General features: G+C 39.8%; 2 protein-coding genes across 2 annotated transcripts; one reads left to right on the forward strand and one right to left on the reverse strand.

Moving 5' to 3' along the window:
* Positions 1-21104: 21104 nt before the first annotated feature.
* Positions 21105-41699, reverse strand: LOC311623361 (uncharacterized protein; the record flags this gene model as incomplete). The annotated part of the gene is made up of 4 exons (XM_084885357.1): positions 21105-22030; positions 33362-33519; positions 34858-35003; positions 40734-41699. 4 exons carry the CDS (start codon positions 41697-41699, stop codon positions 21105-21107), a joined length of 2196 nt encoding a protein of 731 aa, XP_084741483.1.
* A 16808-nt stretch (positions 41700-58507) lies between these two features.
* LOC311623363 (olfactory receptor 7A5-like) lies at positions 58508-59431 on the forward strand (the record flags this gene model as incomplete). The annotated part of the gene is made up of 1 exon (XM_084885359.1): positions 58508-59431. The coding sequence occupies one exon, from the start codon at positions 58508-58510 to the stop codon at positions 59429-59431; it is 924 nt and encodes a 307-aa protein (XP_084741485.1).
* Positions 59432-72089: the final 12658 nt, after the last annotated feature.

Here is a 72089-nt window from a genome sequence, read left to right on the forward strand (position 1 = left end):
CATCTCGAGCGCATGTGTAAAGGAAAAAGAACTGAAATTAGGAAGCATGAGTGTCCCTTTTTCCCCCTTCCCTGGCGAGACATCTGGGTTGCTTCTCTCCTCTGGGAGTGTCCCTTGCTCCAGGGTCTTCTAATTGCTAGAGGTGCTGATGAGTCACAAAGCTCCCCACCTTCCCCCTGCCGGCCCCTCTCACAGTGGCTTTAGCTAAACCGGCTGCAAAAGAGGTGCCTTGGCAGCTGTGTGAAAGCCCACAATTGGGTGGCAGGTTTGGAAACTAATAATAAACAGAAACGCATGTCATCGCAAAGTCCCTGGCTAAAGAGAGACCCAGAGGCACATGGAAAGGAGCAGGTGGGCAGAGAGTGGCTGTTTAACCATCTGACTCCTTGCAGATTGTTCTTCCGTGGATGAACATACCCCCGATACCTGGTGCAGATTTGTTCCCAAGACTTGCACTGTCAGTTGCCACACTGCACACCTGGGGTCAGCCTCTCTATCTGTCTACCGAGTGAGAGGCTGATCTTCCCACAATAAGGATTGCCTGCTGGGAACAGCCCAATACTCACGTTATAGTGGCTTTTCATCATTGGAGGCACTGTTGCTTTCATACCTGAATGTTTGCCACTTCCTGCCCCACCAGCACCCTTTTAGACTCACCCTGTGATGTGGCGTTGGTATTGTGACTCTGGGAGTGAGGACACGGACGTGCTTCTCATACTACCTGTTTCTTTCACTTTTATCATCTTCCTTGAGAACCTCGTGTTCCATGGCGAGATGCCCTCGGGTCTCTGCTGGTGTGACATCCCACAGTGGCCAGCTGGTCAGCCCCAGTGTTCTCAGTGATTCTGGCAGGCGTCCAGAACAGTAGGTCCAGAGAGGGCTGAATCTGATGACATTCAGAGGAGGAATGTCGGTTCTGTGAACTTAAAGAGGAAGGTGATGTTGAGCCCTGCTTGACTGAATTTTGGGTGAACAGCGCTCCTGTGAGCCTACCTGGTTGTGATCAGAGGGGAGAGCAGGTGCATGCCTTTCATTTCCTTCATGGGCTGTCACTCATGCTACTTGCTGCCTCCTTGCCCTCTCCTCCAGAATGAAATATGGCCAGATTCATCCCCTCTAAATGCTGAAAGGGACATGCCCCTGTGTTAATCATGAAGTCAGAGTGATATTTATGTTGATGATTTATCCTACCTCAACTAAAGACTGATTTTTTTTTTTAAAAAAGTGTGGGAATGTCTGCTTTGGCTTAGACATCTGTTGCTGGACACCCCCACACACACACCTTTTTTTTCCCCCTCTGAAATTTTTTTGAAAGCCAATGCACCACTTCTGAAGCAAAATGGAGTAATAATAATTTACCTATAGGTAATGGGTAATCCATAGCAAATGAGTAATTTTAGAATACCCAGAATCACAGGATTCTCAATTAATTTTTTTTTCATTGTGCAGCCTGGCTTGCTGTATTGCGAATGGGTTCTCCGACTTGAAATTCTAGCAGAGGAGCCAGGCTCGAAGGACACATTTGCGAAGACCCAGGAAGTCATACATGAAAGCATGCGAGTCTCAGAGTGGCTGCCTGAGTGATTGGAATAAGCCTACAAGGCACAGACATCATGTTGGATATGTTTATAACTATTCTCTAAGAATCTCTTTTATGAGTATCTCTCTCTTATTAAAGTAAGTATTTGTGAATGAGGTTTGGAAGCAATGAGCACCATCCTCAGTGACCTTACTCATACCCTGGAGGGCTGTTGGTGGCATAGTTGGTTCTCTTGGAGCCTGATGAGAACAAAGGCATTGTTACCTAGACCAGCTCTGTGACTCATGGCTGGCTTTAGTTGTTGGTTCCTCCTTTCTCTGCATTCCTTCTAATTCCTAAGCCCAGCCCTGGCCTTTGTGATTCAGTGGCTAGAGCACTGACCTGTGCACCTAAGGGTCTCAGTTCAATTTCTGGTCAAGGGCATGTGCTTGGGTTGCAGGTTCAATCCCTGGCCCTAGTCATGGGGCATATGGAAGGCAACCTATTGATGTATTTCTCTCATATTGATGTTTCTCTCTCTTTCTCTCCACCCCCCCTTTCTATTCTCTCCAAAAGTCAATGGTAAAAATATCCTCAGGTAAGGATTAACAATAATAACAAAAATTTTAAAATTCTAAGCCCAAACCAATGAGATTCTCAACAGTTGGATACTAGCTTTCAGAGGCTACTGAAATCAAGATAGTTTGGGGTTTCAGGGCCTTTAAACAATGGCCTCCCTTTACACCAGGGATAGGGAACCTTTTTTTCTGCCAAGGACCATTTGGCTATTTATAACATCATTCGTGGGCCATATAAAATTATCAACTTAAGCCGAAACCGGTTTGGCTCAGTGGTAGAGCATTGATCTGCGGACTGAAGGGTCCCAGGTTTGATTCCGGTCAAGGGCATGTACATTGGTTGCGGGCACATCCCCGGAAGAGGCAGCTGGTTGATGTTTCTCTCTCATCGACGTTTCTACCTCTCTATCTCTCTCCCTTCCTCCTCTTTGAAAAATATCAAAAAATATATTTTAAAAAATAAAATAAAATTATCAACTTAAAAATTAGCCTGCTAAATTTAGTCAAGCATTTAATTAACTCACCCCTAACACCTTGGCAGGGCCAGACCAAATGATTTCGTGGGCCAGAAGTTTCCCATCCTTGTTTTGCACCATTCACTTCCACCTTTGATGCTGGGACTGATTGGCTCTCAAATTGTGTTAGTTGTTTTTCCTTGCCCTTAACAAGATGTTTTAAAAGAAAACAAGGGGGGCATTTGCGCGCGCGCGTGTGTGTGTGTGTGTCTATAGTAGAATGCTTCAGGGAAGAATGGGAGGCAACACAAATACAAATGGATGTTATTTAAAGAAAGGAGCAAATGGCCATGTCATAGATCTCTGTAAAGGATAACAAAGAGTTATAGATTTGGGTTTCTGCTGTAACATTTTACTAGTTTTTGTCAACTTGCCAGCTTATGGCAACAAAAGAATTGGGAAAATAATTGCTTTGACTTCTCAGAAGATGTTGCCCGTTTCTCATGTTTGGTGATGTACCCAACCTAATAACATACATGTTCAAAAAAATACCCCCACTGACGTAGTCAATCATTATATGGTCCCTTGCTGTCTCTTGGGGGTTCAGAACTATGGAAAATAATTTATAGAACACAATTATCTTCATCTGGGATTCCTGGGGCCATATACCTCTAGCTGGGCTTGGCTTTAGGGTTTGTTCTTTCAAAGGACCTGGCTGTGCTTAGCTATAAAAATCAATAACCATTCCTCACCTTGGAGCTTCTCAGCTGATGCTTAATGCTGTTAGTCAGGTTGCTAGTCTTCTTCTTCGGGCCTCCTCCCCAACAGTTTGTCTATATCCTTCTCTGTGTTCAGGCCCCTTGATTTCAAGTTCATCCGTCCATCTTGAAAATGTCTCACACTTGCTGAGAAATGTTTTTGCTCTGGGTTGGGCCTTGGTTGCACATGATCTAGGGGGTATTTCTTTTCCCCAGTGGTTCAGATGACAGTCTGTGTTCAGCCACTTGAAGGTTCTGCATGGAATCAATGTAGTTATAAGGTAAATGCATAAATAATGTGTAAGGCCTTGTTTGTATCCCTGGGAGATGAATGCTCATGTGGGAGCCATGTTGGGGTCCCCTGAGGTACGAATAATGGCAGTTGTAACCCATGTTTAATGTCTGAGGCTGCCCTCTTATAGCTTTGAGTTTACTTATGATGCCCCCTTGCCTGGGGGACAAACGTGTCTCACTCTCAGCTCAAGGTAGGAGGTCTGCCTGAGAGGTCATTTTAGAGCTATCACAGACCCAGTTAAATTATTAAAACTTTCCCACCCCACATGACCAACCGGTCTGATCGCAGTGGTCAGGTTGAGATGGCAATAATGCCTGGAGGGACCCCAGCCAGCACTGCCAGTGGCCTCTTCCATGTATTCCTGGAAGAAGTATGGTGTATCAGGTTGTGGAGTAATGAACAATCTCCTAGCCTCTGGTGTACCAACAATTACTGGCAAAGTGGCAAGAAAATGAAGGCTCTGAGACCCAGAAGATGCAATTCTGCTACAAGCTGAGCAGTGAAGTAGAGCAGGAAAGGAGTTTAAAGACTGATTTTACTGTTAATTTTATTTAAAAGACAAATACCTTGCCTGGTCTTCATTTCTTGGTTGACTGATCTGTGACTACCAACAGTTATAGCGCTTGATTCCCTTTCAGAAACATGTGCGTGTGTGTGCATGTGCATATGTGTGTACTATATGTGTTCACGCATGTGTATATGTGTATGTGCCTATGCATGTGCATATATGTGTATGTGCCTATGTTTATATTATATGTGCATGTGTGTATACCTGCATGCACACATCTGTCAGTGTAAGGATAACAGGCTTCTAGGATTTTTCTTTGCAATCCTACTGCTCCCAAATCTCACTATCTGTAGTGGTTTGTATTCCTTGTGACAGTGGTCGGCAAACTCATTAGTCAAAGAGCCAAATATCAACAGTACAACGATTGAAATTTTTTTTTGAGCCAATTTTTTAAAACTTAAACTTCTTCTAATGCCACTTCTAAATAGACTCACCCGGGCTGTGGTATTTTGTGAAAGAGCCACACTCAAGGGGCCAAAGAGCCACATGTAGCTCACAAGCCGCGGTTTGCCGACCACGGCCCTATGAGATACACTCCTAGGTGGAAATCTGCAGGCAGGCATGGGTAGAGGGGAAGCAGGTGGCAGTGGGATAACAATAGACCTGGAAATTAGAATGATTTGTCTACCCAACCCTGTGTGGTCCTCAGCGATTCATGCCCCTAGCACATAAGGTGAGAGGGTGCACGGGGCTAAAAAGTATCCCCCAAATTCGTGTCCTTCCCAGAACCTCAGAATATGAATTTACTTAGAAACCAGGCCATTGCAGAGGTAGGTAGTTAAGCTATGATGAGGTCATGCTGGAGTAGGGTGGGCTCTGATCTATGACGGGTGTCTTTGTAAGAAGAGAAGACACACACAGAGAGAAGATGCCACGTGGAGACACAGACAGAGGAAAGACGCCATCTGACACAAAGGCAAATGTTGGAGTGACGAGCCACAGAAGGAACACCAAGGATGCAGGATTGCAGCCTGGCCCTGCTGACACCTTGATTTTGGACTTCTGACTTCCAGACAAGGGAGAGCACAAATTTCTGTGGCTCTAAGCCACTCAGTTTGTGGTGGTTTGTTATGGTGGCTCCAAGACACAACTCCAAGAGGGTTGAGCAAGTTCTATTGCCCTGGAATGCAGAGGTCCTGCTGAAAAGGAGTAGGGGACCCAGAAGGATGCTGTGGGGTCAGGTTGGGAGGGCTTGGGGAACTGGGCAGAGGGGCCTTGATGCCAGCTGTTGGCAGAGAGCGTTTTGGGGAGAATCACAGGCTTAAGCAGTTGGAATGCACTGGAAAGACCGGCCACGGCTGCAGAGGTTCTATGGTCATCTGGCTCCAGGGGACAGGGCTGAGTGAGGGGGGCGGAACTGTGATGGTTGAGTCCTTTCTTCCAGAAAGGTAATGGTGGGGCATTAGTGAAGTTCCAGCCCCCCTCGTCTCCCTGCACTGAACACTGCTTCTCCAGTATTGCATGCCTCTGACGGGAGTAATTTATTTTACTTTCAGCAATTTATTTTTCTTTCTTGGGTTCAATTAAGCTTCCAACCAGGGTGAGCCATTCCCTCCATCACAACTTAAGACAATGAGAACGTGTACGGGGTGAAAGTTGCCTATGGCGGCGTCCTCGGGCCAGGCTTTATTTCAGAGCTCAGACCTGGCAGGGAGAGGCCCCTCTTTCTTCTGCAAGACAGGACCCAAGAATGTGAAATGTCATTACAGCCTCATTCCTCTAGCTCTGCTTCTTTTTAGAATAACAAAAACACATCTGTGGTGAGTTTCAATGTTATTTTTAATAAAAGAAAACCCTTTAATTTACATATATTTAAGGCTAAGTAAATGAAAATGCATTATGTTACCACTGTTCTACTGAATAATGAGCCCATACGGTTCAGGAGAACATTTGCTTTTCAAACCTCAGACACCCTTCAGCTCAGGTTTGCCACTGGGCCGAGGGAGAAGGCACACGGTGTCCTGAGGGGCCACACTCAGTGTTTATGAGTTGGGTTAGCAATGCTCCCATGGGAGACTTGGGGACAAATGGATTTTACGTCAATCTACAGCCCCAAACTTGGTCATGTAGGGCATAGTCACGTAAGGCATGCACCCCACCAGTGCCTAGAACCTGTTTCCATGCAGGTAGGCCCAGGGGCGGCAAGATGGTGCTCATTCCTCCCTCTCCTGAAAGCCAGGCTTGTCACGTCACCCCTTCTACACTGAGGCGGTGCTGGCCAGGAAAACAAAGAAAGTACATACACACTAATGCAGACACACACAAACACACTTGCATAAATACACACACCTACATCCATATACCTACAAACACATTTAGATGCACACACACATACATGCACACATCACTTCCTCTACATTTTATCAAACAAACATGCCTTTGGCCTCATTGAAAAAAATCAACATCTTCCCAGACCTTCATATGAGAGGCTGGCATTCCCTTTCCTCCTAAAGTTCCATTTCTGTTTGGATTTGTTTACCTTCTATAATTGAAACTTTGTAGGCTTGAGTGGAGGCCTAGGCTGGCTACAACAGGAGTAAAGCTTGGCTTCTTCCATTGCCTGAGAAACCCAAGCCTCCCTCCTGCTCTCTTTGGCCACAGCCATCTTGGTTGGGGTTAATTTGCTTAATCACTCTCATTGACTGATGGGCATGGCTTGTGGGTGTAGCGGAGGTATGGTCAATTTGCATATATTCTTTTATTAGATAAGATAACAAGATTAGGCATAGCTATTAACCCCAAAACAGAAAATATAAACAAGTCTGAAAAGAACAGACTAAGAATGATCATATATGTCTAACCAAGAGACAAAGCTATTGACCCTTGGGTCTGCATCTTTATAGAAGTCCCATCCCTCTGCTGCACCCCTCAATGCATTATTTTTATTTTTATTTTTCAATTAAATTATTATCTGTGTACATATTTTAACATTGTCCACCCCTCCTATACATATCCTTCCTCCCCAGAGTTTTGTGTCCATTGGTTGTACTTATATGCATGTATACAAGTCCTTTGGTTGATCTCTTATCTCCCCCAGATCTCAATGCATTATTTTAATCAATGTATATTGCCTAAGTATGAGTTACTTAGTATGTATCAGGTCCTGTGCTAACAATATATATATATATATATATATATATATATATATATATATATATATATATATATATATATATATATATATTGACTTCCTTGTCCAAAACTGTGAGGACCTGGACAAGCAGACGGCCCTGGGGAACACAGCCTTGCACTACTGCAGCATGTTCGAGGAGACCGAGTGCCTGAAGCTGCTGCTCCGGAGGAAGCTCACCATGGACGTGGTGAACCAGGCTGGAGAGACTGCCCTCGACATAGCAAGGAGACTGAAAGCCACCCAGTGTGAAGACCTGCTTTCCCAGGCCAAGTCTGGGAAGCTCAACCCGCGCGTGCACGTGGAGTACGATTGGAACTTGCGACAGGAGGAGATGGACAAGGGCGAGGACCACCTGGAGGACAAGCCCAGCCCCATCAAGAGGGAGCACTCGCCGTGTCCCCAGAGCTTCTGCCACTCCTCCAGCACCCCCCGCCCCCCCCGGACAAGCTGGCACAGCCGGGGTTCAGCACCCCGCGGGACAAGCAGCGGGTCTCCTACAGCGCCTTCCCCAAGCAGATCGTCACCTCCGCGAGCACGGACTCGCCCACGTCACCCAACTCGGAGGCACCTCCGCTGTCTCCTGGAAACGCTGGCAAAGGTCCCCCCGGCCCACCTTCCAAGCTCCCGCTCAGCATGCAGTCCTCCAACAGTGGCAGCGGCACCTCCACCAGGTCCAAGAAGCGGCCCCCGCCGCAGTCCCCAGGGCACAAGAGAACCCTGTCGGACCCTCCCAGCCCTCTACCTCAAGGGCCCTCCAACGAAGGCGCGGTTACCTGGGGTAACGACATGGGTCCATCCTCGTCCAGTAAGACCAGGGGGGCTGTCTCAGCAGGCGAGCACCGGTTCCACGAAGTCTGACCTTGGCCCGCAAGTTCTGCCTAAACTACCTCAGAAAGTGGCCCTCCGGAAGCCTGAGACCAGACACCATCTCTCCCTGGACCAGGCCAGCATCCCGCCCGAAGGCGCCCAGAAACCAGCACCGCTGGCAGACCTGCCCCAGAAGCCCCAGGACCTGCCCCCAAAGCCCACCGACCTGGCGCCCAGGCCCCAGATCGGAGACCTGCAGCCGAAGACGGGAGAACTGCTTCCCAAGCCTCAGCTGGGTGACCTGCCCCCCAAACCACACATGAAGGACCTGCCCCCCAAGCTGCAGCTGGAGGACCTGCCTGCCAAGGCCCCGCCCCAGGCCCTGCCCAAGGCCCCGCCCACCAACTGCTACCCCAAGGGGCACTTGCTGGACCTCTCCCAGAATGTGCTGGCCCCAGATGCCCTCCAGAAGCAGGCCTCCGAGGATGCCCACGACCTGACGCCCACCAGGCCCGAGATGCCCATGCCCCTGCCCAGGAAGATCAACACGGGGAAGAACTAGGTGCGGCGTGTGAAGACCATCTATGACTGCCAGGCAGACAATGATGACGGGCTGAACTTCCTTGAGGGTGAGGTGATCATCTTCAGGGGGGAGGAGGAGCAGGAGTGGTGGATTGGCCACATCGAGGGAGAGCCTGAAAGGAAAGGGGTCTTTCCTGTGTCTTTTGTCCAAATCCTCACCGACTAGCAAGGAGGAGCCCCCGGCACCCCGTGCCCACGTGTACACAGCTGCCGTTACAGAGCGCTCCGCGGTGTGTCCCGTTAATAAACGGCCTGTTATCTTTAAAAAATAAATAAATAAATAAATAAATAAAGAAGGCATTAATTGAATTTTGGGAACAGCTCTTGGAAAAGAACTGTGAGATTTCTCTATTAGGAAGTAGCAGCTCTGCCGCCTGGGGGGAATATGTGTGGCCCTACCTTGAGATCAGGCACAGGGTCCCAAATAGCCACTTTGGTGCTAAGTTTCTAAGGCCCTGTGAGTTACGTAGAGAAGACCATTCTGTTTATTCCCACCCCTGCGTATTGATGTGAGTATATGTAAATGCATACATTGGGTTACATAAAACCAAATTACAGGTACTTATCTCCCCTTTCAGAGGACCAATCAGCCTCCAGCTTTTTTTTGTTTTGTTTGTTTGTTTGTTTTCCTAACACCTAGGTAGGATAGAAATTGAGGGGGAGGGAAAAACTTCAGCATACTTGGGAGCTGAGCTTCTCAGCAGCAATGCAGCTCCAGACATAGGTCACAGGTAGAGCTGATGATCAATAAAACCACAGAAGTGCAGGAGGGGTCTCCAGAGGAACACAGTTTCCGAATTCTTCACGAGAACGTGAGCACAGCTATGAGACATCCACAGCCTCTGGGACCCGTACAAAGGGGTCTGAGAGGAGATGTTGGCCACAGGGCCCAGGTTTCACGGCTTCCGCTGCCCTTGCTCTCCTCCTCTCCCGTCCTCGGTCCACCGACTCTTGTGCAGGATGGGTACGAGGAAGAGTGCTAGTGCAAGCTATAGGATGCTTCCTAGGAATTTAAGTTGAAGAAAATATGAAAACCCTTCCTAAAGAGGAAGGAGATGCTTTTATAATTTGTTTCTTACTTATAGAAATTCTACTAAGAACATGTGCCAGTTTCAGCATTGAAAAATGTTTTCAGTGATGGCTGGACTTTTGGGGGTCAAGTATACAAAATCTCTGGGTGGATATGACCACTGTGTGACAGAACTGTGAGGCAGAGCCCTGCAGTGGCCTGAGGGAGCGCGAGAAAGGAAAGGTGTCGGTTGTATGTTTGAAGGACCGGCCTCTCCCAGAACACACGGGCTTCTGTGTGTAGGCTCAGACCCGTGCCACCAGGAATGTCCCTGGCAGGGACAATGACAAAGGGCGTGGGGGGAGGGACATCCCAAGGGGATGGCTGGCAGATCTGAAGTCAAATAGTGATTGGAATCCCCGATGAGAAATTGTCAACATCAAATCTTGTTATCTGGTGAGAGGTTAGACCAGTGTCTTGCTCACCTAATTCAAAAATCTGTCTTTTAACTCTAAGGAATAAAGATAATAATAATAATAATAATAATAATAATAATAATAATAAAAGGAAAACCTGCTTAGGGACCAGCCTAATGTCCTTTTGCTTGATATGCAGCTCGTGGCCTTTAACATAAAACTTGCATTTCTACCTGTTCCAATCCTACAAAATGGGGTGGGAACAAATTAAGGCATGATGTTAAATAAAAGGATGTTTAAGGAAGTCAAGCGTGCTTTTAGCTGTTTGGACACATCTGGGCATTTTCCCTCCTCCTCCTCTTCTCTCCGTAAGATGGCATTACCTACCACTCACACAGTTTCCTGGCAGGAAGGGCCAAGTCTGATGTCAGAGAAGTTTTAAGGTCCTCACAAATACATTTCACACTGTAAAACGGGTCTGGCGTTGGTCGCAGTTCACCTCACGCAAAGTCTCTAATAGTGACGATAATGGTGAAACCTGGAGACCCTTGTATCAAACTTTGAAGGGGCTTCCACATATTCCCCCACCTTAGACTTAAAGCAGGAGAGTGGAACACTTTGTCAATGAGGAGTGAGGTTCAAAGAAGCTGCAAGCAGCCTGCTGCCCTGTGATGACCACATTCCCCCTGGCTTCAAACCTGCCCGCCCCCTCCCCTGCCTGCTCCCAGACATTGGCTGGATAAGGCTGAGTGAGGTTGGCCTCCTCCTGTGAGCTGAGCACATGCTTCCGCTGAGTTGGTCAAAGAGGCACAATTCCCAATGGGCTAAAAGTGGAAATACGATGTCTGTCATTCCTTCCATCAACTTGATTGGTCAGGCCCTTTCTCTATTTTTGACCCTGTCTTGTGAACACAGGAAATGGGCAGCCTATGGTTGGCAAAGGAGATAGAAAACTAATGAAGAAAAATACATAAGGACAGGCTTGCAGGGTGTCAGTTCCTATCCAGGGATGATGGGGGCAGAAGGCTTGGGAGAGGAGGAGCACAGTTAGAAAGCTTCAGACTTGAGGGCTGAAGGCTGATCCACCTGGGGGGTGTGGAGTGGGGCAGGGGGAGGAAGCTGAGGCTGCAGGCATGTCTAGAGCCGCCTCCTGAATGGTCTTGGCATCCATGGGAAAGCCATTTTGAGGGTTTTTCTTTAGAAGGGTGAGATCACAATCAAATGTGCATTCTTTTATGTTAAGGGGATAGAGAGGATTTCCTGGAGGGGGTGGGGGGCGCAGGGTTCTGTGGGCCGGATCTGAGAGGACGTTGGTGTCCAGACACCAGAGACATCTGGAAAGTCTAATGAGTGGGATTTGGGAATGACAGCAGGAGAGGCCAAGAGTGAGGCATGGTTAAGCATGATGACATCCCCTGGCTTAGGTGTGGGTAAAGTTAATGCCCTTCCCACAGGCAGAGAAGACAGAGCAAAGAACAGATTGGGGTCATCAGGGAGAAGATGAGTTTGTTGTTTGTGTTGAGATGCTGATACAACATTTGGGGGAGGGGTACCCAGGAGTGGATTGCCGGGCAGATGAGCAAGCAAAGGGCACAAATCTGAGGCCATGGTAAGCAGGCAGATGCCAAATCTCAGAGGCTTAACATGGTAAGAACTTACTGCACCTATTTGATGAGGGCCTTCCTGGATAGATGCCTCTCCTGGGTTCCCTCTCTAGGCAGAGGCTGGGGCCTTATCTCCATCCTTCCATCCAGGTGCTGTCATCTCTGCTGGCCTCCTTGAAGCCTTCACACCAAAGGGCAGATAAAATGGAATTCTGGAGAATGATCCTAGAGATCTTATGGGCCCATGTCCTAGCCCAGCTGCAAGGGAGGCTGCAGGGAGGCTGAGGAATATCGTTTAGCTGTGTGTTTGGTGGCAGAACAGGTTTAGTGAGCCTCTCCTCATTCTTTGACACATGTGACAATGGTCACAGTCACTCAAAGGGCTTTGGCAAAACCACCAATGTTTAAGACAAAAATCGAGAAGAAGGAAACCATGGAAGGTTCTGGAAAAGCCGAAAGTTGGAGGATAGTTGTGAAGGAGGTCAAAAAAGACAACCCACGAGGGGCTTTAGGAAGGAAGGAGTGGGCAACCTCTGCTCCAAGGTCAAGGTCAGGCAGACCCACATTCACTGGCTTTCATAAAAGGAAAATTTCCTGTAGTTTTGACCTGGAGAGTAAGGCAGAGGTGAGTCCAAAGGTCCAGTAGGTACTACAGGAAAGGGTCAGAGGGTGTCAAAGCCGAGCACATGAACCCGAGATCTCTTGACAGGCATAAGCCTGTGGTTGTTTATTTACCTTATAAGGAATTAATAACTAATTTTTGATGCTAAAAGATGTGAACATTGAACTAATTGCTGACAACTGACTGATGGAGGACCAATTATACTGCAAATGTGAGGCATAAAGTAATTCAAGTAAAAGTAGAATGTGTATACTGAGTTTTGCAACTAAAGAGAGTAGGAAAATAGAGTAGTTACTAGGTATGGAGGGATATCCAGTGAAGTCAGGGCAGTTCTTTATTATTATCATGGTATCTATTTGATTATGTCTCCATTGATGAGAAAGATCTAGGTCCAATATATTTCTTGCAAAAAAGTAGTTCATGAGACATACATTTCACAGGATCTTCTTCCACTCTGATATTCAATTGACATGAAAAAGAATATATTTGGTAAATAAAAACAGGTATGCCAAATAGCTTAACTTTGTAATTATTTCGTTTCTATGACCTGAGTATATTTGTGGGTTAGTTATCCATTTGTTTTATCTCTTGTAAGTTGTCTGTACAAGTCCTGACATTTGTGTAGCAGTATCAGAATATTTTTATTACCGTTTTTTATTGCATTCTTCTAAACAAGGAATTTTGTTGCTTGTCATCAACTATCTTCATGGGCAATTGTGAATGTTTTTAATAGTGTGGGCTCAGATCTGTCACTCAGTTATTCTCTCCATCGCTTTTTAATTTTTACCTTTCTCACTGAAAAACAGTCAGCTATTACTTTTATATTCTTCACTTGTGAATCTTTAGTATCAACAAAAATGAAAGTGAATGTTCTTCTGTGTCCGTAGGGCTAGGAAATGCCCCTGTGCCCACATTGCCAACTAGTTTCGCATCTCCATTTATACCTCATTGTTCTTTTTGGCTTTTTGTTGTTAGCTCTATTTACAAACTGTGCATCACCTTTTACAGTCCTCTGGAAGGCATTCTCTTTTTTTTTACTAAAGATTACCTTTACCTCCCATTAGCACATTTGAATCCAACGTCTTTATATAAGAAGAAAATATAGTTTTGATACCGCTTTCCTCCAAAGTTAAAATTCATTCTAGCTTTGTCGACACGGCTCAGTGGTTGAACATCAACCTGTGAACCGGGAGGTCCCAATTCAATTGCTGGTCAGTTCAGGTTGCATGCTTGATCCCTGGTAGGGGGTATCAGAGGGGGCAGCCAATCAATGATTCAATCTCATCATTGATGTTTTTATGTGTCTCTCCCTCTTCCTTCATCTCTATAATCAATAAAAATATTTTTAAAAAGCCATTCTGTACTGTTCTTTTATTTCAAAGTTATTAGAAATTTAATCTGATAATGTTATTATTATCATTTGTCTCTATATATTAATTCAATTCTCACTTAATTTTGTTCTTTTGTAACCATCTTACTTAACCTAATTTCACTCCTTTGATAATCTTTATTTTTATGTTTAAAAAAACTTCCTTCTGTGTTATGCATCATTTACACTCATATGCATTTGTACAAATGCATAAATAGCATCCTGTGCCCATCTGAAAATCTTTTTATGTTGTACAGTGTGTTTTTATGTAAGTGTCCACACTTCCTCATGATCTTTCATCCAATCAACTAGTATGATGCCAATTCATTATTACCATGTATACAAAATATTTTATGATGTGCCGTGTTATTCACACTTAAAAGCCTTTCCTATACAGTTTCAATGAGTTGATATTATAACAATTATATAAAAAAATATTTTAATCATTACATTAAAATTCATGGTTCTTTTATGGCTAGACAGTATTTCCTCCCACCCCCCAGGGGACATTGAGCAATGCCCAGAGACATGTTTGTTAGTCATATGTGTTAATGGGGAAAAAACATTGAAACCTGCAAAGAATTTTTGTGAGTTTATTTGAGCCAAACTGTTGACATGTGCCAGGAAGCAGAACCTCAAAGGATTGAGATAATGCTACCGAGAATACAGGGTTACATCTATATTTATACATTGCAATCAAAGGAAAGGGACTTAGGTGAGTTACATGAAATTCATTGGTGAGATTAGGGAGGTGGGACAGAGCAGTGGGAATACCTCTGGGATAGGGTAAAAGGTGAAATGATGGACATGTGCTTCTTTTACAGAGATGGACACAGGATGCTCTAACTTGATTAACAGTTGACAATTAACTTGATAATAATAACAATGAGGGAATGTCTTGAGGCCATTTGTTGTGCACTGAGGGGTCTGGGGTAAAAAGGAAGTTACAAGTTACCCAGACATCTCACAGATATGTTATCTTAGAGGCAAAAAGGCAGATGGGCTCAGTAAAGATCTAAGTTGATCTTTGTCAGATGAAATATTGGTCTAGGACATGACTACCCACTATAACCTGTTTGTAGTTAGATATGTAATTTTCAAATCATGTTATTTGGTTATTTTATGTCTCTGAGTTTGCAAGACTGCCACGCAGGCCTCCCCTGAGCTTGTCAGGTTAGCTTGTGGCTCTTTTCATTCACATATAGAAGGTGTAAATAGAGTCCAGGAATGCACAGGAGAGACCACACAAGACACAATGATCTGGCCCAGAATGTCAATAGTGCAGAGATTGATAAACCATGGCTGAAAGAACATATGTACTTGTAATATTTATAGCTGTCTGCAGATTGGTTTCACAATGCTATTAAACTTTACTGTTCTTCCAGAAAAGAAAATATAGTACCCCTTTACTACCTGTTTGCAAGTTCCAACCCTCATCAGTGCAACACCTTTTTCAAGTTTTCTCAGGTTGAGAGAAGTGAAATAATTTTTTTTCATAGTTTTTGGTGGGTTGGACAACTTAATCCTGACTGTGATGGCCTATGACCGGTTTGTGGCCATCTGCCACCCCCTGCACTACATGGTCATTATGAACCCCCGGCTCTGTGGATTGCTGGTTCTGGTGTCCTGGATCATTAGTGTCCTGAATTCCTTGCTACATACCTTAGTGGTGTTGCACCTGTCCTTCTGTTCAGACTTGGAAATCCCTCACTTTTTCTGTGAAATCAATCAGATGGTCCAACTTGCCTGTTCTGACATCTTTCTTAACAATATTCTAATGTATTCTTCAGCTGTGCTGTTATGTATTGGTCTACTTGCTGGAATCCTTTACTCTTACTGTAAGATACTTTACTCCATACATAGAATTTCATCCACTCAGGAAAAGTATAAAGCATTTTCTACTTGTGCATCTCACCTCTCAGTTGTTTCCTTATTTTATAGTACAGTCATGGAGTATACCTCAGCTCTACTGCTTTCCACAGTACACACTCAAGTGCAATAGCCTCTGTGATGTACACTGTGGTCACACCCATGCTGAACCCCTTCATCTACAGTCTCAGGAACAAGGACTTAAAAGGGGCCCTGGAAAGATTCCTTGGTAGGTAAGCTCTTCAAAGCTAACTGCACTAGGCTGAATAATTACCCAGGAATGCAGGGTTCAAATCCTCAGGGCCAGAAGTTCTGTCACAAATTAATCCAATATTTGGACCATATTTCACTGTAAATTCTCATTGATCTCAAAGGTTAACATGAATGACTTTTGCTTAATTTGTTACCTTATGACATATTTCATTCCAGGTAATTTTTTCTAATGTGTTCCTGGGAGAATAGTCATGAATTTTCCCACTATGGGGAAAATTATACTTGGCTACTAAAATCATTTGCATAATTCTGTTCTAGAGGTAACTCTTAGACCACGATATTCACTTATTTGTTCATCATTATTTTTTACAGCACTATCTTTACTGCTCTTCTTGATAATGTGGACTTTGACATGTTAGTATGTTTTATAGAATGTTCTCCTGATTTTATGTTCTTCATTCTATTATTCATCTCTATGTCCACATGCTTACCATAGCCACTGGGAAATATTGACTATCAAATACATGTTTCCAAGGAGAGTCAAAACAAATACGCATTTTACTAGATAGATTGGTCTAATATGGTTAGAATCAGGGATGGCCTTAAATGTGATGAAGCAATAATCACCATACAATATTTCACTATACAAAAATGTTTTTCATGGCAATTGTGTATTTAATAAAGGGTGGAATATGCTATCCATGTGTAAGTCTTCTTATTCATTGGGGTGAAAGATTATGTGGTGTATTTTATAAAAATTTTCTGAACTGTTTCACTGGTTTTGCTATAAAACTTATTTTCTATATGATTTTTTAAAAAAGTGAGCAGGACAGAGAAAGAAGAAGAGAGAAACATCCATATGGAGAGAGAATTATTGATCAGTTGTCTCCCATACACATTCCAATTGGGGATCCAATCCACAATCTGGAAATGTGCCCTGACTGGGAATAGGACCAGCAACCTTGCTGTGCATGGGATGATGCTTAACAAACGGAACCATACAAGCCACGGCTCCTTGAAAACTTTGAATGTGCTCCCTATTAATGTGACTCTTTCTAGTGTTCTAAATTCACTATCTCCCATTTTCTAAATTTTTTTCAAATCCACCAAAGGGAAAGTGAGTGAACAATCTCACTAACACACAATAAGTATCTTTATACTCAGGAATAACATCAATCTTTTTTTAAAAAATATTTTTTTTTACTGATTTCAGAGAGGAAGGGAGAGGAAGAGAGAGAGAGATAGGAAAATCAATAATGAGGGAGAATCATTAATTGCCTGCCTGCTGCATGCCCCCTAATGGGGATTGAGCCCCATCCATGGCCTTTTCTTGACTGGAATTGAACCTAAAACCCTTCAGTCCCCAAGCCGATGCTCTATATACTTAAGCAAACCAGCGAGAGCAATATTTTCAGTCTTTATGGTCAAAGGAAGGATCCTGCCCTGTTATATGTAGATTTTCTTGCACAAACATGCATGTCCTTCCATTCTGTCTTGACTACCTGGACGGGAGCCTCAGTGAAGGCACTTTTACAAAGTTAACTAAAATGTATTGCAGTTACAGAATGATTGTGAGTCCTATCCTCAAATATCAGTACAAATGCCAAAAGTAAGAGGTACCAGATTATTATAATTTATCTCAGTTACTTTTGCTTTGATTATAGTATCAATTCATTATTGTTATGTAACAAACCACCATAAAGTAAATATTTTCATATTATTCCTTTATTTTCCAATGGGTTTGTGTAGTGGGAAGATGTTCTGATCTCTGCTGGTCTCCTCATGAGTCTGCAGTCAGCTATGGGTCAGCGGGGGTGTCTCTGCTGACCTTTCTAATGTATCAGGGGCTCCGGTATGGTGACTGATCTAGGCAGGGCTTGGCTGGAATAAATGAGCTCTGCTCCCATGTCCCTTCCTTCTCTGGAAGGCCCCCAAGGTTTGTTTACATGGCTGATGGATGTCAAATTCAAAACCAACTTGCATAAAGATTAAATGTTGCTCAGCAAACTATTTACAATCATTTACAATCAATGGAAAAGATTCTTTTCTTTTTTTTTGAAACGATTCTTAAAGGAACGATAATGGGTGTCACATCAATTGAAGAAAAGACAAATGGAAAACCAAAAAGTCATTAATAAAATGTTGCTTCATTGGCATGAAAAATTTTTTTTCTCATTGAATTGTGACTGGCGATGAAAACGATTCATTTTGAGAATCCGAAATGCCCAAAATCATGGGTTGATCCAGGTCAACCATTAACAACCAAAATCCAAATCACTTTGGAAAGAAGACAAAGCTCGGTGTTTGGTGGGATCGGGAAGGTGTGGTGTATTATTAGCTTCTAAAACCAGGTGAAACTGTTAATACTGATCGCTACCGACAACAAATAATCAAGTTGAACTACACTTTAATTGTAAAACAACCAGAATGTGTGAGAAGATATAGCAAAGTACTTTTGTTTCATGATAGTGCACCATCACACGCTTTAAACCCAGTTAAAGATACATTAAAAGATCTTGCCTAGGAAGTATTAACCCACACACTCTATTCAACAGACCTTGCTGCTTCACATTATCACTTGTTCTGATCAATGGCACATGCACTTTCTGAGCAGCACTTCAAAACATATGAAGAAGTAGAAAATTGGGTCTCTGAATGGTTTGCCTCAAAACAAGAGAAGTTCTATTGGTACAGTATCCACAAATTATCTGAAAGATTAGGAAAATGTGTAGCTAGTGATGGGCATTATTTTGAATAAAGCAATTTTCATTTTTCTGTTGAAATTATTGTGTTTTCTATGATTACAAAATTTGCCATATTAACCAGTACACCTAGTATATTTTAATTTTTTCTTCTGATGTTTTGAAATGTGTGACTAAGAAGTTAACTGAATTTTGTCAATGTTCCATGTGTGCTTAAAAGGGAGAAAAATTATTTGGCTACAAAGTTCAATTATTTATCAGTTAATTAAAAGTTTATAATTCAGAAAAAACCTAGTTCAGGCAATAATCAACAACAGATAACTACTTACCTTGATTATTGTATTAGTAAGGTATTGTTGCATGACAAACCATCCTACAAGCAAATTATTTGATACTAGAGATGCTGTGCACTGATTGATGCACTGGTGAAGATTGGGCAGAAACCGGCTCTCCAACATCCCCTGGCGGGGGCGGGGGGGGAGGGGGGTTCTGGATTGTGAGAGAGTAGAGGCCAGGCAAATGGACCCCACCAGTGCATGATTGGGGCAGGAGAGGGACCCCAGGAGGGCTTCAGGGTCTGTCAGGCACATCTCACCCAATCCCAATTGGCCAGACCCCAGCAACAAGACAACCTACCAGACAGAGTGTCTGCTCCCTGGTGGTTAGTGTGCATCATATCAACTGATCAAATGATGAAAGATCAGTCACTTTGCATATTAAGCTTTTTAAAAATAGAATAATGCCATTATTACCAAGTGTGATTGTGTGGTGGGGAGCTTTTCTGAACTCCACTAGTATCTTTATGAATCTATAGTCAGTTGTGAGTCTCTACAAGTGTTTTTAAGTCTCATTCATGATGCGCGGGTCCATGGTGATCTTCTCCCTTGAAGCAGCATATATTCCGTTTACTCTATTTCTATATCTACCTTTATCTTCTATCTTAAAGAAAAGAAAGTGTACGGAGTGGGAATTGCTTTATTTTACTTCTACTATCCCTTTATCCATGAAAGTTAGCTTTTTTTCCCAGGTAGAAGAGATTCCTCCCACTAGCAGAGCTCCAGATCCTGGCTTTTTTTTCCTTCTAGGTTTTTTATAAGTATAATTACATCATGTAATTGGAATATGATTAAAATTTACAATTTGATGACTAAAGGCATTCAAAAATTGCAGTCTATGTCTCATGTTTTTAATTGATGTTTTGTTTATTTTTTGTTAATCCTTAAATGAGGATATTTTCCTTTGATTTTTAGAGACAGTTGAAGAGAGAGAGACAGAGATGATTTTCCAGAAGATGATGACATGATTGTCATTGAATAAATGAGTAAATTCTTGATACTGTAGGATTCACAGTTTGTCTCGTTTGTGTTGACAACTATCGTACTACTGTACTGTATACAGGTAATAAATTTCCTTCATTTTCATTTAACAATAAATGTGTACCATATTCTTCTTCATGGAAAAATAAGACATCCCCTAAAAATGAGACCTAGCGCATCTTTGGGAGCAAAAATTAATATAAGACACTGTCTTATTTTCGGGGAAACAAGGTATTAACAAGTCAACAAATGATAAGTGCTGGTGAAGATGCTGAGAAAAAGGAACCCTCATGCACTGTTGGTGAGACTGCAGACTGGTGCAGCCATTGTGGAGAACAGTATGGAGTTTCCTCAATAAACTAAAAATTTGACCCAGTGACCCCACTAATAAGAATATATCACAAGAAACTAGAAACACCAATCAAAAAGGATACATGCACCCCTATGTTCATAACAGCACAATTTACCATACCTAAGATTTGGAATCAGCCTAAGTGCCCATTAGCAGATGAGTGGATTAGCCAACTGTGGTACATGTACACAATGGAATACTATGCTGCTGTGTAAAGGAAGGAACCCCTACCATTTGCAACAGTATGAATGGAACTGGGGAGCATTATGTTAAGTGAAATAAGCCCGTCAGAGAAAGATAAATATCACATGATCTCACTCATTTATGGAATATAATGAACAACATAAACTAATGAACAAAACCATATCCAGAGATAGAGAAACATCAATCAGACAGTCAAAACTCAGAGGAAAGGTAGGGGATGGTGGGGTAAGGTGGAGAAATCAACCAAAGGTATGCATGTGTGTAAGACTAACCAATGGACACAGACACCAGGGGGGTGAGGGCATGAGTAGGGAGAGTGGGAAGACAATGGGGGGGGGGGCCAAGAACACATATGTAATACCTTAATCAATAGAGAAAAAATATCAAAAAAAGAAAGGAAAGAATAATGAACATATAAGTGAAAATTGTGGTTAAAGATTTTGCTATAAAATAAAATAACGCAAATGACCTTAGTATCCAGCTATAATTTTGTCCACAGGGGTAGTATAATTTCTTACAGGAAAACAATAGAAAAATTACTTGGGTTGAAAAGTGTTATAAAATATTGAATTATGCTAAAGTAATTTGTGTTAACCTAGGAGATAAATGAGAGTTTCCTTTTATATATGGTCCAAATATTGGATTAAATTGTGTCAGAACTTCTAGCTCTGGGGATTTGCACCCTTTATTCCTGGGCAATTGTACAGCCTAGTACAGTTGTTCCTTGAAGAGCTTACCTGCCAAGAAATCTTTTCAGGGACCCTTTTATGTCCTTGTTCCTGAGACTGTAGATGAAGGGGTTCAGCATAGGTGTGACCACAGTGTACATCACCGAGGCTGTTGCACTTGAGTGTGCACTGTGGGAAGCAGTAGAGCTGAGATAAACTCCTAAGCTTGTATCATAAAATAAGGAGACAACTGAGAGGTGAGACGCACAGGTAGAAAATGCTTTATACTTCCCCTGAGCTGATGGGATTCCCCATATAGAGGAAAGTATCTTAGAGTAAGAGTAAAGGATCCCAGCAAAGGGACCAACAGCCAACAGCCCAGATGAAGAATACATCAGGATGTTGTTAAGGTAGGTGTCAGAACAGGCAAGTTGGACCACCTGATTGACTTCACAGAAAAAGTGGGGGATTTCCAAGTCTGAACAGAAGGACAGCCTCAACACCATTAAGCTATGTAGCAAGGAATTCAAGACACTCATGATCCAGGAAACCAGAACCAGCAGTCCACAGAGCCGGGGGTTCATGATGACCATGTAATGCAGAGGGTGGCAGATAGCCATAAATCGGTCATAGGCCATTACTGTCAGAATAAATTCGTCCAACCCAGCAAAAAGTATGAAAAAATACATCTGGGTAATGCAGCCTTCATAGGTGATTTCTTTGCTCTGTGTTTGAATGTTACACAGCATCTTTGGGATGGTGGTGGAGGTGAAACAGATGTCTACCAAGGACAGGTTGGAGAGGAAAAAGTACATGGGTGTGTAGAGGTGGGAGTCTGAGCTGATGACCAGGATGATGAGCAGGTTTCCCAACACAGTGATCAGGTACATGGAGAGGAAAAGCCCAAATATGAGGGGCTGCAGTTCCAGTGCCTGTGAAAGTCCCAGGAGAACAAACTTTGACATTTGTGTACCATTGCTTGGTTCCATGTGTCATAAGTGACTACCAGAAAAGAGAAAAAATGGAAAACAAGTTTTCATATTAGCAGGCATTTGAAACTGAGAATAATGACATATTTATGTTTCAGAATCAAGAATCTAATTTCCATTTTTGGTGTTTGACTTGGTCCCCATTATGGTATCTCTATTAGCATTTGTCATTAGAATTTCCTTTTCTACCATCTACCTGTTCTTCAAATATATGTTTATTTCTGTTTTATTGAGGATATCACTCATTAATTTAGGAAATATACAGTATATTGACGACAGACCATGTCAGGCACTTTTTAGAGTATGGTATGCTGAAAAACAAAGTCCTTACAAACTAATCATGGAGAAAGAATATAATCAAATAAAAGTAATAAAACATATGCAATGGGGCAGCTGCTATAAACAAAAGTAAATCTCATTAAAGAAGAGAGTGGAGAGAGGGTTTCTTTTTTATAGAGTGTAGCCAAACTTGCCAAAGATAACACTTAAACAGATACCTCATAGATCACTAACTGGGAAAATGAAGCATAAGTGTTTTCCAGGCAAAAGGAACAGGCTGTGCAAAGACCTTGAGGAAGATGATTGTTTAGAAAACCAGGACTCAAAATGAGTCAGAGTATCAAGCAGAATGAACACAGCAAAGCAGGATCAGAGATGTCAGAGAATATTTAGAAAAATGGTCACTTGTGTGCTGCTGTTGTAACTTCAGGTCATGGGGAGTGGCTTGTGCACACTTTGCAAATCTAGGACTTCATTAATCTAGTTGCAGGAGCATCTTGTGAATTGAAAAGGATCTCCTCCTTATATCTCCTCTTGATATTAGAGTCATATTGGAATATATCAATCCAGGCATTGCTCTCAGATTACAACACACACACAGACACACACACACAGACAGACACACACACGCACACACGCGCACACACACAAAATAGCACACCATGGCCTTTCCCCAACTGTTATTTCTGTGTCCTTCTCACACTGATACTATTTAGACTATAAGAAGATACAACTTGCCAAGACCGGTTTGCTCAGTGGATAGAGCATCAGCCTGCGGACTGAAAGGTCCCAGGTTCGATTCCGGTTAAGGGCATGTGCATTGGTTGCGGGCACATCCCCAGTAGGGGGTGTGCAGGAGGCAGCTGGTCGATGATTCGCTCTCATCGATGTTTCTGGCTCTCTATCTCTCTCTCTTCCTCTCTGTAAAAAATCAATAAAAAATATATTTAAAAAAAAAAAAAAGAAGATACAACTCTAGATGTTCAGATCAACTATCTTTTCCAAAAACAATTTAGAAATAGTATATGGATATTCTCATAGTACGCTTCTCATGGACAAATAAGGTTTACAATGCCCACTTTCTGTCTTGTATTTAAAGAAACATGAACAATAGGTTAAACAAACACGCAGAGAGAGAAAGAGCAAGAAAGTGGACATGAGGAAAAAGAGATATTTAGTTAGCTCAGATAGACAACAAGAAAGAAAAATCTTCAGATTCTTGTTGCTTTTCAACCTTAATTATATCCTCCTCAAAGCCAAGAAAAAGGAATAGAGGAGAAAAAGTAAATTTGTAAAAAACACAAAGGTTTTTATAGGTATATGATGTAACTACCCCAAATGAACTCTGACAAAAAAATAAATCAGTAACTCACAAAAGGGAATATATAAAAACAACACAGGGTGAATATTTTCTGCTTTCAAGCAGCAGAAGACTGGTTTTTCCTTTGCATCTTCTATATTTATTTGATCAGTTGGTCTTGATATGATTGATGGTAAATGAGGCAATACTTTTCTCACTTTTCTTATGAGGCATCATTTTTAATCTTAGTTTTAATCTTCATCCAATGTCCAAAGGCCTCTGAAGATGTGATCAATAAATCCTGCACATGCCATGGCAATCCATTCTTCTACACTGAGTAACTTTCTTCATATGATTTAAGCCTGAGCACCTGGTCATACAAACATTTTTTCTTTTGTACACTGACTTTATCACAGTGCCAGGTCCACACAAGCAGGGTTTCACCTGTTTTGTTCGCCTTTGTATTTTCACAAATGTTTGTGAATATATGTGCACTTTTATAGACAAACTTAAATAAATATGAAGTTATGAAGTGAAAAGAATGGCAGGGAGAAAGACACCTGTTAAAACAGAGCAAATTCCAAGCAACTGTATTAAATAAAATTGAGTGGAGCATAAAAGCCTCACGAAAACATGGTATAATAAATAGCAATAATTTAGGGTTAGTAACTTGGATTAGTAATCAAATTGGCAATGGCATAGACATAGAAGACAATCTATAATGTTTCTAGGAATTGTATCACATAGTAAATGCTCCATTGTTATTTCTTGAATGAATCAGGAATTAGGTCTCAGTATATAAGTGCACTGAACCATGGAAAGTCTGCATTTCAATATATTTGGAAACATTGAGTTGTTTAATAAAAGCTGGGTATGTATCAACCTGGAAGGAAATGCAATTGTTCCCCTCCCTCCCTCAGTCACTTTACAAAATATCAGACTAATTGCCTACTCACTCTAAACTGTCACCAGTCCTTTTCATGTGAAATGATAGAACACTGTACATTAATATGTATGGGTGGGCCAAACCATCATAACTAAGTCAAGAGACTTAGTAATAATGAGACAGATCTATTTAAGTAAATAAAATGTGAAACATTTTTATGGCCAAAACATACCTCAAAATCGACTGAGAAATAATAATTTATATTAAGTTTTATTCTTAAATTTCATGGAATTTTTTGTGGTAAAATTGATTAATAAAATTATGTAGGTTTCAGGTATACAATTCTATCATAAATCAGATTTATAGAGTATTATGTGTTCAGCTCTCCTAGTCAAGTCTCCTTCTAGCACCAATTATTCTGTTACACTCTTCCATTTCCCCAACCAAAATCATGTTTAGAAATCATTTAAAAGGCTAATACTGAAATATTAATTAGCATATACAAATAATATTCAAATTAACAAGAGCATCACATATATAAATCTTTGATAAAACTTAGGAAAACTTCAGAAAACAAGAAAAAAATTCTTCCACATCTCTCAGCCTGCAGAAAACTTAAAAAGGTGTCACATTGATCTTTCAAACAGGTAGTTAAGGGGTATTCTATTTTTATTTCTGGAAGAACTGTAAGTATTAAAACATTGGGAAACCAATCTGAAAATAGCTATAAATATTACAAGTACATTTATTCTTTCAGTCATGGTGTATCAATCTCTAGACTACTGACATTCTGAGCCAGATAATTGTCTGTGGTGTGGTCTCTCCTTTACATCCCTGGACTCTATCTACCTACACTTGCCATGTGACTGACAATCATGTCTCTGCATATTGCTCAATATCCCCTGAGGGAACAATATTGCCTCTGGTGGGAAATCAGAATTTTAATGTAACAAATCCAAAATATTTTTAATAATTTTATATAATTATTCACACTTTCAAAGTGTGAATAGCACAACCACATCACAAAATATTTTGTATATATTGTGATAATGAATTAGCATCATCTTAACTTAATGGACAAAAAATCATAATGTATTGTTGAGTAAAAAGGAAGAGTGGACACATAGAAAAAAAGACTGTACAACACATAAAGATAATTTCTGCTGGGCACAGGATACAACTTACGTATTTATTAAATTGCATATAAGTGTGTATGTATCCAAAGCACAAAAGATGTTTTAAAAAAAACTAAAAATTTATGGAGTATAGATTATCAAAAGAATGAAATTAGATTAAGAGTGGTTAAGACATCTGCATGAAACAAAATTAAGAGAGAATCAAATTAATCTATATAAAGACAGATAATAATAATAACTTAATAATTTCAACATGGGCCACTAATTCCAGCTTATATTTCCAATAACTTGGAAAAAACGGAATATTATAAAATATTAAAAATATATTTTTATTTATTTTATAAAGAAAGAAAGAGGAAGAGAGATACAGAAACATCAATGATGAGAGTGAATCAATGATTGACTGCCCTCTGCATACCCCCTACCAGGGACCAAGCTTGCAACCCAGACTGAGCCGGAATCTAAAGGTGACCTCCTGGTTTAAAGTCAACACTCAACCACTGAGCCAAGTGTGCTGGGTATAATTGATTTTAACTTTGGAGGAAAGCAGTATCTAAGCGATAGTTTCTTCTATAAAGATATAGGGTTCAAATATGCTAATGGAAGGTAAAGGTAATCTTTAGTAAATAAAAGAGAATGCCTTCCAGAGGATAGTAGAAGATAACGCCTGTTTTGGAAACAGAGCTAACAACAACAAAAAATGAAAAATAAGGAACAATGGAGATGTGAAACAAGTTGGCAGTCTGTGTGCAGGGTGATTTATTATTGCTGCTTACACAGAACATTCCCTTTCATTCTAGAGAGCAACGGTTCACAAGTGAAGAATATATATGTAACAGCTGAATATTTTTCATTAAGAAAAATAAAAATTCAAAAGCAATGGATCTCACTCATATGTAATCTAAGTAACAAAATAAACAGATGATTGGAATGAATCCAGAGACAGAGAAACATGGAACAGGGTGGAGGCTTGGGAGTGGGTTGGGTGGGAGGTAAACAACCAAAGACCTTGTATGCATGTGTACATAACCCATGGACACAGACAATAGTGGGGAGAACAAAGCCTTGGGCAAGAGGGAGGGGGGGTGGCAGGGGCAGAGCTGGAAGGGGTCAATGGAGGACAATGTACTACTTTCAACAATAAAGTATTAGTTTTTAAAAATGAAATAAAATTTGGAAAAAGCAATGGAGAGAAAGCAATATGATTGACTGAGAGGTTTGAGCCCACACTATTAATAAACACTCACAATTGCCCACATATACACACATGAAGGTATCAAAACAAACAAAGTGTGTGAAAGAAACCTCCAATTCCTGGTTTGGGAGAATGCATTAAAAACAGGAATAAAAATACTCTGACCCCTCTACACAAAGGTCAAGACTTTACAGATGACTTAAAAGAGATTAAACAAATGAATAACTAACCCACAAATATATTCAGGTCACAGAAAATGAAGTCATTGCAAAGTTAAACTATTTAGCATACCTCCTGTTATTTATCATATTTTCTTTTTCATGTGAATTGAATACCAGAGTGAAAGAAGGTCCTGTGAAATGTATGTCTCATGAACTACTGTTATACGGTAATATATCAGGTCCTGGATCTTTCTCATCAATGGAAACATAGTTGAATAGATGCCATGATAAATATAAAGACCTGCCTCACCTGACTGGATATCCCCCCATATCTACTACTCTATTTTCCTACCCTCTGTACTGGCAAAACTCAGTGTACAAATTCTGATTCTACTTAAATCACTTTATGGCTCAATTACCACTTTCATCAGTTAATTATCAGCAATTACTTCAATGTTCACTTCTCCTTTTACCATCATAAATCAGTCATTAATTAGTTAATTAAGCAGACAAGCAGACATAGACTGGTGCCTGTCAATAGATCTCAAGAACATGTGCTTATCTTCACTCTCTCTGACCTTTTTCTGTAGAACTTACTGGACCTCTGAACACACCTGTTTGGGAACTCTGAGGAAAAGGTCTTCATGTGAAAGTCAAACCTCATGGATGGGTGATCCAGACTGAAGCTCTCTGCCCAGACAAGACAGCAGGAAGGAGGCAAGCACAGGTCTCCTAGGATCTCAAAAGCACAAGCAGGTCCCAGCCAGCCCAAGGTCTCACACACTGAGAGACTGGAGATGAGGAGATATTTACAGCTCCCTATGTCTGATCATTAGGTGCATTTCTGTCTTGTTACTGCAACTTCTAATCAACTGATTTCCCTGTGGGTCTGGACAGAAGGAAATGTTTTCCTGGAAATTCCGTGTTCCCAAAAGACCAGCTTAGAATTAAAGTGAGTCCAGTTTTGACTAGTTCATCCTTACAACGTTTGTTGGGTTTCAAAGGATAAACATCCCAACATCTTATCCCAACCCTGATTGAAAATTTTTCCAAATTTAAGACTGAGGATGTAGTATGGATTAGAAAACTTGAATCTCCAAATATTGACTTGTGATAGGGACTTAGGCCCTAATAGCTACAGATAATTGCTATTTTTATTTCAATAAGAGGGAGAGATGAGTTTCTTTGATATAAACTTTGAGTGTATACAATGAGCTTCATGACATGTTAGCCAAAATAATTTGGCATTTCAACTTTTACCACAAGGGCTGCCATTTAGTCCCTCACTGTGAAATACTTGTTAATTATAAAAACATATTTATATTATTTTACACTCTCATCTAACCTTGGAATAGGAAAGTAAGTAGACTCTTCCCTGTAGCCTCCAAAAGAAACCTAGGCCTGAAAGCATCTTGATATTAGCCCTCTAGGGACCCATTTCCTGTTTCTGACCTCAGGAATTTTAAGAGCATGAATGTGTTGGTTTTAAATCTCTCAAATGGAAATCTTACACTAGCATTAAAAAGTGCATACACATTTGTCCCATGAAATTTTCTTCAGGAAACTGAGATCTAGTATCTCAATTTATTTATTTAGCCTCTACTGAGTAAAGGCATTTTGAGTTTTAATCCTTCCTTAAGTAAAATAAATAAATAAATAAATAAATAAATAAATAAATAAATAAGTTTGGAGTTAATCAGCCACTTTTGCAGGTAGAGAATTTCTAGTTGCATAAATGTAAATGTGTTCCCAATTTTGAGGCATTAATATATGAAAAGTAATTCATCATTTAAGTTCATGTCTGCCATTGATTTAAAATCTTCATGTCTAAATTCCTACATCTTTTCAATTTATGTTAATTCAAAATTCATTATTTTCATTTCTATCCTTTTCAAACTTCTCTTAAGTTTTCTTTCAATATAAGTTATGTGTTTATAACTGAATCTGTTTGTGTACATATAAGTGGGTGGTTTTGTTTGAAACAAAAATGTATATTAATAAGCACACACATACATAAACACTTTACCTTGGAACACTTTATTTGGAGTCAATGAAATATGTCCATATACTTCATTTATTGCTTGCAACATGCATCTGAAGTCGTGTTTACTATCCTTATGGTGAATGCTGCAAGCAATAAATGAAATGTATGGCCATATTTCATTGGAAAATTAGTCTCAGGTAAGCAAATGTTTAACAATTAGTATAAGAAATCACAAAAGTTTATTGTGTACTTTCCTGACATATACAGATGGAAACATGAGCCCTAGCCAGTTTGGCTCAGTGGATAGAGCATCGGCCCAAGGACTGAAGGGTCCTGAGTTGATTCCAGTCAAGGGCATGTGCCTGGATTGCAGACTTGATCTCCAGCCCTGGTCAGGGTGCAAGCAGGAGGCAACCAATTAATGTGTCTTTCTCACTTGGATTTTTTCTCTCTGTCTCTCTCTCTTCAACTGTCTCTAAAAATCAAAGGAAAAATATCCTCATTTAAGGATTAACAAAAAATAAAACAAAACATCAATTAAAAACATGAGACATAGACTGCAATTTTTGAGTGCCTTTATTCATCAAATTATAAATTTTAATCATATTCCAATTACATGATGTAATTTTACTTATAAAAAACCTACAAGGAAAAAAGCCAGGATCTGGCACTCTGCTAGTGGGAGGAATCACTTCTACATGGGAAAAAAGCTAACTTTCATGGATATAGGAATAATAGAGTAAAATAAGGCAAGTCACCCTCCGTACACTTTCTTTTCTTTAAAATAGAAGATAAAAGTAGATATAGAAACAGGGTAAACTGATGATATACTGCTTCAAGGGAGAAGGTCACCATGGACCCACACATCATGAATGAGACTCACAACTGACTATAGATTCATAAAGAGACTAGTGGAGTTCAGAAAAGCTCCCCACCACACAAACACACTTGGTAATAATGGCATTATCCTACTTTTTAAAAGCATAATATGCAAAGTAACTGACCTTTCATTTGACCAGTTGATATCATAGACACTAACCACCAGGGGGCAGACGCTCTGTCTAGTAGGTTGGCTTGTTGCTGGGGTCTGGCCAATTGGGATTGGGTGAGATGTGCCTGACAGACCCTGAAGCCCTCCTGGGGTCCCTCTCCAGCCCCAATCATGCACTGGTGGGGTCCATTTGCCTGGCCTCTACTCTCTCACAATCCAGAACCCCTCCCCCCCCCCCCCCCCCCCGCCAGGGGATGTATGAGAGCCGGTTTCTGCCCAATCTTCACCAGTGCATCAATCAGTACACAGCATCTCTAGTATCAAATAATTTGCTTGAAGGATGACTGGTCATGCAACAATACCTTACTAATACAATAATCAAGGTAAGTAGTTATCTGTTGTTGATTATTGCCTGAACTAGGTTTTTTTCTGAATTATAAACTTTTAATTAACTGATAAATATTAAACTTTGTAGCCTTGTAAACAAATAATATGTCTCCCTTTTAAGCACACATGGGACATTGACAAAAGTCAGTTAACTTCTTAGTCACACATTTCAAAACATCAGAAGAAAAAATTAAAATATACTAGGTGTACTGGTTAATATGGCAGATTTTGTAATTATAGAAAACACAATAATTTCAATAAAAAAATGAAAAGTGCTTTATTCAAAGTATTGTCCATCACTAGCTACACATTTCCCTCATCTTTCAGATAATTTGTGGATACTGTACCAATAGAACTTCTCTTGTTTTGAGGCAAACCATTCAGAGACCCAATTTTCTACTTCTTCATACGTTTTGAAGTGCTGCTCAGAAAGTGCATGTGCCATTGATCAGAACAAGTGATAATGTGAAGGAGCAAGGTCTGTTGAATAGATTGGGTAGGTTAATACTTCCTAGGGAAGATGCTTTAACGTATCTTTAACTGCTTTTGAAGTGTGTAATGTGCATTATCATGAAGCAAAAGTACTTTGGTATGCCTTCTGGCATATTCTTGTTGTTTTAAAATTAAAGAGTAGTTCAACTTGATTGTTTGCTATTGGTAGCGATCAGTATTAACAGTTTCACCTGGTTTTAGAAGCTCATAATACACCACACCTTCCTGATCCCACCAAACACAGAGCTTTGTCTTCTTTCCAAAGTGATTTGGTTTTCGGTTGTTAATGGTTGACCTGGATCTTTTGGGATTCTCAAATTAAATCCAGTTTTCATCGCCAGTCACAATTCAATGAAAGAAAAAAAAAAGACTTTTTTCATGCCAATGAAGCAACATTTTACTAATGACTTTTTGGTTTTCCATTTGTCTTTTGTTCAAATGATATATCACCCATTATCCTTCCTTTAAAATATTTCCCATTGCTTATAAACGATTGCAAATAGTTTGCTGAGCAACATTTAATCTTTCTGCAAGTTGTTTTAGAATTTGACATGCATCAGCCATGCGAGCAAACCCAGGGGGCCTTCCAGATAAGGACATGGGAGCAGAGCTCATTTATGACAGCCACGCCCTGCCTAAATCAGTCACCATACCTGAGCCCCTGATACATTAGAAAGGTCAGCAGAGACACCCCCGCTGACCCATAGCTGACTGCAGACTCATGAGGAGACCAGCAGAGATCAGAACATCTTCCCACTACACAAACCCATTGGAAAATAAAGGAATAATATGAAAATATTTACTTTACAGTGGTTTGTTACATAACAATAATAAATTGATACTATAATCAAAGCAAAAATAACTGAGATAAATTATAATAATCTGGTACCTCTTACTTTTGGCATTTGTACTGATATTTGAGGATAGCACTCACAATCATACTGTAACTGCAATACATTTTAGTTAACTTTGTAAAAGTGCCTTCACTGAGGCTCCCTTCCAGGTAGTCAAGACAGAATGGAAGGACATGCATGTTTGTGCAAGAAAATCTACATATAACAGGGCAGGATTCTTCCTTTGACCATAAAGATTGAAAATATTGCTCTCGCTGGTTTACTTAAGTATATAGAGCATCGGCTTGGGGACTGAAAGGTTTTAGGTTCAATTCCAGTCAAGAAAAGGCCATGGATGGGGCTCAATCCCCATTAGGGGGCATGCAGCAGGCAGGAAATTAATGATTCTCCCTCATTATTGATTTTCCTATCTCTCTCTCTCTCTCCCTCTCCCTTTCTCTCTGAAATCAGTAATATATATATATATATATATATATATATATATATATATATATATGTATAAAGGTTGAAGTTATTCCTGAGTAGAAAGATACTTATTGTGTGTTAGTGAGATTGTTCACTCACTTTCCCTTTGGTGGACTTGAAAAAAATTTAGAAAATGGGAAATAGTGAATTTAGAACACTAGAAAGAGTCACATTAGGAGGAAGCACATTCAAAGTTTTCAAGGAGCCCTGGCTTGTATGGTTCCGTTTGTTAAGCATCATCCCATGCACAGCAAGGTTGCTGGTTCTATTCCCAGTCAGGGCACATTTCCAGGTTTTGGATTGGATCCCCAGTTGCAATGTGTATGGGAGACAACTGATCAATAATAGTTCTCTCTCCATATGGATTTTTCTCTCTTCTTCTCTCTCTGTCCTGCTCACTTTTTAAAAAATCATATAGAAAGAAAGTTTTATAGCCAAAACACTGAAATAGTTCATAAAAATTTTATAAAATACACCACATAATCTTTCACCCCAATTAATATGGAGCCTTACACATAGACAGCATATTCTACACTTTATTAAATATACAATTATCATGAAAAACATTTTCCTATAGTAAAATATTGTATGGCAATTTTTGCTTCATCACATTTAAGGTCATCTCTGATTCTAACCATATTAGACCAATCTATCTAGTAAAATGCCTATTTCTTTTAGACTCTTCTTGGAAACATGTGTTTGATAGTCAATATTTCCCAGTGGCTATGGTAAGCATGTGGACACAGAGATGAATAATAGAATGAAGAACATAAAATCAGGAGAACATTCTATAAAACATACTAGCATGTCAAAGTCCACATTATCAAGAAGAGCAGTAAAGATGGTGCTGTAGAAAATAATGATGAACAAATAAATGAAAACTGTGGTCTAAGAGTTACCTCTCAAACAGAATTATGCAAATGACTTTAGTAGACAAGTATAATTTTCTCCATAGGGGGAAAATTCATGACTATTCTCTCAGGAACACATTAGAAAAAATTACCTGGAATGAAATATGTCATAAGATAACAAATTAAGCAAAAGTGATTCATATTAATCTTTGAGATAAAAGAGATTTTACAATGACATATAGTCCAAATATTGGATTAATTTGTGACAGAACTTCTGGCCCTGAGGATTTGAACCCTGCATTCCTGGGTAATTATTCAGCCTAGTGCAGTTAGCTTTGAAGAGCTTACCTACCAAGGAATCTTTCCAGGGCCCCTTTTAAGTCCTTGTTCCTGAGACTGTAGATGAAGGGGTTCAGCATGGGTGTGACCACAGTGTACATCACAGAGGCTATTGCACTTGAGTGTGTACTGTGGAAAGCAGTAGAGCTGAGGTATACTCCTAGGACTGTACTATAAAATAAGGAAACAACTGAGAGGTGAGATGCACAAGTAGAAAATGCTTTATACTTCCCCTGAGCAGATACAATTCTATGTATGGAGGAAAGTATCTTACAGTAAGAGTAAAGGATCCCAGGAAGTGGACCAATACATAACAGCACAGCTGAAGAATACATTAGAATATTGTTAAGAAAGGTGTCAGAACAGGCAAGTTGGACCATCTGATTGATTTCACAGAAAAAGTAGGGGATTTCCAAGTCTGAACAGAAGGACAGGTGCAACACCACTAAGGTATGTAGCGAGGAATTCAGGACACTAATGATCCAGGACACCAGACCAGCAATCCACAGAGCCGGGGGTTCATGATGACCATGTAGTGCAGGGGTTGGCTGATGGCCACAAACCGGTCATAGGCCATCACAGTCAGGATTAAGTTGTCCAACCCACCAAAAACTATGAAAAAATACATCTGTGTGATGCAGCCTTCGTAGGTGATGGCTTTTCTCTGTGTCTGGAGGTTCTACAGCATCTTTGGGACGGTGGTGGAGGTGAAACAGATGTCTACCCAGGACAGGTTGCAGAGGAAGATTTACATGGGCATGTGAAGGTGAAAGTCTGAGCTCACAGCCAGGATGATGAGTAGGTTTCCCAACACAGAGATCAGGTACATGGAGAGAAATAGTCCAAATATGAGTGGCTGTAGTTCCAGTGCCTGTGAAAGTCCCAGAAGAAGAAATTCTGAAATGTGTGTCCTATTGCCTGGTTTCTTTTATTGAGGAATTTGACTACCAGAAAATAGAAAAAAATGAAAAGCTCATTTTCACTATAGCAAGCATTAGTAAGTGAGAATACATGACATATTTATGTTTAGAATCAGGAAAATAATTTTCATTTCTGGTACGTGGTTTATCACCCATTATGGTATCTCCATTGGCATTTCTCAATAGAATTTTCTTTTCTACCAACAACTTGTTCTTTAAACATTGTATATATTGTTGCTTTATTAAAATTATATTTCATGCATTTGAGGAATATATATTGATTATATTATAAACCATGTTCTAGGCACTGTTCACAGTATGGGATGCTGGGGGGGAAAATAAGTCTCTACAAACTAATGCTGAAGAAAGAATATAATTTAAAAAAAAAGTAATATAACATAACCAGTGGTCATTTCCTCCCTGGCTGCTGAAGATCAACCTTCAACATGAATGAAAAGGTATCCGTCTGGACCAAGAAGTTCATGACCAACAGACTACTTCAGCGGAAGCAAATGGTCATTGATGTCCTTCACTCTGGAAAGGCAACAGTACCCAAGACAGAAATTCGGGACAAACTAGCCAAATGTACAATATAAGACCACACTTGGTGTCATCTTTGTGTTTGGATTCAAAACCTACTTTGATGGTGGCAAGACCACTGGCTTTGGCATGATTTTTGATTCCTTGGATTACGCAAAGAAAAATGAACACAAACACAGGCTTGCAAGACATGGCCTATATGAGAAGAAAAACCTCCAGAAAACAGAGAAAGGAATGCAAGAACAGAATGAAGAAAGTCAGGGCGACTGCAAAGGCCAAAAAGTGAGCTGGAGATTGAACAGCAGAAGGAAAAAAGATTCTTGGGTAACTTAATCGGTGACGGTTGTGCATATTTTTCATGAGAGGAATAGTAAACTATACACTTAAAAGAAAAGTATAACCAGTAGTGAAGATGCTATTAAGAAAAGTAAATCACATTAAATGGAGAGAGTGGATAGAGGGTGCTTTTCTTAAAAGAGTTTAGCCAAGACACTTAAGAGACACCTCCAAGAAGACTTACTGGGAGATTGAAGCTGAAGCGTTTGCCAGGTGTGGAGACAGCCAGTGCAAAGGCCCTGAGGAAGATGATTGTTCAGAAAATCAGGGCTCAAAATGAGCCAGAGTGTCAAGGGGAATGAGCACAGCAAAGCAGAGATGATGTCAGAGGATATTAAGAAAAAAAGGTAGTTTGCATGTTGCTCTTGTAGCTTCAAGTCTTGGAGAGTGCCTTGTGCACACTATGTAAACCTTGCACTTTAGTAATCTGGTTGCAAAAGCTTCTTGTTAATTGAAAAGGATCCCATCCTTAGTATCTCCTCATATTAGTCACATTGGAATATATGAGATCAGGCACCTCTGCTGTCAGTTTACAAGGCATACACACACACACACACACACACACACACACACACGCACTCAACAGAATACCATGGCCTCTTCATCTGTGTTATTTCCATGTGCTTCTCACTCCCAGGCTATGAGAAGATACCCGTCAAGGTGTCCAGATCAAGAAGCTTTTCCAAAAAGAATTTAACAATAGAATTTAGATATTCTTATTGTATGCCTTCCATGGAGTTTCAAGCTTGGAGTTTCATACTGCTATGTACATTTTCTGTCCTGAAATATTAAGAAATATAAACAATAGGTTAAATAAACAGAGAGGGAGAGAGAGCAAAAACTGGATATTAGGAAGAAGAGATTTAATTTGCTTAGGAGGTCCCTGAGAGACAATGGGAAGAAAAATCTTCCTTGGATTCTTACCGCTTTCCAACACTAATTATATTCCCTTCAAAGCTAAGCAACAATAGTAGAAGAGAAAAAATAAATTTGTATAAAATACAAAGGTATTTATAGATATACTAGGGGGTCTGGTGCATGAAATCGTGCACTGGGGTGTAAGGGATAGAGAGGATCCCTCAGCCCAGCCTGTACCCTCTCACAGTCTGGGAGCCCTTTGGGGATCTAAGCCAGCTGCCACTGAGGCAGAAGAGGCTCACACCACTACCGCTACACTGACAAACCATGAACCTGGCTTCTGGCTAGCGGTGCTCCCCACTGGGAGCCCACTGTCCACTTGAGGAAAGCTCCTGCGTTGAGCTTCTGACCCCTGGTGGTCAGTGTATATCATAGCAAGCGGTTGAGCAACCTTAGCATATCATTAGCATATTATTCTTTGATTGGTTGAATGGCTGACCTGAAGAACAGACACTTAGCATATTAGGCTTTTATTATTTAGGATGATGTAACTACCACAAGTGAAAACAAACAAACAAAATAAACCTGCTGAAACGGGTTTGGCTCAGTGGATAAAGCATTGGACTGCAGACTGAAAGGTCCCAGGTTCAATTCTGGTCAAGGGTATGTACCTTGGTTGTGGGCACATCCCCAGTAGGGGGTGTGCAAGAGACAGCTGATTGATGATTCTCTCTCATTGATGTTTCTAACTCTCTATCCCTCTCTCTTCCATTCTGTAAAAAAATCAATAAAATATATTTTTAAATAAATAAATAAATGAATAAATAAATAAATAAAAATAAACCAATAACTCACAAAAGGAAATATATAAAAACAACACTATTTGAATATTTTAAACATCAAACAGTAGAAGACTGTTTTGGTCTGTGCCTCTTCTATACTTATTTGATTAGTTGGTTTTAATATGATTAATGGTGGATGAGAGAAGCCCCTTTCTCGCTTTTGTTATATGGAATTATTGTTTATTTTGGACTTTGGGTTTTGACCTCATTTTTGACAAATCAATGGACACAGTCTAATTCTGATTCTGGTCTTCATCCAATGTGAAAAAGCCTTCAGGACATGATCAATTAGTCCTCCACAAGCCATGAGGAGCCATCCTTCTACACTGAGTAACTTTCTTCATATGGTTTAATCCTGACCACATTGTCATGCAAATATTTTTATTGTACTCTGAACGTAACAACACAGTATCAGATCCAGACAAGTATGGCTTCAACTCTTTTGTTCATCTTTTTATTTTCACAAATGTGTGTGCATGTATGTGCACTATCATAGGCAAATCTTTAAGTAAATGTGAAATTGTGAAATGAAAGGCATGACAGGGAGAATGAAACCTGGTTACACAGAGCAAATTCCAAGCAAGTATATTTAATAAAATTGAATGAGCATAAAAAACTAACCAAAATAAGATGTAATAAATAGCAATAATTTAGGGTTAGTAACTTGTATTAATAATCAAATTGGCAATGGCATAGACATAGAAAACAATAAATAATGTTTCTAGAAATTGTGGCAAACAGCAGATGCTCCATTATTATTTGTTGACTGAGTCGGGAATTAGGTCTCAATATATAAGTGCACTGAACCCATGGGAAGTCTACCTTTGAATGTATTTGTAAACATTGAGTTGTTTAATAAAAGCTGGGAATATGTCAACCTGGAAGGAAATGAAGTTGTTCCCCTCTCCCAGTAACATTACAAAAAGTCAGAGGGATTGCCAACTCACTGTTAAGTGTAACAAATCCTTTTCATATGAAATGATAAAAAACTGCATATTAATATATATGAGTGGACCAAACCACCATAATTCAGGTGAATTAGAAGTAATGAGACAGACATATATAACTAAATAAAATGTAAATCATTTTGATGGCTGTAACGTCCCCCAAAGTCAATTGAGAAATAATGATTTATATTTATTTTTATTTTTAAATTTCATAGAATTCATTTGGATAACATTAGTTAGCAAAATCAGGTAGCATTCAAGTAGACAATTCTATTAAACTTTATATGTATATTGTATTGTGTGTTTAGCAACCCAAGTCAAGTCTCCTCCCATCACCGTTTATCTCCGTTACCCTCTTCAACCTGCTCTACCATAATATGTTTAGAAATCATGTAAAAGGCTAAATATGAAAAACCACGAGGCATAGAAAATAGTATTCAAATTAACAAGGCCATCAAATATATGAATCTTTGATGAAACTCAGAAAAATTTTCAGAAAAAAAATTATTTCACTTCTCTCAGCCTGAGAAAACTTGAAAAAGGTGTTGCACTGATGAGGGATGGAATTTGCAAACAGGTAGTAAAGGGGTACTATATTTTCTTTTCTGGTAGAACAGTAAGTGTAATAACATTGTGAAACCAATCTGCAGACAGCTATAAATATTACAAGTACATATGTTCTTTCAGCCATGGTTTATCAATCTCTGCACTATTGACATTCTGGGCCAGATCATTGTCTGTGGTGTGGTCTCTCCTGTGCATCCCTGGACTCTACTTCCACCTTCCATATGTGAATGAAAAGAGCCACATGCTAACCTGACAAGCTCAGGGGAGGCCTGCGTGGCAGTCTTGCAAACTCAGAGACCTAAAATAAACACAAAAGATGGTTTGAAAATTACATATCTAACTACAAACAGGTTATAGTGGGTAGTCATGTCCTAGACCGATATTTCATCTGACAAAGATCAACTTAGATCTTCTTTACTGAGCCCATCTGCCTTCCTGCATCTAAGATAACATATCTGTGAGATGTCTGGGTAACTTGTAACTTCCTTTTTACCCTGGACCCCTCAGGGCACAACAAATGGCCTCAAGACATTCCCTCATTGTTATTGTTATCAAGTTAATTGTCAACTGTTAATTACCTTAGAGTATCCTGTGTCCATCTCTGTAAAAGAAGCTCATGTCCATCATTTCACCTATCCCAGAGGTTTCCCTGCTTCACTCTGTCCCACCTCCCTGATCTATCACCAATGGATTTCATGAAACTCACCTACGTCCCTTTCCTTTGATTACAATGTATAAATATAGAAACATAACCTGCCATTCTCCAGAGCATTATCTCAATCCGTTGAGGTTCTGTTTCCCAGCATATGTAAACAGTTTGGCTCAAATAAACTCACAAAAATTCTTTACAGGTTTCAATGTTTTTTTGGTTTTTTTTTTAACAAAAGAGAAAACAATTTTTTACAAATATTTAATTGACAAAATTCAATACAATAATGTTTTCCATTATATTTTTCTTTCTTTTTTTTTTGAATTAGTGAAATTATTTTTATTTTTATTTTTATTTTTTTATTAAGGTATTACATGTGTACATATCTTTCCATTGCTTCCATTATATTTTTCCTTATGTCATAACACATGATCACATCTATAATAATAAAAGCATAATATGTTAATTAGACCAGACATCCTTCTAGATATCCTTCTGTCCTTTCAGAAAAAGCTGGGGCTGGGAGGGAAACCTGGATCCCAGGTGCCAGAGGGAAGAAGGTGCCTGCAGCTGGGGGAAGGAAGGCCTACTCTTGCATGAATTATCATAACAAAACACCTGCTTATTTCCTCACCAGGTGGTTCATGTGTTTCTCTGCCTGTCTAGTCCTAACAGCAATACTTTGAGTATCAGCAAGACCTTGTTCCTTTCCGAAAACTCTGAAAATCTATATATCTATAGATCACATATTCATTTGTATAATGGATAATAATATGGTTCATTCTTATACCTTTAGTGGTTATGGCAACATTTAGAGTAGGGGGAGGTACTTCATTTAAAACAATAAAGGGAATCATATTTGTAGGCAGCAATAAAACTTTAAGTAGAAGAGGGCAATAGTTAATTGGAAACATAATTAAGCTAAGCAAAACTCCACCCCAATGTGAAATCCCTTTACACAGGGACACCGATCTTACATACATCAATAAGTTAACATTCACCATATGAATAGTTTGCATAGCAATAAATCCATGACTTAAAAATTTGCTTCCTCATACTCAAGATTATCTCTGACTGTAAGGGCTTATTATGTCAAACTATTCATTGAAATTTTTGTTTCCATGTTATCTAGAATTGGAGACATGCATTTGGTTGTCAGTTTGCTAGTGATTATGGTAGGAATGAAGACACTAAATAAGATACAGGATCTAAATGAGAGAACACATCCCAATGACCTCCTATAATACTCACTAAATGTCTACATTCAGAAAGAGCAGGTATGGTAGTGATATATGAAGATATGATGTATAAAGAAGGTTAAACTGTGCTCTTATATTTTCCTTTCCTATGAAATGATATAAATGGCATTGGTTACCAAGTGCAGTTTATTTCCATAGGAGTAGTACAACTCATGATTGTTCTTTTAGTAAAATGAAAGAAATATTACTCAGTATGATAGATTTCATTAAAAATTATCTGTTCTTAAGAAATCCACGCAGTCTCGTCAGATAAATGAGAATTTCATTTCAACCAAGGTTGGGATCAGTTTTGGAGAAGAGAAAAATGACATAGGAAAAGCTGTTAGGTATCACAAAGACAAGAAATCAATAAAGTGATTCAATTAAAACTGTGCAGAAGTCATAGAAAAAGAAACTCCAGGAATGAACAGAGAGAGTAAATTCTACATCCACAACTTCGGGCTCTGAGGCTTTGAGTTCAGCTATCATGTGTATTTCTTCAGCCCTAGAACAATTGGTACATTTGCAGCTACCATCCCAACATGTCTTTTCAGAGCCCTCTTAATGTCATTGTTCCTGAGACTGTAGATGAAGGGGTTCAGCATGGGTGTGACCACAGTGTACATCACTGAGGCTGCTCTGTTTGAGTGTGAGCTCTGGGTAGAAGCAGAGCTGAGGTAAACCCCTAGGATCGTACCATAAAACAAGGAGACAACCGCGAGGTGAGATGCACAGGTAGAAAATGCCTTATACTTCCCCTGAGCTGATGGGATCCTCCATATGGAGGACACTATCTTAGAGTAAGAGTACACGATACCGACAAGGGGACCACCACCCAGTAGCACAGATACTAAATACATCACCAAGGTACTTGAAAAGGTGTCAGAACAGGCAAGTTGGACCACCTGTTTGATTTCACAGAAATAGTGGGGGATTTCAAAGTCCATACAGAAGGACAGTTGCAACACTATTAAGGTTTGTATCAAGGAATTCAGGACACTCATGATCCAGGACATTAGAACCAGCAGTCCACAGAGCTGGAAGTTCATGATGACCATATAGTGCAGGGGGAGACAGATGGCCACATACCTGTCATAGGTCATCACGGCTAGAAGGAAGTCGTCGAGTCCTGCAAAGAATATGAAGAAATACATCTGTGTGATGCAGCCTTCATAGGTGATGGCTTTGCTCTGTGTCTGGATGTTCCACAGCATCTTTGGGATGGTGGTGGAGGTGACACAGATGTCTACCAAGGACAGGCTGGAGAGGAAGAAGTACATGGGTGTGTGGAGGTGGGAGTCTGAGCTGATAGTCAGGATGATGAGCAGGTTTCCCAACACAGTGACCAGGTACATGGAGAGGAAAAGCCCAAATATGAGGGGCTGCAGTTCCCGTGCCTGTGAAAGTCCCAGAAGAAGAAATTCTGAAATTTGTGTACCATTGCCTGGTTCCATGTGTTGGAAGTGATTACAAAAGAAAAAAGATAGGAAAAGTGAATAATTTTTTCACATTAGCAAGCATGAGTAACTGAGAATAAATGAAACATTTTTATGCTAGAGTCAGGAAAATAATTTCCATTTTTGTTGTGTTATCTGTTTCCCATTAATATTTCTCTATTGGCATTTTTCATTAGAATTTCCTGTTCTTCAAACATAATGCATACTGCTGTTTTATTGAGTATATCCTTCATGCATTAGAGAAATCTATATTGACTATAGACCATGTTCCAGGCACTGTTCAGAATATGGGATGCTTAAAAATGAAAGTCTACAAACTAATGATGGAGCAATAATATAATCAAATAAAAGTGATAATATAATATGTCTGATGGTGGAGATGCTATAAGGAAAAGTAAAGCACATCAAATGGAGAGAGTGAATAGAGGGTGTTCTTTTTCATAGAGTTTAGCCAAGATTTGCCAACGGCTAACACTTGAACATACACCTCAATGAAGACTGAGCAAGAGACTAATAGGGAAAGTGTTTCCCAGGGAGAAGAAACAGCCAGAACAAAGGCCCTGAGAAAGATGGTCACTCATTAGCTTCCCTTGAGTAAGAGCATTTTTATGCTAAAAACACACATGAAGTGGAAAATAAATTTTAATTAGATTTGGAGATATTTACCACGCTCTCCTTAGCTGGTACAGTGAAGGCCTCACTGCATGAATGTAATTGACTGTGCCGCCTCTGTGGCTTTAAGAGTTAAGGTACAATGGGCGACCTTTATATCTCCATCTCCATAACTATAGTGACTTTTTTTTCTCAGCACCCTGTATCTCTGCCTAGAATTTGGTCAATTTATATTTCCCAAATGCATGCCAGAATTTCTCCTTAAAAGTAAAGAACGCATGATCACTGGGGGAAAAGGCTAAGTGTGGGGTAGGAATTCCTGCCAATCGTTCCGATAGAGAAAGTAAATGGGTAACAGATTCAGAATGTATGCAGTCTCGCTAATAATGAATTACTTCAAAGTAAAACTATTTATTATCCCTTTTCAGACTCATTAAATACTTTTCTAATGTGAATAGCCAGCATCAGAGAAGATGTCTCACAAATTGCTATTGCAAGGGACCAACTCCCTGACTGGCCAGGATATTTTCAATAAACACAAAACATACTCAAATGCACACCATCTTTAAAATTTAATACAAACACTCTCACTCTACGGCACTGTTCTTTCCACCTAATTTTCTATTACCTTCTTGCTGAAAAATAAATCTCAGATATATTTTCATTTTACTGCAATCATTTTATGCATCTCACTCATTCTACAGTGTCATCCAACTGGACTCCCATTCTTATCACTTCATTGACAACTATGGTCCTTATAATGCAGATTTTGACAAACACATCTTTCTTACTGTGTTACCTAAATTAATTACAAATTAATTCCTTCACCAAAATGCACTGAGCTTTTATCTCTAGTCTCAACTGTCGGGGCTCTCAGGTGACTTAGGTAAAAGTTCTAGGTTCCATCCTCCCTGACCCTCTCCTGATGTATCCACTGGCCTCCTAGACTCACCTGGATGGGTCTCTGAGAGGAAGGTCTCCATGTGGAAGTCTGAATTCCTCCCTGGATGGTTAATGATGGAGACTAAAGCTCTGCCCCACATGAGACAACAGGAAGGAGTGAAGCATCAATTCCTGAGTCAGACTTAGGAATCAAAAGCAACAGCCATATTCTGTCCTGCAGCATTGTACAAGCCGAGGACTGCACAGGGGAGATATTTACAGCTCTCTCTAAACCTGCCAATCAAGTACATTTCCCTCATGTTATTCCAGCTTCTAAGCACATAATTTCCCTGTGGGTCTCTAGAATAAGCAGAAAGGAAAAATTTCCTAATGATTCTCTTATCCCAAGAGACCTGGTTGTAAGTCAAGTGTACTTAGTTTTTGTCTTGGTCTCTCCTGCTTTCTAGAGGCTGAAAGACCTACTACCCTATCCCATCCCTGACTTCCCTTTTTTCTTCAAAGTCTCATTAGGTTGGGACACAACCCTGATGTCTCTTTAGAATTGCTATTCTCCTCTTCAATATGGCAGAATTGTGCTCTTTGATATGCAATCCCTGGTTCCACACTCTTTGGCTTCCTGACACATTTGCCAAAATAATTAGAGATTTTATAATTATATCACCAGTTGAAAGTTATTATTTAGAGTAGGGGTGTCGAACTCAATCAGAGAAGGGGCCAAAATCTAAAATCCAGCCTAAATCGCGGGCCAAATGGTTTACTGAACAGTCATAAACTGACAATGTCATAAACTGACAGCAGAGTGCAGTGATGACAGCGCGGTGCAGGCCACATTGCAAGGCCTGGCGGGCTGGATTTGGCCCGCGGGCCTTGTGTTTGACATATGTGATTTAGAGCCTCACAAAATATTGATTGGTTTTCCTCTCCAGTGTGCCTCAGGTGGTTGAGCATTGTCCCATGCACCTGTAGGTTGTTGGCATGCCTGTTTGGCAGGCTCGATCCCCAGTAGGCGTTGTGTAGGAGGCAGTCCCATTATTGCTTCTCTCTCATGGACATTTTTGTTTCTCTTTTTCTCTAAATTAAATAAAAACATTAAAGTATTTATAAGTTATAAGATATACATTTAGATATTTTTATGTCACATGATCTGAGCTTATCATTTTATAGAAATTGTCTGATTGAATCTTTAGGAAAGTCCTTTCTATTAGGTAATGTTTCTTTTTGAAATGACCATGCATTTTTATTCCCATTCATTCTATTAATGTCATGCATTACAATGGTTGATTTCTGTCTTTAAAAAAAAAAAAACTTTATTGTTGAAAGTATTACATAAATCTCCCCTTTCCCCCATGACTCTCCCAACCTTCCCGGCCCCACCTCCCCACAGGCCTTCACTACTGTATTATCTGTGTCCATTGGTTATGCATTTATGCATATGAGTTTATTGGTTGATCTCTTCCCACCTCATTCTCCCCTGCCTTTCCTGTGATGTTTGACAGTCCATTTGATGCTTCTGTGACTCTGGGTTTATTTTTGTTCATCAGTTTATATTGTTCATTATATTCCACAAATGAGTGAGATCATGTGATAATTATCTTTCTCTGACTGCCTTATTTTGCTTAGCATAATGCTTTCCAAGTCCATCTATGCTGTTGCATATGATACGAATTCCCTGTTTTTTACAGCAGAGTAGTATTCCATTGTGTAGATGTACCACAGTTTTTAAATCCACTCATCTGCTGATGGGCACTTTAAAAAATATTTTAATTGATTTCAGAGAGCAAGTGAAGGGAGAGAGAGATAGAAACATCAATGACGAGAGAGAATCATTGATTGGCTGGCTTCCTCCTGCTTGATCTGGGGATCAAGCCCACAACCCTGGCATGTGCCCTGACCAGGAATTAAACCATGACCTCCTGGTTCTTAGCTTGATGCTCAACCACTGAGCAACACTGGCTGGGCAATGTGTGGTATTCATCCACTAACATTGAGCTCATGGTCAACGTCCCTCTAACTCATGTCTGAATGAAGCTTATCTAACATGTATTTTCTCCATGAGTCACATCACAGCCTTCTTGCACTTAGACACATAGTGTTTCAGCATTGTACTTGGGGGACATTTGTAACAGTGACGTCACTAACAGAAAGCACAAACATGTGAAACATATGGCACTACATAGACTATGAAAATTACATGTTTATTGTATCAGAGTTGAAACAAGGAGGCCGAAACCTACCTTGTTGAACCTCAGATTGGAAGGGGCCAGAAGGCAAGCCCGAATTCTGGCTGGGGACTGATGCTGCACACCTTCCTGCTGACTTGCCTGGGATCAGAACTTGAATCTCTATCATCAACCCTTCAGGGAGGAATTCAGACGTCCCCACAATGACCTTCCTCTCAGATATCTTATCCATCCAATTCAGGTGAGTCCAATAACTCAGCTGATCCTACATGAGTGAGAGAGTCACAGAGAATGGAAGTCAAGAACATGTACCTGTTTTCAATTAGAGCCAATTCAATTTAGTCCAAAGGCAAGAGGTTGCTGTTTGTTTGCTGGACTAATTAATGTATTTATTTCAGTGGCTACATAAGAGTTCATAGTGTGACTTCTACTCATATCTTCCATATTCTTTACATTATGCTGCTATCACATCAATGCTATTAAAATATGTTGAAATTATTAAATTCAAACTGTGGTTCTAATTGGGGATATTTTCCCCTCCCTCCACCAACCCCAAGAGACATCGAGCTTTGTCCAGAAAGATTTGTGAGTATCATATGGGAGAGCAATAGTTGGCAGCAGGGATGCTCTAAACAACCTTCAATTCACAGGACAGACCTCACCACAGAGAACAGTCTGTCCCAGAATGCCATCAGTGCTGAGGTTGAGAAACTCTAAGTTAAATAACATCATTATTTGTAATATTTATGACTGACTACATTTGTTCCCCAAAATTGTAACACTTCCTGCTAGAAACTAGAGTACCCCCTTTTGCTGCCAGCTAAAAAGTTCCAAACCCAACCAATGTGACTGCTCTTCCATTTTTTTTTTCCGCCAGGCTAATGGGTACAAAAGGCATTTCTTTTTTTTTAAAAAAAATACATGTTCTTGTTGATTTCAGAGCGGAAGGAAAAGGGAGAGATAGAAATGATGAGAGAGAATCATAAATTGGCTGCTGCCTGCACACCACTCACTGGGGATTGAGCCTGCAACCCAGGCATGTGCCCTTGACGAAAATTGAACCCAGGACCCTTCAATCTGCAGGCTGACACTCTATCTACTGAGCTAAACAGTCGAGGGCACAAAAGGCATTTCTTATTATTTTCCCAACTATTGCTCAGTTTCTAAAACTTCACTTATTTTCCCATTTTTGTATAGCATTTCAAATTGTTACTAAAAATTATTCTTTCTCAATTGACTTTTGTGAGACATATTTTGACCATAAAATTTTAATATTTGATTTAAATAAAACTATTTTCTAATTAATGAGTTTCTTGCTTTAAGACGTTTTTGCCCACCTGTAAATTTTATATGGAGTTTCTAATATTCGTAAAAAAATGTATTGTGTTGATTCTTACATGAAGTTGGTCATCACTATAACATCTAAGGGCAAGGTCCAATTCAATATTCTTTCAGATCGATAGCCATTTATGCCAGCTTTCATGTAACAATTCAAACTACATTGAAGTATAAGCTTGCCATATGGTAAAGGTTCATATTCATTGAAATCTAATTCCATATTCATTTGGTGAATAATAACTGAGCATTTGCTATGTGCCAGAACATTCTAGAAACATATTACATTATATGCTTTTAGATCTAACTCTTTACAATTTAATAGTCAACCCACAATGATATTCTTAAATGAACTGAAATATCATTGCTGACATGTACACATAAGGAACTGTTTGACATTGAAATTGGGTCTCAAAAGAATTGGTGTCCCAGAAAGAAGCTCACTACAGACTGATTCATATGCCTTTCAGCATAACGATTATTGCTTGTCTCATTTTTGATTCTTATAAGTATATTTCCAGTAGGACGTGATCTCACTCATCTAGGGGAAATGGTGAACAACATAGACTGATGAACAAGAACAGACCCAGAGATAAGGAGCCATAGGTCAGACTGTTGGAGCTCAAAGGGAGGGTGGGGATAAAAGGGAGAGATCAACCAAAGGACTTATGTGCATACATATGAGCCTAACCAGTGGTCAAGGACAATAGAGGGCAGGGGACAAGGGGGGGGGATTGGAATGGGGGGTTGAGGACAAATATGGGATACCTTAATCAATAAAGAAATTAATAATAAAAAATTTAAAAAAATAGTCAACCCACAATGATATTCTTAAATGATTGTATTTTGTTTCTTGTTTCAGATAGTGTTTAATTCTCTATTCAATTCTGCATACTATTGTTATTTTGAAACTACTCATTTTAACCTGGTTTCATTATGTCTTAATTTTTCTCATTTTATCACTGTTCGCATTCTTAGTTTTGTCTCAGTGTGAGTGCACATCTGTTCACATACCTTTGTAAAAAATCCAAACGTGAACAAAGCAGGCTAAGTCCCTGCTCTTTGGGTCATGCAGTATAATAGTGAGGACCGAGAACAATGAAATAAATGTGTGTTTAAAATATTGTCCTCAGGAAGAATCTTATGAACAAAGGGATTCAGTTAAAAGAGGTAGAACTGTCGTGGTGTGGCAGGATTTATAAAGCATGGTCTGGGGTGGTTTTGCATGTTGGACAAAGACCAAACCAGGACCAGAGTGTACTCACAGGGTGTGCCAAAAAAGATTAAAACCAAAAGTTCAGTGAGATTTGGGTCTTAACTCCACATAAGAAAAGGGAGAAAGGGGTAACCTCATCCCCTATCAGACCACATAAAAACAAATTGGTCAAGTGACTATGAATAGGTTCAGAAAACAAGTCTTCTACTGCTTGATGACAAAATGACCCCTCTTTTAAAATAATTTATGTGTGTGTGGTGTTGATTTATTCCTCTACTCATTATAAAGGTGTACAAAATGGAAGATATTTTTGTCTTTTGGACAAGCTTATTTTTATTTACTTATTGTTGTGTTGGCATCAATGGAAAGTGTTGAGGGTTTAAATACTGCATGAGCCAAGAATATTTTTCTTCCTCACAGTCTTTTGGGGACCACCTACACTAATTAAATGATATCTATTTCTCCTCATCCATTTCATTCCTTTCTCCCCAATCTCTTTCCTGTTTGCATTATTGAACGATTTCGATTTTATTATGTTTTATTAAATACGGGGCAGAAAATGGCCATCCTGTGATGGAACCCCACGTTTATTAGTCTTTGGAAGGCTTAATATTTGGAATTACTGGAACCCATTTCTACATTAGACAGCTGAAAGTTAACTGATCTGGCCATGTTGGGTTGTATCCATTCCTAGCATATTCAGTATGGTGGAACTAAGACAGACATGGTGGTGGTGGTGGTGGTGGTGGTGGTGGTGGTAGTGGTGTGTGATTGTGTATGTGAGCAGTCCTCAGACCAGGGGTAGCTGCACTCATACATTCCAAGGTGGCTCTTACGATATGGGGCCAGAACTTACTCAAGAGCTGGTACTAAGGAAAGGATCTGTTTCCATTCACAGTACACCTTTGCAACAAGAATAATAGAGCTTAAGTGGTAGTATGTAAGAGGAAGTTCCCGTGCCTGAGGTGCCTCAGAAGCAAACAGGCCACCTCACTTCTCAACGTGTCTACCACCACTTCTCATCACTCTCCCTCATGCTCATTCACCTTCTAAACTGGCTTCACTGTTTTGACTTGAACATTTGAAACAAGTACCTTCCTCTGGGCCTTTGCACTGGCCAGTCCCTATGCCCTACATACACTTCCCTCATAGCCGCGTGTCTCCCTCCCTGTGTTATGTTGCACAAAAAAATTATCAGGGCCAAAAGATTTTCTCTTTTTCAAAATATACTCTCATGGATTTCAGAGAGAGGAAGGGAGAGGGGGAAAGAGATAGAAACATCAATAATGGGAGAGAATCATTGATTGGCTGCCTCCTGCATGCCCCTGCTGGGGATCCAGCCCACAATGTGGCCATGTGTCCTGACCAGGAATCGAACCGTGATCTTCTGGTTCATCTGTTGACTCTCAACATTGAGAAACACCAACCTGGCCAAAAGTTTTTCTTTAAAATAACAACAGCAACATTGTCTGTTGAGCCAAATGCCAGCCAGAAAAGGACCAAGACCTGGTGCATGAAGTTAAAAACATCATGTCCACTGTCCTGGGAGAAAGTACAGTGGGGCAGTTATAGGATAGGTAGTAAGGAAGAAATATTTACTACTTTTGATTGGTTATTGTCAAGAGTACTGAAAGCTCATGCATGTGCAGGATGCAGGGCCATCTAGTGGTCACTACAGATATTGATTCAAGTTCCAACATGTGAGCAGTCTTTGTTAAGTGGACTCACAGCTTTTGCCTGGTTGTCTACTCTTGTCTTTTTCTCTCACTCTCTGGCCCCAGTGTTATTTAATTCAGGACATCACAGAATTTCCCCCTTCTCACTTATTTGAGGTCTCTGTTCAAATGTCAGATCCATGAAAAGCAGAACTCCGTAGTCTCTCCTTTAGAAGTGCTTTACTTTTCTTCATACCAGTGGCTAACATATGAAATAACTTATTTCATCATTTACTTCTACATTCTTTTCTCCTTCATTGCATTGTAGAGACTTTTTTAATTTTTTAAAAATATATTTTATTGATTTTGTACCGAGAGGAAGGAGGAGAGATAGAGAGCCAGAAACATCGATGAGAGAGAGCCATCGATCAGCTGCCTCCTGCACACCCCCTACTGGGGACATGCCCACAACCAAGGTACATGCCCTTGACCGGAATCGAACCCGGGACCCTTCAGTCCCCAAGCCGACGCTCCATCCATTGAGCCAAACTGGTCCCAGCGAGACTTTTGTATTTTAACACTCCATTCTCACAGCCTGGACAGTGCCTAAAACATGGTCAAAACTCAATTTATATTCCTGGGAAACATGAAGAAATTTTCATTAAAACTGTAGAATACACGAACCCCTCAGAGACATAGGTGATTTGAACAAATATTCCATATCAGGTGTGGCACTGGATATCCCTACAGGGGACCATAGCCATACTCAATATTAAAATTTATGTCTAGCCTGCAAAATATGAATTGTGGCATTTCAAGTATGTGGGCAATGTAAGTTTATGTGAAAAGTAGTCATTTTATTTTCATTTTTCCTGGTAGTCCCTCTACCATAAATTTCATTTCTTCTTCTCTAATTTTCTGAGAAATCAGAATTGTAGCCCCTCATATTTGGGCTTTTATTCTTCATGTACCTGGTCACTGTGTTTGGAAACCTGCTCTTCATCCTGGTCTTCAGTTCAGACTCCCACCTCCACACACCCATGTACTTCTTCCTCTCCAACCTGTCCTTGGTAGACATCTGTTTCACCTGTACCACCATCCCAAAGATGCTGGTGATCATCCAGATACAGAGAAAAACCATAATATATGAAGGCTGCATCACCCAGATGTATTTTTATATATATTTTGTTGGGTTAGATGTTTTCCACTTGACTGTGATGACTGATGACTGGTTTGTGGCCATCTACCACCCCCTGCACTACATGGTCATCATGAACCCTTAGCTCTGTGGACTGTTGGTTCTGATGTCTTAGACCTCAAGTGTCCTGCATTCCTTGCTACAATGCTTAATGTCATTATAACTGTACTTCCATATGAATTTGGAAATCCCTCACTTTTTCTGTGAACTCAATCAAACTTGTTTGTTCTGACACAATTTTAAATAACGTGGTGATGAATTTTTCAGCTTTTCTGCTTAGTGGTGGTCTTTTTGCTGGGATTCTTTACTCACATTCTAAGAGAGTATCCTGCACACATGGAATGTCATCAGCTCAGGGGAAGTATAAAGCATTTTCTGCTTGTATGTCTCACCTCTCAGTTGTCTCCTTCTTTTGTGGTACAATGTTAGGAGCGCACCTTAGCTCTGCAGCTACCCACAACTCACACTTAGGAGCCACAGCCTCGGTGATGTAACCCATGGTCCCACCCATGCTGAACCCCTTCATCTGTAGTCTCAGGAACAAGGACATTAAACAGGCTCTGAAGAGATACTCTGTGGTGGAAACTAGTTGTTCTAAGACTGAAGACATGCCCATGATGGCAGAAGTCAAAGACTCAGACTCAGATACTGTGGTTATTTTTTCACTATGGAAGTAGAAGTTGCATTTTTTTCATTGATTTCCTGAAATTCTATTTATTTGGCTTCAACTTCTCTATTCAATTTATGTAACTCAATTAAGCTTTCTGCCCTCTCAGATAACCACCAGATTTTCTCTTTGCTGTATTCCTACTTTCCCAAATTTATTTCCTTTATGGATCAGATATTTGGAAAATCCTATTTACCTACTGGATTTTTTTAAGAATAATTTTTCTCAAATGACATATATCATACCAAATAATTTTTGTACCTAAAAAGTCATCCTGAATGGTATTACTTCTATGGAAAAAAACTATCAATAGTTAATGAGACCCACTGGTTTGGCTCAGTGGTTGAGCTTTGACCCATGAACCAGGAGGTCACAGTTCAATTCCTGGTCAGGGCTCATGCAAGGTTGTGTGCTTGATCCCAGTAGGGGGAATGCAGTAGGCAGTGGCTCAATAATTCTCTCTCATCATTGATATTTCAATCTCGCTTGTCCTCTTTCTTCCTCTCTGAAATAAATAAAAAATATTTTAAATAGTGCACTTCATGACCAAGGCAATTTACACAATTTTAAAAGAGAGGAAAATATGAGAATTGTGGCTTTCACTTTTATGACTGTCATACTTTTGTATATCACTGTCTTAACTGCTCTCCCTGATAATGTAGACTCTGACATACTTGTGTTTAATAGCTGCTCACCAGGTTTAATTCTCCTCATTAGAATCCTGTTCTTTTTCATCCCAGTGTTTACAATCACTAGCTGAGCCACTTGCAACATGATTATCAAATCCATGTCTCCAAGAGGACTCTTCTCTGAAAGATAAGTGTTAATAAATAGGTTGGCCTAATAAATAGGTTGGCCTAATACCACCTTAAAATCACAGGTTAATTTTGATATGATAAAGTAAATTTTTAAACCATACATTGAATTACTATGTAAAATATTTATTCTTTATGATGTACATCTATTAATTGTAATATGGAGGGATGATGCCCATTTATAAGGGAGTTTATCATATATAACAAAAGGTTAATATGCTAATTAGATAGAGTGGAAGTCATTCTGGACCTCTGTCCTTCCTTCTAGACCTTCCAGCTCCTCTGGCCGGTAGGGGGAAGGGGGGGGTCGCGCAAGATCAAGGAAGCCACTGCTGTGAGGGATGGACCCAAGCCCAGGAAGCTGGCTGGCTGGCCGTCCACCCAAGACTGCAAGACTTGGGAATCAAGCAGCCATCCGCAGTTAGGAGCAACCAGAAAGTCAGGCAGGCAGGTGAGCGATTAGGAGCCAGAGGTCCCAGATTGTGAGAAGGATGTCCAACTGGGTTGACACCTGATCTCGCATTGGTAGTCACATATATTTATTGAAGATTGATTGGTGTTTTTCCATCTTTTATTATCATTATGTTTCTGCTGAAAAACTTTCAGTGCTGCCTATAATAGCAATCTTCTTATTACTATAAGGAATATAGAACCCCTTTTGTCAATTTTCCATAAGCATGGATGAGATGGATAGTTTTATTCATTATATATCTCTATTATGCTCATGATTCTATTCATCTTTAATGATCAAAGAATGACTCAAAAGAGAATTTGCACCTGCTTTTTTCATGTAAATCACGGTCACCTGTTTTCCTACACAAAAATATGTGTTCTTTCCACCTTTCATGGTTATAGAGAAATTAACTCCCAATGAGAGTGTTTAAATACAGGCGTCTGAAATAAACTAAAATAACTCAGTAACCATGAATGCTATCTTAAAAAATGAGAACAAATGTCAACAATAACTAGAAGCAGATTATTACTGTCCTCATTTCTGTTCACTTTGATTATTGTATCAGTAAGTTATTGCTGTATGACAAGCCATCCTACAAGTGAATTATCCATACCAATAAAAGCCTAGGCGGCCCTTGTGCACAACACCATCACAAGATGGCCACCACAAGATAACCACCATAAGGTGGCCACCACAAGATGGTCTTCACAAGATGGCCACCACAAATAATGTCTGCCAGAAGATGACCACCACAAGATGGCCACTACCATGTGCACAGTGGAGGCAGGGCCCAGCAGTTGCTCTGTGTGGTGAGGCCTGGGGGTTTCGTGGCTCCTCATGGCATGGAGGAGGCCAGTCCCGGTGTCTCCACCGCCTCCCATGGAGGAGGTGGGTCATGGTAGGGGAGGGCAGTTGTGGGTGATCATGCCAGCAGGGGAGCAGTTAGGGGGCAATCAGACTAGCAGGCAGAAGTTGTTAGGGGCAATCAGGCAGGCAGGCAGGAGAACGATTTGGAGCCAGTGGTATTGGATTGTGAGAGGGGTACCTGACTGCCAGTTTAGGCCCAACAGGCAATTGGACATCCCCTGAGGAGTTCCAGAATGAAGAGGATACAGGCTGGCCTGAGGGGACCTCCCCTTCCCCAGTCTATGAATTTTGTACACCAAGCTTCTAGTATTCTTAATAATTAATGGATATTTCATACTGAGGGACTAAATGACAGTTCTTAACTTGTAAGTAAGGTTGAAATGCCAAAATGTTTTGGCTAACGTGTCATGAAGCCCAGTGTGTAACTACCAAAGTTTATATCAAAGAAATTTAGTTCTTTCCCTTGTTAAAAAGAAGAAAAAAAAAAGAAAAAAGAAAGCCATTTTATGTAGAATCAGGGACTGTGTCCTTACCACAACCAAGATTTGGAGATGATGAGAAATATCTTAAATCAGGTTTGGGATAAGGTGCTGGGAGTTTAATCCTCTGGAACTCAACAGATTTTATGAGGAAGAACTAGTAAAAAGTAGATTAACTTTACTTCTAAGTTAGTCTTTTGGGAACACAGAATCTCCAGGAAAATATTCCCACAGGAAAATTGAGTGATTAGGAGTTGGAGTAACAAGACAGAAATCCACCTAATGAGCAGACACAGGAAGCTGTAAATATCTCCTCATCTCCAGTCTCTCAGTGTGTGTGACCTTGGGCTGGATGGGACCTATTGTTGCTTTTGGAATCCTAAGTTTGTCTAAGAAGACATGTGCTTGCCTCCTTCCTGCTGTCTTGTCTGTGCAAAGAGCTTCAATCTCCATCACCCATCCAGGAGGTTGGACTTTCCCACGGAGACCTTCCCCTCAGAGTTCCCAATCAGGTGAGTCCAGAGGTCCAGTAGGTACTACAGGAAAGGGTCAGAGAGAGTCAAAGCCAAGCACTTGTATCTAAGGTCTCTTGACAGGCACCAGCCTATGACTGAAAGTTTGCCTGATTAATTAATGATTAGTTTATGATGCTAAAAGGAGAAGTGAACATTGAACTCAGCAACACATGGGTAACTCTTGGCAATTATCTGATGGAAATCCAATTAGAGGTGGTAATGGGAAGCACATATTATTTTAAGCAAAAGTAGAATGTACAAAATGATTTTTGCAACAAAAGGTAGTAGGAAAGTAGAGTACTAGGGATGGAAAGTGTCCAGTGAATTGAGGTAAGTTTTCCTTTATTTTTACCATGAGGTCTATTCAAAAGACCCAGATTCAGTATATTTCTTACAAATACTACCTTGCAAAAATAGTTCGGAAGATATACATTTCACAGAATCTTCTTTCACTCTGGTTATTCAATTCACATGAAAATATTTATTTGAGAAGTAAAAGGAGGTATGCTAAATAGCTTAACTTTGCAATTACTTCATTATCTGTGACCTGAATATATTTGGGGGTTAGTAACTTATTTGCTTTCTCTCTTGTAAATTGTCTGTACAAGTCTTAACATTTCTGTAGTGGAGTCAGAGTGTTTTTACTCCTGTTTTTCATTGCATTATCCTGAACAAGGAATTGAAGGGTTTTCTTCATTCACTTTGTTGTCATTGAGTACCTTTATGTATATGTATGTGGGGAATTGTGAGTATTTATTAATAATGTGGGCTCAAATCTATCACTCAGCCATACTGTATTCTCTTCATTATTTTTTTTTCACTTTTCTTACTGAGAAAGAGTCAGCTGATAATTTTATATTCTTCACTTTGGAATCCTTAGAATAAAACAAGAATGTAAGTGAATGTTTTGAGTAGTTGGTACTAACATATCACTCTTCACACATATGGCCAATTTGTTATTCCTTATTGTTTTTTGTTTTTGTTTTTGCCTTTGTCATTAGCTGTATTTCCAAAAATTTGCCTCATCTTCTACTGTTCTCTAGAAGGCATTCTTTTTTAATATTTGTCCACAGATTATCTTTACCTTCCATTAGCATATTTGAATTCATACATCTTTATATCAGAGATAAACTTTATTAAAAATTCATACATCTTTATATCAACCAATAAACTTGTATGCATATATCCATAAACCATGGACATAGAGCATGGGGTGGTGAGGGCCTGGTCATGGTGGGAGGGAGGATTGGAGTGTGCTGTAAGAGTTTAATGGGGGAAAAAGGAGGATCTATGCAATACTTTCAACAATAAAGATTAAAAGAAAAAAAAGATAAGACATTATACTTAGACTCTGCTTTGAAATCACCTTGTTTAACCAGGTTTCATTCTCCCTGTCATTCCTTTCATTTAATAACTTCACATTTACTTAAATGTGTTCCTATATAGGTGCATGCATATTCACAAACAGGTGTAGAAATACAAAAGTGAATAAAACAGGTGAAGCTTTTTTGGATCTGGCACTGTGATGGTGAAGACAGAGTACAATGGAACAAATGTTTGCAGGACAATGTGCTCAGGCTTAAATTGTATGAACAAAATTACTCAGTGTAGAAGGATGGCTCCTTATAGCGTGTGCAGCATGTATTACTTATGTCCTGGGAAGCCTTTGCACATTGGAAAAATAACAGAATCAGAATTAGATTGTGCCCCTTGATTTGTCAAAATTGAGATCAAAACCCAAAGTCCAAGGAAAACAATGATGCCATCAACCATTTAAAAACTAACTGGTCAAGTAAATATAGAAGAAGCTCAGGAAAAACTAGTCTTCTCCTGCTTGGTGATAAAAATATTTAACCTGTGTTGGCATTGTATATTTCCCTTTGTGAGTATTGGTTTATTATTTTGGGAATTTTTTACTTTGCATAGTCAATCTGTAAGGTGTTTCATACCATATATTTATAACTACTTCTGTCTTTTGGAGAAATTTATTTTTTCTCCTTTTCTATTTTTGCTTGGCCTCAAGGGGGTGTTATTAAGGTTGGAAAGCTGCTAGAATCCAAGGATTTTGCTTCCTCATCATCTCTCAGGGACCAGCAGAGCTCATTAGATCTCTTTTGTTCCTCATGTGCATTTTATTTCTGTCTTTCCCACTATGTTTATTTCACCTATTGTTAATATTTCTTAAATATAGGGCAGAAAATGGGAATAGCAATATGAAGCCTCAAGCATACTTGTCCATGGGAGACTTCTGATATGAACATTTGGTACTATTTCTAAATTCTTTTAAGAAAAGATACTTGATGTAGACTTAATCTGGAACATGGTCTATAGTCAACATACAGGATGTCCCCCCCCCAAAATATATGCACACTATACAATCTGGTAGCTCAATCTACTCATAACTTATAGTGCAGGAGGGAGGGAGAAGGACATGGACATAACAGATGAAGGGGCCCTGGTGTGTTGTGTTGTTTGGCTTAAAAACTGAGAGCAGTCCTCAGAGCAGAAGTACCTGGACTCATATATTCCAACTAGAGGCCTGGAGTCCCTCCGTGTGGCCTGTGGGGATTGAGCTGGAACCAGCAGTCCAACACTGCTTGCTTCTCTTGCCTGCTGCTCCTGCTCATCCTGGCTTTGCTGTGCCTGCCACTGCCACTTGGTAGCCTCGCTGCTGCTCTGCTGCCGTCTCCGGGCTGTGGTGGCCAGCCTTAAGCCCTGCATCTGGCACTTGTTGGTCAGCTGAACAGTGCTCCCACTGTGGGAACACACTGACCACCAGGGGACAGCTCCTGCATTGAGCGTCAGCTCCTTGGTGGTCAGTGCACATCACAGTGACCAGTTGAATGATCAAAGGGTCATGTAGACTTTTATAAATATAGGTATGACTCTAAAATTAAGATAAGGTAACAAGGAGGAGATCCTTTTAGATTCAGTGGATGCTTTTGCAACCAGATTAATAAAGTGCAACATTTACCTAGTGTGCACAAGGCACCCTCTACGACTTGAAGTTTCAACAGTAACATGCAAGCTACCTTGTTTTTTTTTTACTATTTTCTGACACCATCTCTCACCCTTGCTCTGCTTTGCTCATCCCCCCAGATATGCTGGGTCATTTTGAGCATTGATTTTCTAAAACAAGCATCTTCCTCAGGGCCTTTGCACTGGCTGATCCTTTTGTCTGCCAAGAATATCCCTCTTAGTCTCCTGCTTATTCTTCACTGTTGGCTAAACTCTGTAAAAATGAACATCTTCTATGTATTATCTTCATTTAATGTGATTTACTTTTCTTTATAGTATCTTCAGCATTGGATATGTGATATTATCATTTTTATTTGATTAATTTTTTGTCATTAGTTTATAGAGACTTTTCTTTTTTAGCATTGCATATTGTGAACAATGCCTGGAGCATGGTGCATAGTCAAGATAAGGATGTCCCTCCACCCCCAAAAATGTATGCACATTGTGCAATATGATAGCTGAATTTTATAAATTAAATGCATTTTAATAAATACTACCTTTATTATTATTCAAAGTGTGAGTTACATTTTTTTGGGACACCCTATAGATACCTCAAGTGAATGAAAGATATCCTCATTAAAACAGCAATATGCATTATGTTTGAAGAATTGATTAATAGTAAAAAAGAATTTTAATGGGAAATGGCAATAGAGATTACTTAATGGGAACTAGATCATATACCAAATATAGAAATTATTTTTTCTGATTCCAAAATGCAAATATGTCATTTATTCTCAGTAACTAATGCTTGCTAATGTAAAAATTAGTTATTCAATTTTTCCTTTCTCTCTCTCTCTCTTTTCTTTCTTTCTTTCTTTATTTATTTATTTTTTTTTTTTCCTTTCTTTCTCTCTCTTTTTTCTTTCTTTTTTTGGCAGTCACCTCAGACACATGGAACCAGACAATGGCACAGATGTTTCAGAATTTATTCTTCTGGGACTGTCACAGGCACTGGAACTGCAGCCCCTCATATTGTGGCTTTTCCTCTCCATGTATCTGATCATTTTGTTTGGAAACCTGCTCATCATCCTGGCTGTCAGTTCAGACTCCCACCTCCACACGCCTATGTACTTCTTCCTCTCCAACCTGTCCTTGGTAGACATCTGTTTCACCTCCACCACCATCCCAAAGATGCTGTGGAACATCCAGACACAGATCAAAGTCATCACCTATGAAGGTTGTATCGCCCAGATATATTTTTATATCCTCTTTGCAGTGTTGGACAACTTTATCCTGACCGTGATGGCCTATGACCGGTTTGTGGCCATCTGCCACCCCCTGCACTACATGGTCATCATGAACCCCCAGCTCTGTGGATGGCTAGTTCTGGTGTGCTGGATCATGAGTGCCCTACATTCCTTATTACACAACTTAATGATGTTGGGTCTGCGCTTCTGCTCAGACTTGGAAATCCCCCACTTTTTCTGTGAACTCAATCGGGTACTCCAACTTGCCTGCTCTGACACCTTTCTTAACAACATTATGATTTATTTTTTAACTTTGTTGCTGGGCTGTGGACCCCTTGCTGGAATCTTTTACTCCTACTCTAGGGTCGTTTCCTCCATACGTGCAATTCCATCATCTCAGGGGAAGTATAAGGCATTTTCTACCTGTACATCTCACCTCTTAGTTGTCATCTTATATTATGGTTCAGTCCTAGGTGTTTACCTCAGCTCTGCTGCTTCCCAGAGCTCACACTCAAGTGCAGCAGCCTCGGTGATGTACACCGTGGTCACACCCATGCTGAACCCCTTCATCTACAGTCTGAGGAACAAAGACATAAAGAGGGCCCTGGAAAGATTCTTTGGCAGGTAACCTAACTGTAGCATTCTGAAGAAGTGCCCATGAAAGCAGGGTTCAAAGCCTCGGAGCCTCGGTTCTGACACAAATAAAGCCAATCTTTGGCACATACATAATTCTCATTTATCTGATGAGTCAACATGAACTACTTTAGCATAATCTATTCTTTTATGACATATATCATTCCAAGTAATTTTCTATTGTTTTCCTCAAAGAATAGTCATGAATTATCCTATTCCTATGGACAAAATGCACTTGGATACTAAGGGCATTTGAATAGTTTTATTGTACGGGAAAATTTGAGACCCCAGTTTTCACTTACATGTTCATCACCATTTTCTATAGCACTATAATTATTGTTATCCTTGATAATGTAGACTTTAACATGCTAGTATGTTTCCTAGCTCATCTCCTGGCTTTATAGTCTTCATTAAGCTGTGTGTCCACATGCTTTTCATAGCCACTGGCAAAAATTGATTATTTAACTCATGTTTCTAAGAAGTGTCTACATGGAAATGTAAATGTTAATAAATAGACTGATCTAATTTGTTTAGAGTTTTAAGTGTTCTTAAATATGATGAAGCAAAAATAAACATACAACTTATTACTACTCAAAAGTTTTTCCTTGGCATACATCTACTCATTAAAGTGTGGATATGATGTCTATGGGAAGGGTCCTTATTTATAGGGGTAAAAAGTTACCTGAAGTGTTTTATGTGCTTTTTCTGAACGATTTTCCTGTTTCTGATAAAAAACATTCAATATGCTCCCTACAAATGTGCCTCCTTCTAGTGCTCTAAGCTAATATCCTTTTCTAAACATTTTCAAATCCACCAAAAGGAGCGAACAATCAGTATCATACAATATATATATCTCCTCTATACTCAGGAATATTTTCAATCTTTATTACCAAAGGATGAATCATACAGAAGTTAAAATCATGCCCAGTCATGTGAATAAGCATCACACATTTCCTGCACAAACATGCATGTCCTTCCACTCTGTCCTGACTACCCGGAAGGGAGCCTCTGTGGAGGCACTTACATACAGTTATCTGAAATGCATTTAAATAACAGAATAATTGTGAATGCTGTCCTCAACTATCAGTACAAATGCCAAAAGTAAGAAGTAGCAAATTACTATAATTTCCCTCAGTTCTGTTCTCTTTGATTATGGGATAAATTCATTATTGCTATATATTGTACAAGCCACCATAAAGGCAAATGGTTTAATATAATTCCTTTATTTTCTAATGGGTTTGTATGGTGGGGTGGGTGTTCTATTCTCTACTGATTTCTTCATGAGTCTGTAGTCAGTTGGGGTGTCTCTGCTGAGCTGGGCTGGGCTTTCTAATGTATTAGGGGCTCAGCTATGGTGACTGACCTAGGGAGGGTTGGCTGGAATAAATAAGCTCTGTCTGCATGTTCTCTCCTTCTCTGGAAGGCACCCAGAATTTGTTCACATGGCTCAGCCCTCAGCCAGGATTCTGAGTGAGAGCAGTGGAAATGCACCAAGACCTGGTTAAATGCACTGTCACTTCTACCATATTTTATTGGCCCAAACAACTAAAATATCCCAAGTCCAACCAAGATTGAAAGGTGGAGAAGAAGACTACAGCTCTGGTAGGGACGAGCTCATGGTCACATTGGCTAAGATATGGAAACAGACAAAGAATTGGGGCCATATCTGCAAATATACCGCCATTTGTTTAAATTTTAATTCAGTACAGTTTTATTTCTGCATCCATCCTCAAAAGCTCAAGATCTTAGGGAAGAAAGTGAGAGTACAAATATGTTTAATGAGCAGATGTGGAAATTCTAACTATTGTAGATGATCAGGCCCTTACAAACATAAACACCATCCTTTTGTCACTTGTATCCAGCTTGCCATTTCTAGGCTCAAAAAGTAAACTTTCTCCTTCCAGATATTTCCTGTCCAGGGACTTAACTCATTGACTAACAGAGCTAGAGAGCTGTTGCTTTCCTGATACCATCTTTTTTGACATCCTCATATAGACGTGGCTTCTCTTTTTATTGACCTGCCCTTAACATATTCGTGATGACTTCCAGTCTGACACTTGTATTTGTTGGGGGTGGGTCCTGATGGAAGAAAGTGGCATTTGAAATACTCTGCCTGGGGATTTCTATGGCCCATGTGGCCCCAGGTCAGAATTGATAGAAAGTTAGCATCCGTGGGAATGACTCTCCATCACTTTTGGTGGATCAATCCCCAGCTCCCTCACTCCTCAATGGTGTGTTCGACACTCTCTCAGAGGTCACTGGAGAGACTGAGCCCCAGGTGCTCACTGCAGAAATTGTTCATTCAAATTCTCACTCTTTGCTGCCTACACCACCCTATCTCACATCCCTTCTTCTCTACTCATGCTTTCTAGATCCACTTCTAAAAACGTACCTGCAATCAATCTTTATCATAGGCCCTGCAGTTCAGGGAAGCCAGCCCAAGGCAGACATCTATTACAATCTTATTTCAACTGGGCAAACACTAGAACTCCTGATTCACCTCTTAAAATGCATAACAACAGAGAAATAAGTATTTGAGAGAATAGAGTTGCTGACATTATGCTGAATAAAAGAAGCCAGTCACAAAAGGACAACTAGTGCATGATTTCACTTACAGGACATATCTGAAGTAAATTCATAGAAACAGAATATACACTGGTGGTTGTCAGGCATGGGAGGGCATGAGGAGCTGATGTTTAATGGGTGTAGAGTTTAGGTTTTGCAAAATGAAAAAGTTTTGGAGGTTGGTTGCACAATAATTTGATTATACTTAACAGCACTGAACTGCACACTTCAAAAATTGTTAAAATGGTAAATCCTATGTGTTTTTTACTGCTTAAAATTTTTCAGAAAAAGAAAAGAATTTTGACATGCGCTACAACGGATATTATGTGGAGTGAAATAAACTAGTCAGAAAAAGACAAAAACTGTATGATTCCACTTTTTAAAAAAATATATTTTATTGATATTTTACAGAGAGGAAGAGAGAGAGATGGAGAGCTAGAAATGTCGATGAGAGAGAAACATCGACCAGCTGCCTGTTGCACACCCCCCACCGGGGATGTGCCCGCAACCAAGGTACATGGCCTTGACCGGAATTGAACCTAGGACCTTTCATTCCATAGACCGACGCTCTACCACTAAGCCAAACCAGTTTCGGCTGATTCCACTTTTTTAAGGTCCCAACAGAAATTAAACTCAGAGACCAGAGGTACAAGGGTGGGTGCCTCAGGCTAGTGGAGGTGGAAGAGGAATGAAGGTTTAATGGGGACCGAGTTCCAGTTTGTGAAGATGAGGAAGTGTAGAGCTGAACGGTGATGATAGCTGCATGGGGATGTACTTAATGTCACTGAACTGTCCACTTAAATAATGGTTAAATGGTAATTTTTATGTTACATGTATTTCATCACATTAAAAAAATCCTGGGCAGAAGGCTAAGAGTGGCCACATATAACATTCTTTACTTTTGTGCTCAGACAGTGGCCAGGTGAGAAAAAAAAAAAATCTCTGATTATTTAAACCCCTGAGTTTTGGGGTTTGTTTGTTACTAGAGCACAACTGAGCCTGCCCTGACTCTGTTATGTCAGCTCACACCCATGTCCTCTCCCGTGTATGCTGATGCCCTCAGCCATGGAACTGAGTGCTAGGACGATGGTGAGAAATGAGGCACTTGCTTCAGAAGCAAAATTTAAGGGGGTATCAAAAACTTAATAGTCAAAAGATGACTCTTATTTGAATGCAGTCTTTTTTTTCTTTTTTTTTTGGTTTCATTCAATCTTTTTTTAATTTTTTTAATTTTTATTTTATTTTTTTATTAAATTATTATCCGTGTATATATTTTAACATTGCCCCCCCCATACATACCCTCCCTCCCCAGAGTTTTGTGTCCATTGGTTGTACTTATATGCATGTATACAAGTCCGTCAGTTCATCTCTTATCTCCCCCAGATCTCCCTACTCTTCCCGCTGTAATTTTAGTCTACTTGTTGCTTTACTGTCTTTATATCTGACTTTTGGTTTGTCAGTTTATAATGTTCTTTAATATCCATAAATGAGTGAGGCCATGTGATATTTCTCTTCCATTGACTGGCTTATTTCACTCAGCATGATGTTCTCTAGTTCTATCCACGTTGCTGCAAATGATGAGAATTCCTTCTTTTTTATGGCAGCATAGTATTCCATTGTGTAAATATACCATAGTTTTTTGAACCAATCATCTGCTGACGGGCACCTAGGCTGTTTCCAGATTCTAGCTATTGTAGATTGTGCTGCTATGAACATAGGGGTGCATATATCCTTTCTGATTGGTGTTTCTAGCTTCTTGGGATATAATCCTAGGAGTGGGATTACTGGGTCAAATGGGAGTTCCATTTTCAGTTTTTTGAGGAAACTCCACACTGTTCTCCACAGTGGTTGCACCAGTCTGCATTCCCATCAGCAGTGCACCAGGGTTCCTTTTTCTCCACAACCTCGCCAACACTTGTCGTTTGTTGATTTGTTGATGTTGGCCATTCTGACAGGTGTGAGATGGTACCGCATTGTTGTTTTGATTTGCATCTCTCAGATAATTAGTGACTTTGAGCATGTTTTAATGTGCCTTTTAGCCTTCCTTCTGTCTTCTTTTGAAAATATTCTATTTAGGTCCATTGCCCATTTTTTAAATTGGATCATTCATCTTCCTTTTATTTAGTTGTATAAGCTGTTTGTAGATGTTGGAGATTAAACCTTTATCAGTGGTATCATTTGCAAATATGTTCTCCCACACAGTGGGCTTCTTGTTGTTTTGTTGATGGTTTCTTTTGCTGTAAAAAAGCTTTTTATTTTGATGTAGTCCCATTTGTTTATTTTCTCTTTAGCTTCCATTGCCCTAGGGGCAGTATCAGTGAAGAAGTTCTTTTGGCATATGTCTGAGATTTTGTTGCCTGTGGATGCTTCTAGTATTTTTTATGGTTTCCCATCTGATGTTTAAGTTCTGTATCCATTTTGAGTTTATTTTTGTGTATGGTGTAAGTTGGTGATCTAGTTTCATTCTTTTGCATGTATCTGTCCAATTTTCCCAACACCATTTATTGAAGAGACTGTCTTGACTCCATTATATATTCGTGCCTCCTTTGTCAAATATTAGTTGAGCATAGTGATTTGGGTTGATCTCTGGGTTCTCGATTCGATTCCATTGATCTATATGTCTGTTCTTGTGCCAGTACCAGGCTGTTTTGAGAACAGTGGCTTTGTAATACAGTTTGAAGTCTGGTATTGAGATCCCTCCTACTTTACTCTTCTTTCTCAGGATTGCTGTGGCTATTCGAAGTCTTTTATTATTCCAAATGAACTTTTGGAGAGTTCTTTCTAGGTCAGTGAAATATGCCGTTGGTATTTTAATGGGGAGTGCATTTAACATATAGATTGCTTTAGGAAGTATGGACATTTTGATGATGTTGATTCTACCAATCCATGAACATGGTATGTTCTTCCATCTGTTTACATCTTCCTCTGTCTCTTTTTTCAGTGTCCTGTAGTTTTCCACGTATAGGTCCTTTACTTCCTTAGTTAAGTTTATTCCTAGGTATCTTAATTTTTTTGGTGCGATGGTAAATGGAATTGCTTTTTTAGTCTCTGTTTCTATAAGTTCGCTGTTGGTGTATAGAAATGCCATAGATTTCTTGGCGTTAATTTTGTATCCTGCTAAATTGCCAAATTCATTTATCAAGTCCATTAGTTTTTTAACAGAGTCTTTTGGGTTTTTTATATACAATATCATGTCGTCTGCAAATAGGGATAACTTTACTTCTTCTTTTCCAATTTGGATGCCTTTTATTTCCTCCTCTTGTCTAATTGCAATGGCTAGTACTTCCAGTACTATGTCAAAGAGGAGTGGCGATAGTGGACATCCCTGTATTGTTCCTGTTCTTAGAGGGAATGGTTTTAGTTTTTGCCCATTGAGTATGATGTTGGCTGTGGGTTTATCATATATAGCTTTTATTATGTTGAGGTATGATCCTTGTACTCCCACCTTGTTGAGAGTTTTTATCAGGAAAGGGTGTTGGATTTTATCAAATGCTTTTTCTGCATCAATTGATATGACTATATGATTTTTATCTTTCAATTTGTTTATGTGATGTATCATGTTTATTGATTTGCGGATATTGTACCAACCTTGCATTCCTGGAATAAATCCTACTTGGTCATGGTGTATGATCTTTGTGTTGCTCTGCTGGAGCCGATTTGCTAGAATTTTGTTGAGGATTTTGGCATCTATGTTCAAGAGGGATATTGGCCTGTAATTCTCTTTCATTGAGTTGTCTTTATCGGGTTTTGGTATTAGGGTGATGCTGGCTTCATAGAAGGAGTTTGGAAGTGTTCCTTCCTCTTGAATTTTTTGGAATAGTCTGAGGAGGATAGGTTTTAGTTCTTCCTTGAATGTTTGGTAAAACTCTCCTGTGAAGCCATCTGGCCCTGGGCTTTTGTTTGCTGGAAGCTTTTTGATGACTGTTTCAATTTCTTCCTAAGTCACTGCTCTATTGAGATTTTTAGATTCTTCTGATTGAGTTTTTGAAGGTTGTATTTTTCTAGGAATATGTCCATTTCCTCCAGGTTGTTCAGTTTGTTGGAATAGAGTTGTTCGTAGTATTTTGTAACAATCCTTTGTATTTCGGCGGGGTCTGTTGTTATTTCACCTCTTTTGTTTCTGATTTTGTTTATTTGGATCCTCTCTCATTGTTTCTTGGTTAGCCTGGCTAGAGGTTCATCTATCTTGTTTATTCTTTCAAAGAACCAGCTCTTGGTTTTGTTGATCTTATGTATTATTTCTTTGGTCTCTATGTCGTTTATCTCCGCTCTGACTTTTGTTATTTCCTTCCTTCTGCTTACACTGGGCTATTCTTGTTGCTCTTTATCTAACTCTTTGAGTTGTAGAGTTAGATCATTTGTTACCATTTTTTCTAGTTTTTTTACAATAGGCTTGTAGGGATATGAACTTCCCTCTCAAAACTGCTTTTGCTGTGTCCCATAGATTTTGGATAGCTGTGTTTTCATTGTCATTTGTTTCCAGGATGTTTTTAATTTCTTCCTTGACTTCTTTGGTAGCCCAGTCCTTGTTTAATAGCATGCTGTTTAGTCTCCATGTGTTTGATTTCTTTGGATTTTTTTCATTGTAGTTAATTTCCAGTTTTATGCCACTATGATCTGAGAAGATGCTTGATATGATTTCTATCTTCTTGAATTTGAAGAGACTTTGCCTATGTCCTAAAATGTGGTCTATCTTTGATAATGTCCCATGTGCGCTTGAGAAGAATGTATATTCTGTGGCTTTGGGGTGGAATGCTCTGAAGATGTCAATTAATTCCATCTGGTCTAGCGAGTCATTTAGGATTGATATTTCTTTGCTGATTTTTTGTTTAGATGAATTGTCAAAGGGTGACAGTGGGGTATTAAAATCTCCTACTATGATTGTATTGCTATTAATCTCTCCCTTAATGTCCTCCAGCAGTTTTTTTATATATTGAGGTTCTCCCGTATTGGGTGCATATATATTTACCAGGGTTATTTCTTCTTGTTGGATTGTTCTCTTTAGTATTATGAAGTGGCCTTCAATATCTCTTGTTATGTCCTTCACTCTGAGATCTAATTTGTCAGATATAAGTATTGCTACCCCAGCTTTTTTTTCATTTCCATTCGCCTGGAAAACCTTTTTCCATCCCTTCACCCTCAGTCTGTGTGCATCTTTTTTTCTGAGGTAGGTTTCTTGTAGACAATAGATATATGGATCTTGTTTTCTTATACAATCTGTTACCCTATGTCTTTTGATTGGAGCATTTAGTCCATTTACATTTAAAGTTATTATTGATAGATACTTATTTGATGCCATTTTTATTCTATACCCCTGTGTTCCCTCTTTGATTTCTATTTCTTTAATTTTACAGTAGACCCTTTAGCATTTCTTGCATTGCTGGTTTGGTGGAAATAAATTCCCTTAGTCTGTTTTTGTCTGTGAAGCTCCTGATTTCAACTTCACTTTTGATTGATAGCCTTGCTGAGTACAGTATTCTTGGATTCAGACCCTTCCTTTGCATGACTTTGTATATTTCATCCCATTTCCTTCTGGCCTGATAAGTTTCTGTGGAGAAATCAGTTGCTAGTCTGATGGGGGTTCCTTTATATGTAACTTTCTGTCTCTCTCTGGCTGCTTTTAAAATTCTTTTTTTGTCGTTGGTGTTTGCCAGCTTAATTATAATGTGCCTAAGTGCTCTAAGACAGATTTTATATACAGAGCACTAAGTTAGGTATGCAATTTTACCTATATGTTCTCAAAAATTCTAGTTTAGCACTTCTTAGTTGGGATTCAGGAATCTGTGTTTTAACAACTCCACCAGGTGATTCTCATCATGAGAGAAGGTTGGGAAACACTGATCTAGGATGTCTCGTTGTGTAGTTCTCTCTCTCCTGCTTTGATTTAAAGGCACAAAATACAACACAACCAGGTACAACACACAAGGCACTGAATAGAAATGTGTTTGCAATATTAATAACCACCAATAAAGGTGACTAGAATCCAGCTAACAAAAACATACAATCAAACAAAAAGAATAGGCAAATCAATCTTATAAACAAAAGCATACAACTTCAGTATAGTTAACATTCAACATACAACTTCAAAGAGTTAGAGAGAAAGACTGTTTTTTGGGTTTTTTGGGGGGGGTTTTGGGGTTTTTTTTTGTTTTTTTAGGACAACTGCGAGGGAGGTGTGAATGGGCTTGGAGCAGGTAGTTGGAAATTAGATATTTACAAGTAGGTTGAAATTTTAGGAGGGGGTAGATAGAAGGAATGGGGAAAATCTAGAGCAGGAAAGGGTTAAAATAAACAGGGTACCAAAGGAAAAGATCGGAAAGAGGGTGAAGGCATAAAGGTAGGGTTGAGATAGAATAAAGCGTTGGAGAAGGAAAGATAGATAAAGACTGTAGAACAGTAATCCTGAAATTAAAATATATATATTAAAATGAAATAAAAATAATAAAAATAAACAAAAGAAAATAAGATGAAAAAGGTAAATTAGTAGTAGTAATAATGTTGATTACGTATACAATGTAATAATTATAAAGATAACATCAAGTGAGGAAAAAGAAAAAAAAATAGTTTCTTGAGTAAATGTTGCAAATAATGAAAACAAAAATAAAAAACAAAAATTTAAAAATTTTAAAAAAAAATAAAATTTAAAAAATTTAAATAAAATTTGCAGTGATGAAGGTCATTGGCTTCCTCTATTGTTATGATCCAGTCCTGATTTTTAGGCAGGCTTTGCTTTGTTTTTATTACACTAGAGTCAATTTGTGAATTAGCCTCTGGGGGCAGTGTTTCTAGGTTGACTTTCCAGACTAGAGCCTCTCCAGCTTTTTTTTTTTTTTGCTTTTTTTTTTTTTTTTTCTTTTGTCCTCTCTGAAGCAGGAGCTATGGAGAGGGGGAGGGGGCAGGTCCCAGCAACTGCAATCTCCCGCAACTCTCCGATATCCCTCCGTGCCAGATCCAAATGTGTTGCTCTTTAGATATCTCCCCTGTTAGGAGCCCCGTCCACTTTCACGGGTGACACCCGCCCAACAGCTGGGGCTTCTACTTGTAATCACCGCCCTTGTCCTCCAGCTTCTGCACGCGCTCTATGCGCACAGGCTTTTTGTCTTTGCTGCAAGCACTCTCCACCCTCTCCCCGCGAAATCTGACCTTTTCATTGAGCAGTGGGGCACTCCTGTGGGGCCAGGTGTTCGCGCAGCCTGGGATCCGTGTTCTGGGGGTCACAGCTGCTTGGTGGTCGCTGCGGCTGTGGATATTCAGGCCTCTGACATGATCCTATCTTCCTCTCAAGATGGCGAGGTTTTCCCATCCAAGCCAGTAGGTAGCTCCCGGAAGGGACTCAGCCCACATGGGTGCCTCCCTGTGAGGGGTACCTCTGTCAGCGGCCCCCCAGCAGTTTCTTCTGGTGTCCGCTGTCTCACAGCTTGCTAATGAACACTCACAGTTCAAGACCATCAGTTGCTCTCTCTTTCTGCTTCAGAACAGGGCTCAGAATCCGCCCATCTATTCTTCCGCCATCTTACCTTCCTCTGAATGCAGTCTTAACAAAAATCAAAACTAATGCAAAACATGGATGATGATATAAATAGCAAAATGTTAAATTAAGACAGGATCTGTCAAGCAATGTGCCAAGAGATTTTAGAACAGAAGACAAGGGAATAATTAATTTTTGCTCCTCTTTCGGTTTACCATAGTCTCTGCCCTGGTGAACACTCAAGATGTTCTGCCTGGGGATTTCTATGGACCACGTGGCCCCAGGTCAGAATTGATAGGGAGTTAGCACTCGTTGGAATGACCCTCCATCACTTTTGGTGGATCAATATCCCAGCTCCCTCACTCCTCAACGGTGTTTGACACTCTCTCAGAGATCACCGGAGAGACTGAGTCCCAGGTGCTCTCTGCAGAAATTGTTCATTCAAACTCTCACTCTGCTGCCTACACCACCCTATCTCACATTCCTTCTTCTCTACTTATGCTTTCTAGACTCACTTATGAATACGTACCTGCAATCAATCTTTATCGTAGGCTCTGCAGTTCAGGGAAGCCAGCCCAAGGCAGACATCTATTACAATCTTATTTCAACTGGGCAAACACTAGAATTCCTGATTCACCTCTTAATCTCTCACCAAATCTGTTGTATTAGCGATTTACTAGGGGGCAACTAATTTCTCCAAATATAAAGGCCTAAAATAACAGCAAATAGTTATGATCTCAGATATTTTGTGGTCAGGAATGAGTTATAGCATCTCTGCTTTCTTTGCTTCAGGGTCTCTAATGGGCCACAATGTCAGCTGAGGGCTTGATGAGGGAAAGGTACATTCCCAAGTCTACTCAGGTGTTGTTGGCAAGACTCAGTTTCTCCCTGGCTGTTCACTAGGCAGCTCTCAAGTCCTCACCACATGGGTCTTTCCACAGGGCAGCTCCCAATGTGGCAGCTGATTTCACCAGAGAAAGAGATAGAGGAAGAGAGAGAGGGAGAGGGAGAGGATGAGGAAGAAAGAAAGATAGATAAATAGATAGATGATAGATAGATGATAGATAGAAAGAGAGAATACCTGCCATGGGAGCAAGATGGAAAACTAAATGTTCTGTAAATAAATCTTGAAAGTGACATTCACCACCTTGGTCTTACTCTACTGTTAGAAGTGAGTCATGAGGCCTTGCCTGCACTCAAGAAGAGGACATTACCCATGGATTTCAGGAGACAGGGATCACGGGGGCTGTCTTGTAGTCTGTCCTTTGACTTTCCCCTTTTTAGTATATGGTTCCACCAGCAGCTGTGGACTCGTATGCAACCTGGACACCTCACTCTGCCTCTCTGGGCCTCAGTGTTCTTCCTAGTGTCACGGGTGCTCAGGTCAAAATACTACAGTCATGTGTTTCTCTATCTCTAGCCACTCCCCCTTCACACACCCCAGTGCCAACTTCAGCAAACTTGGAGGGCTCTGCTTTCAAAATCGATCAAGAATTACCCACTTTTTATCTCCTTCATAGCCCCACTCTGGAACAATCTCATTATTTCCCACTTGGAACAATGCAGTCACCTCTGTACTGGTCTTTCAGCTCCCAATCCACACCCCCTACGGGCTGTTCCCCCAACAGTGGCCAGAGGGCAACCTCTTCTCAAGAATCCTTGGTGATTCCAACCTCACTCAATACCAACATCGAAGTCCTCATTGTGTCCCACAATGCTCTTCATGTCCTGCCCTGTTTCTCCCTGACATTATCTCCTCCCACTGTCCACTCGTTATTTTCTCCAGCCCCACTGGCTTCCTACTGATCCTGTCTTTCTTGCTTATGTTGAATGGTGGATATACACAAGCATCTGAGATTGTGTGTGTGTGTGTGTGTGTGTGTGTGTGTGTGTGCACGCGCACGCACCTTTTTAAAATTGTTCCTCATAGTTCACAGATTCCATATTTGAGAACTCACTTACTTCCACAGTGAAGTTGGAGAAATGCCGGTCTAGACTACGTGCTCTCACTTTTTAATATGCACAATTGAAGCAGGATAATTACATGTGTTGGGTATTGTTCAGCAGCATCCTTCAGACATTGCCAAATAGCCCCTAAGACACTATCATCTCTAGTTGAGAACCATTTCCCCACAGTGAAAGCTAGAAGCATCCTGACAGGATTCCAATCAAAACCCCATCTCCTAAAAGCTTGAGCTTTGAGCATATCAGCAAACTCCTTCAAGCCCCATTTCTGCAATAAGAAGAGAGTTCATCATCATACTACCTCACAGAATGAAAGTTTCTAAAAATTAGATCAGATAATTCTTACAAAATGATAAGCTCAGGACATGTGTCAAAACAATATCTAAATGTATCTCTTATATATATATATATATATATATATATATATATATATATATATAAGCACAAATTTCATCTCTTAACTTGTGATATAAATATAACATCCCTAATTTTTGACAAATATGTCAGGAAGCCAAAGAGTATGGTTCCTAGGATTGCACCACAAAGGAACACAGTTCTGCCTGGTTGAAGAGGAGAATAGCAATTTTCTAGAGATATTTGTTCTATGTCTCACTCCAAATCAGACTTTGTAGAAAACATAAAGTCAGGGATGGGA

Source organism: Pipistrellus hanaki (genome assembly GCF_964339955.1).
Source record: "Pipistrellus hanaki genome assembly, chromosome: 5".
Taxonomy (NCBI): domain Eukaryota; kingdom Metazoa; phylum Chordata; class Mammalia; order Chiroptera; family Vespertilionidae; genus Pipistrellus; species Pipistrellus hanaki.